Below are 60,777 nucleotides of genomic sequence, written 5' to 3' on the forward strand. Positions count from 1 at the left end.
ACAAGGAGTGGGCCTGGAACCCACTAAAAGAGATGGTGGTCGAGGCGTTACAAGTGGTATCAGAACCGAACCTAAATGAGTGTGGAGTCGAGTAGGCACACACCGTTCGTGTGACGATCTTGGTGCGAAATTGCGATATGTTAGTGGGGGTAAATTGTGACACCTCGGTTTTAGGGATATGCCGAGAGGTTTAAAAGAATTGATTTGGCCACCTATGTCACCAAAGTGCACTTAAGCGTTCTTATGCTGGTAGTTTCATGATAGATTATCTTACGGAAAGTGATTGTCGAAACTGTGCGAGTGAGAACAAAGCACATGCAAAATCTCACGTGGTGATTTGTAGGGTCAGTAAACAAGTTTTAAAGCCTCCTAGATATAGAGAACCATTCATCATATATGGGTGCACCCATGGGCCGAGAGTGGATGTGGGTGGGGCCTGCTAACAAGGTCGGTCTATGGGACGAATCGGACATGGAGTCCACGAAAAAGTGCCAATAGGAGCGTTACACACAAAGTTTTATATTTGACTATCTAATAATATCTATTAAAAGCGCAAAGCATATATTGACAAAAAAACAATTATGGCTTAATTAATACCTTGACCAGAAATTTGACAGTCATAATCCCATCCTATAGACGGTTACTCATCAATACAGTTTTGACCTTTAGATTATTTTTCTTTGATGAAAAAGTTGCTTTCTACATTTTTAGTTAATCATATCTAAAGGCTTTACTCTTTTTGACCACTCATGTGTAATCTTCTTCTCTAAGATTTGATAAATTCTTATAAGAAGATTGCATACTTTTCGAGTGGTTTTCAGAATCTGGTTTCAACTTTCTGATCATAATACCTCTTTACTTCATACTCGTTTCAATCATTTTCAGTTTTTGTTTCTCAAAATTGGTGTAACCGTCGTTTGAATTCGGTGGTGCTAACATGAAATTTTCACACAATATCACCAATGAAAATTTCATCTTCAATGAAGCCAACCAAAATCTTGTTACTAGTGATGCATCTTATACACCGTTTTACAATAAAAATTTAGATCAGTCTTCTCTTAAGGAATGGTTTCTTCCACCAGATCTAACTGATATTTCTAGTCATCACCAACTAAATCCTATACCATCGATCCCAAAACAAAGTCAAGATTTCCTCAATCAAAATTTGGATAATACCCAAAATCATCTGGTTTACAACTCTCCCTCATATGAAGTTCCATCAAATTATCCATTCGTGAGTATCGAAACCTACTCAAGTATCGATACTTTCAAGGAACCTATGAATAGCATAACCAACAAGAACAATATCCATTTGGTTTATGGTTTGCAGGGACATACACTATGGGATGAAACTGTACACAATGCTGAGCTTACTAAGAGGGTTTGTGTGCCAGCTCTTGATCAAATGATGGGTGGACCTCGGTCATTTGATGTTCCAGTGCCAGAGAGTATCAAAAACACAACCAGAGAAATCATGAATCAACATGAAGGTCAGAAGATGGTAAAAACTTATCAAAAAGAGAAAAAAAAAATGGTGCGGACAAGCAAACATTCGAAGAAAGGTAACATCATCAAAGCGAAAGCGAAATGGACAGAATCTGAGGACACGTAAGTCTCCATATTTTTCTTTATCATATAACTGAAAGTCATATACAATTCCATCACTGAAATTCTCATAACTATTTTAACTGTATATATATTTTATATTATTTTCTGAGGATGTTATATTATTTTGTATAATATAGAGAATTGAAAAAATTAGTGAAGGAAGTTGAGCCAAACAAATGGACAAAAATCGCAAAAAAGCTCAAAGGACGAACAGGAAAACAATGCAGAGAGAGGTGGCAGAACCATCTTCATCCTGATATTAAGGTGATCTTTTTTTCAATCTTCCAATTTTCTTAATTTCAAATATAAATATAAATATATATAATAATAATAATTACAACTTATATGTGTGTATATATATAAGGTTACGAATAAATCATGTTGCATCATCTTGATTATTTTTTTGTTTACAAAAGTTCGTCATTAAGTGATACACAATATAATACTTGCAATTAATATGAAATTTAATGCAAATTGAATTTGCAATTTTTTATTTCTCACAGTTATGCGGCCTTGTACCGTTTACTTTTACTTCCATCAATAAAAAAAAAGAAGTCATTTAGCTACGTACAAAAAAGAAGTCATCAAAAAAGAAGTCATATATACAAAAAATATGGGTGCGATTAATGTATATATAAATTTGTAATATGTGATTTCAGGATGTTGCTTGGAGTAAAGAAGAAGATCATATACTGATTGAACTACACAAGGTAGTTGGTACGAAATGGGTAAATATCGCACAAAAACTCCCGGGAAGAAGTCCTAACTGTATTAAGAACCACTGGAACACTACAAAGCGTCGAGTGCAAAAACAAAGTGGTGAAAATCTCAACCTTGCTGGTAATTACATCCTCGAAAACTACGTAAGGTATGTCATAATCAACGATAATCTTTCCAAGAGCACTGAAACCGATGGTGAAACGACAAATACCGAGGATGATGATGAGTATAAAGATATGTTCTTTGAGGAGCCGGATTCGAACATGGACGGTGGCACACATATAGTTGACGTTCGCACACAAACAATTGACGCTGGCACGCAGACCATTGATGCTGGCATGCAAACAATTGACGCTGGCACGCTAAACAACGAACCATTAGTCAATGCGCCTACAACGTCATATTATGTTCCAACGCCAGAAGTGTTTACATGGGAAAATTATGCTACAGAGCTTTGTGAACCAGTGAATGAGAGTCTAAAGGATCTGATGCAATGGTGGGAGTAATATCCGATGAAAGTAATTTCTTTCCTCAAGATATTTTCTAAGTATCAGATGAGGTAATAGATCTATGTATCTCTCTATCTATCTATCATTTTTCTTTTTTTAAGCAACTTCTAATTTACACCATTTCAGTATGTTATCTATTTGTCTTTGCAAGACATATATGTTATGATATGTGGTGTTCTCTTTTGACTAAGCGACCAAGTATTTTCTTCATCAAGCATTTCTCATCTTAGACTTGTTATATACTTCAAACTTATATTGAATGAGAATTGCATAACTTATTTCTGTAAGAGAAATTGTGGTTTTTGGATTACTAATTTAATTTCTCTAACTATAACTACAGCTAATAGCACCAAATTAAATTTGTGAAAGCCAGCCCAAAATTTTCTAAAAATCAGATAATTGCACACAAAAAGTTGTAAATACACTCTTGTAAAATTATGAATTGAAAGAAACAAATAATCAAAATAGTTGTTTAAATTCAAAACTAGCTCAGTAATAGTGCTATAGCATGGGTTAAACTTTTATACAGATATTTTGTATATTACTTTTCTAATTTTAAAAAATATTTTTGATATTTTGTATTAGTTTTAAAACCATCTCATTATATAATTTTAACATTTAACTCGTTGTCTACTAATTGACCATAGCTCATTACATTTAACATGTCGTCTACTATAAATACATTAAATATATTGGTTTATAGTGATTTATTAAAAAATTAAAAATTATTAGAAAATTATTTAACAGAAATCATGTATTGTTTCATAAATTTTAGGAAACAATAACAAATTATTTAATTAATTAAAAATTATTTTTTATATACAATATTCTTTATATAAATAATACTAAGTTTATAACGTTAACTACTCATATTAAAATCTACATCTACAAAGAAAATTTATATTAAAAAAAATAGAGAATTTACTTCATTCTTTTTTTTTTATTCTACAAATATTGTCGAGACGTTTGTAAATCCGGAAGGGTTTTGGTTTCATACAAAATAAAGAAGCATATAACTTTGGCAATATACATATACATATATATAATCTAATTATAAATTTAGTATCTAAAATTAATATATACTAACATGTTATATCGATAACTGCAATGGTGTTAATATTAACATCAATCACCATTGTAAATTTGGTATATTAAGATCTATAAACACGATCACATCAATTTGTAATAGTGGATCACGAGTTAGTACATGTTTTGTTGGGATTCCTTTTAGACTTTACTGTATTTATAATTAACGAATTTTGATATTGTGTCCAAACCAAAATAGTGGTACCGACTACAGGTTGAAATCAGATTATAAAATAAAGTAAATTAAATATATAATATTATAAAATGTATAGAATAAATAAATTTTTTACTGTTATTTTGTAACTAACAAATCTAAATTAACATATTAATTTGTTTTTTTTTTTTTATATTTGTAATGGCGTTGTGAAATAACTATGTACACATTTAAAAGTTAATTTTACTTCCCAATTAAAAAGATGGGAAGAACACAGATAATTTAGCGTCAAAGATATTAAATTGTCACATGGATCAAAATTAGGGGTTCGGAAAAAAAATCAAAATCCAAAAAACTAACCAAACCGTGATAAATGGTTTGGTTTGGTTATGGTTAAATTAAAAAATGCGTTTGGTTTTTATTTTAGTTAACCATTTGGTTTAGGTTTGGTCTGGTTAAAAATTGTAAAACCGAATGGTTTTTTTGGTTTTTTATAAAAGTTTAGGATAATTAGATATAAATATTAATTAGTTTCGCAAGCTTATAAATTTATATTGTATAACAATATTAATAATTTTTTTGCTGTATTGGACTTTAGTTATTGATCTCCTATTAATCTATCGAATTACGAAACCTTAACCTAAATCTCTATTCCCTAACCTTTATATATTCATAATTACTTTTATGCTTATTTTTAGTTATGTATCAAGTATTTATTTTCTAAAAGCATGGAATAACTGTTAAAAACCTGAACCAAACTGAAACCAAACCAAACTGTAATACATATGTTTTCATTTTTTATGAAACCAAAAAAACCATTAACCAAAAAAAACGAACCATAACCAAACCGAATTATATATGGTTTTTTTATGGTTATAATTTTATAAAACCAAAAAAATCGTAAACCAAAAAAACCGAATCGAAACTAAACCAAAAAACCGAACGCCCATTAAAATTTTGAATCAAAATTTTAAGTTGCCGTCAAATTATCATAGATTTATCCTCGTTATGAAATTTAAAATTTAATATCATATTATTTAATTAAAAGCTATAGATAGACCTAATATATTTTTCAGTTTTGTTTTGCGATTCGTTAGTGTCATCATCGTCTTTTGCGAATGAAGTAATATTATTACATAGTTGGACCGTTAGTAACATAGTTTTGGATTCGTTAGTAATAAAATCTAAAGATGAAACTTCTAATCTCTTTTACAAGTTGAGATCTTTTGTAGACTTCGGACTGAAGTATACATGCATGCATAGGTTAGTTTTTGTCTTGCTTTAATTTCTTGTCAGCGGAGAAAGCGAAAACATCTTTTAAATCTCGTGAAATGAAATTATTATTATTATTTTTTTTTTTTTTAAAAAGAACATAGGTTGAAACTTGGAAATCATGCAAAGCCACACCTCTACTACTCTAACATCTCACCGTCTTAGGTGTCCTCTTCTCATCACTTCAACTTCTTCTATAAATAAAGCTTTCTCAAAACTTTTCTAAATTAATTACAAATTAAGAATAAGAGAAAGAGTAAAACATTTTCTCATTACCATCTTAAAATGGCGGATACACATCGCGTCGACCGTACGGATAGGCACTTCCAATTTCAGTCGCCGTATGAAGGTGGCAGAGGTCATCAGCAGTATGAAGGTGGTGGCGGTTACGGTAGTGGTTATAAGAGCATGATGCCTGAAAGTGGCCCATCTAGCACCCAAGTAACGCCCTTTTCTAGTTCTATTATTTTTGTTGAGAAATGCATTTTTTTAATCATCATGCTTACGAAGTTATGAAATGAGTCTTGAGGAAACAACGGACAAAGTAGTAGATTTATATAAAATGGTTTGTTCTAACGGTTAGATTCCTATGGTTATGTCGATATACCTTTTCTTGATCTCATGCTTATGGTAGTCCGATCAATACGGTTACATGCATTTATACTTTTTCTAATTCTTGTTCAGATGCTTGCTAATTGAATAATAATTTTACAATGTCGGTCTAGATGGCCCAATCGATACACTTATATGCATACATATAGCATCTCTTAATTAGATCTATGTTTATATTAATGTTTTCTTTTCTTGAATTGTGTCCTTTGTTTTGAAGGTATTGTCCCTTTTGGTTGGAGTCCCTGTGGTGGGTTCGCTGCTTGCCTTGGCTGGTTTACTTCTAGCCGGTTCGGTGATTGGCTTAATGGTAGCTCTACCGTTATTCCTCCTCTTCAGCCCTGTTATAGTTCCAGCGGCTCTAACCATCGGGCTAGCCATGACAGGCTTTTTAGCCTCGGGAATGTTCGGTCTAACTGGGCTAAGCTCCATATCATGGGTCATGAACTATCTTCGTGGGACAAGGAGGACTGTGCCTGAGCAATTGGAGTATGCAAAGAGGAGAATGGCTGACGCTGTTGGTTACGCTGGACAAAAGGGAAAAGAAATGGGTCAGCACGTTCAGAACAAGGCCCATGATGTTAAACAGTATGATATCTCGAAGTCCCACGATACTACTACTAAGGGTCATGAAACTCAGGGGAGGACGACGGTTGTATGATGAGTTCATTTCTGTATGAACGTATGGTAGTTGTGTATTTTCACTATGACGTCCTCTTTCGTGCATTTTCAATATGATGTTCAGTGTTTTTTTGGTTTGGTTTTTTGTTGTACCATGTATGTGTTGTATCTTTGTAAGCATGAAAAGATCCCAAGTGTTGTGGTAATATTTAAATTTCTAATACTTTCTCCATCCTTGTATACAATATATGATATAATATAATATAGAAGGTTAATAAATCATGGATATTTGATATACATGTTTATTTTTTGTTGTTGTAAATTGGAGAGAACAATTGAATTTTAGATAGAGAGATGAAACACTCAAATAAAAAGGTAGAAAGAATTCTAAAGTGCGCTATAAACCAAGATTTATTTTTTTTTTGGGGTCAAAGCTAAGTTTTGTGAATGGTACATAGTTGCGTTCTCATTCTTTTTTTAATTACTACATAATAAATTATATGTAATTAATAAGTTCAACATTTTCAAAGTTTAATGTTTCGAAGTGTATGCCTTTCAGTTCTCATATTTATTATACTACTACGTAAATGTAATTCTTGAAGTTTTATTGATTTCAGAGTAGAGTCAGTTTTTGCTGCAAACACAGAAAAAAAAAAATAGAGGTATAAGTAGATGTTTTAATCAAAACTAGACTGGACCGAATTGAAATCCAATTAAACCGAAAACTGGCCAACTTGAACCAAAGGGAATCCCTTAAGGGATAAATCAACCTTCTTAATTCGTAATTTTATGGGGCTACTAGTATCTGTTAATTTTGCCTTTGAATTTAACCAACTCAGTTTTTAAAACGTCAATCACTGGGAAACGGAATGACAGTGAAGTTTTCTCATAATGTATATCAAAACTCATGATGACAGTTTCTATTCCTTCTTGGGTGTTTTTGAGGAATGCTAAATAGTAAATCCTTCCGTCTAAGAAAATCCTACTACTGGAAATGGTCATTCAATCAACAAAAGGGACATGAGGTTGCTCACATTTAAGGACTGTTTATATCATTAGTATCACTCTGTAAAAAAGTATATGGAATTACTATCACTGGCAAACCAATATATACATATATATATATATATATGACTGTTTTAATATTTTAGATTCTTATATTTCGTAGTGATATATATCGTCTATTGGTTTGATGACATTCATATAAATTTCACTGATTACATTTGTTTGATTGGTTTCTAGTGTCTATATTTTTAAGCATCACTCAATAATTTCATATGTGAGGCGCATGTTTTGTACAGCAAGTTTATTTTATTTTAATTGTTAAAGATACATTGTATCCTTTTTTGTCTAATATAAATCGAGTAGTCTTTTTGTTTTTTGTTTTTCTACTATACACAATATGTATTAAGAAGAAAAAAATCATAATAAGAAGAAAATATATACAACACTTAGATAAGACATCTACGTACTCCTACAGATCATTTATGCTTTTCCATTTTTCATCTCATTGCAATAATAAACAGAAAAGATCAGATCCAATGGCAAGAAGAATAAATAGAGAAGAAGAACAATCGTGGTAACAAGAACAAAAAGGAAAAGAGATGGGAATTTACGTTGATTCTCATAACTATACGTGTTGTTCGACGGCAACATGTAATTGGATGTGACAAAATCATCGTTGTTCGACATTTAAAGATGATTGGTTTAGAATTTAAAAGCTTTTATTTAAAAAAAAAATTTAAAAAATCTAAAAGCCAAAATCTATCCAATATACAATATCATAATAATTAGTAAATGGAATAACAAAACAGAGAAAAGCAATGAAAAATCCGAATATTTCTCTAGTTGGAAAAGTTTGAGCTGGGTGCGTGGTAGTTCTTCTCTTCAAGTAAGGAGACCAGGTCTGCCAAACCAACTTTAAATGCAATAACAAATACATTAAAAATCTACCAGCCACAATATTTTCTAGAGCTTCTTTCTTTGAAGCGTAGACTTCTTGTTGTTGTAGAAGAGACCTCATATCACACCAAACACAAAAAAAAGTCATCGCTACAATGAATTCTTGCTTTGTTAGTGTTTTTTGGTTTGTCTGTGCTTTAGGCTTTGATGTAATAATTTGGAGGTGAATGGTTTAGAATTTAAAGGTTTTTATTTAAAAATATATATATAAAAAATTCTAAACAGCCAAATCTACCCAGTAATCAGATTGAGTTTTTAACAGTTACCTATTTTTTTCTAAACCTTCTTAACCATAAATTTGAAAAACTAAAAACTTTAATTTTTTTTCTATACCCCAGTAATAATTAAAATCTTTATACAAATCTATATTTATTTTATTATATAATTTTTTAATTAATTAATTATAAACAGTTTATACAAATCTATATGTATTCACTGATTATATTTGTTTGATTGGTTTCTACTTTCTAGTGTCTACCCAATATAATCATATGTTAAAGCACCACTCAATAATTTCATATGTGATGCGCATATTAAAGATACTTTGTATCCTTGTGTCTATACAAGTCGTGTAATCTTATTGTTTTTTTTCTACTACTCTACTAAACACGATAGCGTATGTATTAGGAAGAAAAAATCATATTAAGAAGAAAATATATACAACACTTAGATAAGACATCTACGGACTCCTACAGATCATTTGTGCTTTTCCACTTCTCATCTCATTGCAATCATATACATAATTTGCTTTATGTTTAGAGTTTGAAGTTTTATCTTTACTTCATAATATCTTCCAAATAAAAAATGGTTAGTTTTTTAAATTCTTGTTAATTTTTTATCGACAATATTCGTCAATGGTTATGTGTTTTTTTTTCTTTGGTTATGTGTTTTTTTTGTGATGACACTAAACCAAACTATCTCTTCCGATTTGTGTCACCATCTATTTTAATCATCATTATTACACTATGTTTTGAAAATTATTCTGGTGTAGCGATATCTATATGAATTTGTTTTAATCGTTGAGGTGTGTAGTAAGATTTTAGAAACTATAGATGATAAGTACTTGTGTTACAACAGAGATTGAACTTTGTTTTATACAAAAATTGTTATATATTTTGTATATGTTAAAATATTTTTGTGATATTTCTTTTTAGTTTTTAAACAATTTCATCATACCATCTTAACATTTTACATTTAACTTGTCGTCCATTATAAATACTATAACTCATTTTATCATATAAGTCATTATATTTAACTCGTTTGCTATATATATTTTAACTATATTTTATTTTTTTAATTAGAGAATTATTAGTTATTATTTTAATTATATGTTAAATATTGATCATATTCTTTAAAAATATCAAGTTATGTACGCTTGAACTTTAAATTTACCAGTAAACTGTTAATTCCTAATCGAACTTGAAAGTCAAATTGATTCATAAAATCTTCACTTCTTCATAAGGACATGGTGTGTGATAGGTGTGATTTGATTAATAATGGTTATAAACTTGAATTTTGTTGAGAATTTGTTTGAACCCCTTTTTGAGATATCCTTTTCAAAAAATATCTTTTTTTTGAACATTTTCATTTTTACTCTATTTTACATAATTATAATATGTTAAAATAAGTTCTATAATTTTTTTTAGGTTTGGTTCTCTATTTTACATTTAGGATATAGTTTTGAGGAGTGTACGGTTTAGTATTTGGAGTTTAGGGCTTACAATTTAGTCATTTCATATAGAAAATAAATAATTTTAAAAATAGACAACATAAAAGATTATTTTTGAAAAGTGACATAGAAAAATAGATATTTTTTGAAAATGCCCCAATTTTGTTAGAAAAGGATAATTATTGTTTGATTATGAGAAATGATATTTAATAATGGTATGTTAAAGAGAATTTTAGGTTCGACCCATAACCTCATATATCATGAATGGGTTAAAAATAATTAATGACTTAAATACTCTTATTAGTGATTTGATTTGATTTTGTTTATATTAAATAGATTATAATGACATTTAATTACTAGTCTTACTAACGTTATTTGTTAATTGTACTATCGAATTAATAATAGGGGACTAGATTATGACCCGCGGTATACCATGGGATAAGTTTTTACATAATTTTTTTGTTAATGTACTATTTTAATACTAATTTTGCAAATGTACTATTTTGTTAATTTTAGTGATTTCGTATATAATCTGCGGTATACCGCACAAAAATTTTGTTTTAATACAATCTTAATTAAATTAGTTTCATTCGACATATTTTATATTGGTGTTGTTAAAATAATAAAATGAGGATTTAACCCGTATTGAACTATCAATTAATGATTTTTTTTTTAGTATTATTAATTTAATCATGTCATGTCATATAACCCGTCATATAATATAACTCGTTTGTGTTATTTTGAAAATTTAAGATATTTAAATATTCACAATTTTAAACTTTTATTAAGTTTAGATATATCAAATATAAATTATAAAATTCTTAAAATTTTATGATTTACTATATGCGATAAATTTACTATATATGTATGTTGAACACATATTAATTGAGTAAGATATGTTCGTTTTTAATAATTCAAATCACAATATATCAAGAAAAATATTCATTTTTATTAACTTTATATATTATATGATGATTCACTACATTTAAATTTTAAAATCAAAAAGAGATGATAGGATAATAATTTTTTTTAATCTGGAATAAATCTTCTAAATATCTATATTAATTGTACAATATTATATATATGGATATTTAAAATATTTTAATTGTGTTTAGTTATAAAGATAGTAGAGAAAGTTAACTAAACTTGTTTGGATATGAATATACGCATTTAATGGCGTTCAATGGCAAATGTTTCCAAAAACATATTTTTGAGCAAAAAATGCTGCAAAAATACTAGTATAGATTTTCCCATTGGGTACTGTATCTATAGTAAATTCTAAAATTATTTTCATATCTTTAGATTCTTAATTATGTATGATATATAGAAAATTAAAAGTCAAGAATCATGACAATAAAATAATTAAGTTGAGTAAGTTTAAGTTTAATAACACAAGAATTTTAAATGTAATATTACTAATTAGTTTATATATTTCGATGCTGAGATATATAAAATGCTTAAAACCGTCTGAGTTCTAAGGGTAAAAGAGCTCTTCAAGGGCTTGCTTTTCCTAGTGAATCCGGTGAAATAATTGAATTTTAACAGATTTTGTATATGCTTCTTACAAGTTTCATTCTCCTCATAATTTTTGCAGTTACTAAAATTTAAAAGAATAATCTCATACATATTTTATGGTTTCAAACTGTACAATTCCACTCTTCAATAAAGGTATATTCTAATTTATCGGGAATAAACTAAATATAGAACTTTTGTCATAACATACTTTTATAATTTAGATTATAGGTACATTTAGGTGTTCCTTTTTGTTAAAATTACATTTGAATTAAGTAAACAGGTTTAGCTATGTTTACTTAATCTGAATCTTATAGAAAATTATACCCACAATTCTTCTGAATCTTATGTTTTTTAATTTTTCTATACATAGATAAAAGGGAATGAAAAAGTCCAATAGTTCTACTAGAGGTGTATATATTTATATTATATGTAATGCAATTTTTCATATTCGCGCGCACACATTCACTTGAAGTTGAAGGAGTAAAATATAACAATGGGAGAATGAAAAACTAAGACACTACCAATAATCTTTGCAAGAACATGATCCTTCTGAGAAATGGTGAAACCTCTTAGAATCTCTTATAATGATTCTCCTTTTTTCAATCAAAGATATTGCTTTGGCTGTTTCATGACAATCCCCACAAATTCTAAGATTCTTCCTTATGACAATTGACTCATTTGGACTAATCACCAAAAGCCCAAACGCCATTGCAATCTTCTCACTATGTTGATTAATCATTTCCACTTTCACATCTTCATCAACATCATGTAATACAAACTCTGTTCTTGATTTAAATCCCAATTCACTTGTCATCTTCTTCCTAATCTTCTCTAGCTTCTTCTGTATCTTCTCTGATTCAGGATGAGACCAATCTCCCACAACAAACTTATGAATCTTATTACCATGTTCAATGTAGCTACACCCTGAAGCTCTTACGAGACCTTTCTGTTTCATTAGATTCCTTATTCTTGAAGCATCTTTCCATAGACCAGAAGCTGAATAGATGTTTGAGAGCATTACATAGTTTCTACCATCACAAGGTTCCAATTCAAACAATCTCTCTGCAGCTTTTGTTCCGAGTTGGGTATCTTTGTAAACCCTACAGGCACCAAGCAAAGCTCCCCAAACACCAGAACTTGCATCCATTGGCATCCCTTTGATCAGTCTATAAGCATCCTGAAGAATCCCCGATCGACCCATGAGATCAACCATACATGAGTAGTGATCTAACCTCGGCTCAATTCTGTATCTTTTCGACATTGTTTCGAAATAATGCTTCCCTTCTTCTACAAGACCCGCGTGACTACAAGCATTTAACAAGTGAGTGAAGGTTACATGATCAGGACTAATACCATAGTGAACCATGAGCTCAAAATGCTTAATCGCGTCTCTACCAAACCCATGAGTGGCATAAGCAGCAAGCATTGCTGTCCACGCCATACTATCTGGAGAAATAATCTCATGAAAAACCGTACACGAATCCTCCAGCCTCCCAAGTTTTGCATACAAATCTAACAACGCTGTAGTTATACACTTGTTTGCATTGAACCCACAAAACATGATCATCCCGTGAATTCCTTGCGCCAGTCTCACTACCCCGATGGCTTCACAGACACGGAGAACAGTCAGAAAAGTGGCTTGATCAGGCTTATGCCCAACCCTTCTGCTCATGTTGAAGTAAACAAAACCTTCTAAGGCTAAACCGTCTTGCAAGTGAATCACAATCATAGTATTCCACGAAACCAAATTCTTTACACTCAAATCCTCAAACAATCTGCAGGACGAACTCAAATCTCCAGTCTTTCCATACCAATTGATAAGAGCATTCACAACTTTCACTTCCTCAAGTACACCAGACTTCATCACCAACCCATGAATGCAACGTCCTTCTTCTTTACTTCCCCCATGAACACAAGCCGAGATCATCGACAAAAACGTAACTTCATTGGGTCTAAAACCCACCTCCGGTAACATCATCATCCTAGACAACACCTCAAAACATTTACCTAAATATCCTTTCACTGAATACCTAGATATCAACGAGTTCCAAGAGACTAAATCTCTCTCAGGCATTTCATCGAACAGCTTCTCTGCACAAACATCACCACCCAATCTCAAGTAACATCCAACAAGCTGGTCCCCAATAAACCCATGGCGAAAACTCACATTCTTCTTAACTACTTTACAATGAAGCAAACGACACTGTTCAATGGAGACACAAGAGTTTATAGAAGCTATAAGTGATGAAACATACGCATCTAAACTCCAAAAACCTCGTTCTTGAACAAAACTAGGTCGGCTCAAAAAGCTCCGATGATATAAAAATCTGATCTTTGAACATAATAACACATTTGCTTTGATCATCATCTCTCATCAAATCAAACATCGACACTTCAAATTTAAAGCCTTCTCCGTACAGCAGTTACTGTATTTAGTATTCTTTTGATTGTTTACTTAATATATATATAGTATGATATTGTACTTATCTCTTAAATCATTGAGTTACGTAGAAAGTAAAAAATAGTTAACTAATGCAGTATTAGAACATGCTCATTATATCAAGAAACCAAGCTAGGGTAGGTTCACCAAAAGCCATTACAAGAACAGTGACCATCTTTGAAATGGTGGAACCTGTTTCTGTCTCTCACAATGATCTCTCTGTCAAAAATCTTGGAGATCATCATAGAAACCTGATGACAATCTCCACAAACCCGAAGGTTCTTCACTATCCTAATCGGAGCATCTTCTTTCAAACTCATCATCCCAAACGCAATGGCAGCCTTTTCGCTATGCAAACACAAGGCATCCTCTTTCTCTTCTTCATCTATGTCGAACATGACTGGGGTCGTGTCCGCCTTATACCCAGCAAGTCTCAGTCTCCTTGAGATTTCTTTCCAAACCGCCTCAATCTCGGAATATCTCGGGTGAGATTTGTCTCCGACAAAGAATTCATGGACCTCTCCATTGACCTCCATTACACTGCACCCTGGTTGCTTTCTGACTCCCTTAGATTTCATCGACTGTCTAACGTGACTAACATTGTCCCAGTCGTCTGAATCTGCATATATGTTTGATAAGAGGACATAAGCCCCGTGATTTGAAGTCTCTAGCTCAAGCATTTTTTTAGATGCAAGAACGCCAAGTTCAAGGTTCTTGTACATTCTAGACGCGTGGAGCACAGAACTCCAAACAGCAGCATGAGGCTTCATGGGCATTTGCTCGATGATACCCACTGCATCTTCTAGGCGTCCTGCACGAGCGTACAAATCAACTAAGCAACCATAGTGATCAAGCTGAAGCTCTATCCCGAACTCATTCCTCATCGAATCAAAATGTCTTTGCCCTTCATCTACAAAACCAACCACACTGCAACCTCTAAGAACAGAGACGAATGTCACGGCGTTTGGAGTAACACCATCTTCTTTCATAAGAGAGAAAAGCTCGAGACATTTCTCCGCGTGCCCATTCATGGCTAACCCATTCAAGGCGCTACTCCATGTAAACACATTCTTCTCTTCCAGACCCCAGAAAACTTCCATAGCCTTGTCCATATCACCGCATTTTGCATACAAGTCGACCAACGTAGTACCAAGCCTCACAGTGATTTTGATTTTGTTTTTCTCTATGTAAGCATGAGCCCATCTCCCTTGGTCTAAAGCTCCCAATTGAGTGCAAGCCGATAAAACCGAAATCATAGAAACTCCATTGACTTTCACACCTTCCATCTGCATCAAATGGAACAGGTTAAGAGCTTCCCTTGATTCTCCAATCTGAGCATAGCCAGAGATCATCGCATTCCAGGCAATAGGGTCTCTATCTGGCATCCCCTCAAACAACTTCCGCGCAAAAACGACATCCCCACATCTCGCACAGGCTGTGACCATAGCTGTCCGACACACAAAATCCGGGCAAGAAACCGAATTAAAAACCTTATGACAAGAATCCAGACAGCCAAGCTCACCATACAAAGAAATCAACCCGGTCTGGACATGCGGGTCATTGTCAAAACCACGTCTGATAGTCAAACCATGAACTTGAAGCCCTGTCTCACGCATACCTAACCCCGTGCACGCCTGAACCAAGAAGTTGACAGTGTAATTATCCGGTTTACTATTGTTACCCGAATGAAGTATCTTCCTATAGTAATCAAAGCTTTTCTCTGGAACAGGGCTTTTGCAATGTGCTCTAATCATAGAATTGAGAGCAAACAATGTAGGGTTATCAGACCTGTCAAGAATCTGATTCGCATAATCTAAGTATTTTTGGTCACTCAAAGCCACTGCCTTTACAAAATGACCCACGAGATGGTCATCGTTGAGTGTCCCATCAACCACGAGCTTGGCATGGATTTGCCGGACTTCCTTAAACGTAGTGCCGGAATCCAAAAGAGCAATAACCGGATGTTTCAGAATTCTACTCATGACTATAACATCATCATCCTATACACCTGCAGCCATTTTTTAAAAGAAACAAAGATCAGAATCTATACAACAGGCTGAGCTGATTGATCTTATCAAGCAATGGCATTTATTTGATCAATGAAATCATAAAAGAGCTCAGTTGGGCATTTTAGCAAGCACCTGGTGTGCAACCTTAAATGCTCACTAAATTACAAACCCAGCCATCAGAAATTGATAAAGAGAGAATTTTTAACCTGATTTAACCTGATTTGACGGCCTATTAACTCCACGCCAGTGAGAGATCTTTAGGGCAGCAGAAATATTCCCGGGTTGGGACACGAGCATATCAATTAGTTTATAGACTCTTTCTGGAACTTATACTTATTTGCCAATGTAACAGTTTATGGAACTATGTATATAGTTTTGGTTAAATACCGATCCTACCCTCTTTTGGTAAGAGCCAGAGCACAGTCATTTGCATAGAGTTACAAAGAAATTGCTGCAACTACACAAAGTTTTGTACTTTACTTTCAAATACGAGGAAAGAACAAAACCAGAAGACACAGTACAAGGATCAAAAGACAATCCTGCTAAAGCTCTTGGAATAACTACAAACTATACACAAATTGGAGGCAATCTGCAACCGTTTCAGGAGCATCCTTTAGTTCCAACTACTCAACATTACTGTTAGCTGGATGATCCTGGTTCCATGTGAACACACCGATCAGAATTGTGTGGCTCTTATTTGATCAACAGAGAAGCCTTGTGCTTTGGAATCGAGGTAGTCTTCTGACATCAGAAGCTGAGGCAAAAGCTCTGCTTCATGCCGGAAAGCAACTCTAGCCTCTGAATCACAAGGACATCATTTTCCTCATGGATGCGAAGGAAGTACTAGACTCTTTCCGCGAGATACAACAGGCTTCACCACCACTTTAAACGATCCACAGTACTCACCATCTAACTTTGTATTTTCTTTTTATGCATCTGGCCAAGAATAAGGAATACGAGTTTCATCGCATCCACCGTTGCTTCAATCTTCAGGCGGATGATTTGGCAAAGAAGGCTGTTCCAAGACTTGGATCAAGTACTTACAAGATAAGCTGTTTGGAACAAACCCAAGTCTCTGCATTCTTTCCTGAAGCTCTAACACTTTATTATAACCACTTCCTGTATCACAAATCGCTTTAACAAGCGAATTGTAGCTCTCTGTGTCAAAGATTTTAAACTTCAAAGCAAATAAACCCAACAGACTCTCGGCTTTAACGAAATCCAATTCCTTGCAGTATCCATTAACCAGAGCCCCGCATATAAAAGAATCTGGTTTCACTTCAGAATCAAGCATTTCCGACATCAAACACTCGGCTTCACGGTTCCTACCTTTCCTACACAAGCAGACGATAAGAGCTCGGTAAGTCTTGACATCAAGTACTTGATTCTGGTTTCTAAGTTTCCCTTTTAGAAGCAAGGCCTCTTCAATAGCATCACAACGAGATAAAGACTCAATTAAGGTATTGTAAGTCTCTGGTTTAGCCTCATGACCTTCCTCTTCGCTGATTCTTTCTAACAGATGCTTTGCTGCAAACGGTTTACCTTCCCGGCATAAACTTCCTATCACAAAGTCGCAAACTTCAAATGGGACAGTAACCCTTAACTTTCTAAGCTCGACAACAAAATTAACAGCAGCATGTAACCGTCCTTCTCTCACAAACCCTTCAACTATAATCTTACAAGTAAACCTATCCGGAACAATGCTATTCCCAAGCATTTCGTGTAACAGCTTCTTCGATTGCTGCATCATCCCTTCTTTGCAATAAGCATAGATAAGAGTATTGTAACAAATACAATCAGGCTTAATACCTCTGTCTACCATTCTGTGAAACGTCTGATGAGCTTCTCTAACTCTCCCGTCTTTACAAAGACCTTTGATAAGCGATGTATAAGTAATTAAATCAGGCACAACACGACGCCGATACATAATCTTGTACAAATAAAACGCTTCTTTCAACTTTCCTCTCCTACAGTAACTACACACTAACGTGTTATAAGTAACCAAATCAGGCTCAAAACCTTCTTCTTCCATCTTCTCTAAAAAGTCATCAACTTCACGAAAATTCGAGTCGTTGCAGAACACATTGGTAAGGATGTTGAACGTATACGTGTTTGGATGGATTCCAACTCTACACATCACATTATAAACTTGCCAACAACTATCCATGGATTCCAGTTTCAGCAACCCATTCAAGAGATGATTACAAGTGACAACACTAACACTAAAACCGGAACTAATCACTTTCCTAAAAACCTTAAACCCTTGTTCAACCAAACCTAATTTCAGATAACCCTTGACAAGCATATCGTAAACAACAGGATCCCAATTGCATTCATCACTAGCAGAAACCAAAACACTGAACAGATCTTCATCTTCCTTAGATGTCAAATCAATCAATTCACAGAGAAACTGCATAGCTAAAGGAAACTTCTTAGAGGAAGCAAGAATGTGAAGCAACAAACAGTAGTTACCAATATTAGGTCTCTTCCCCAAATCGAGTTTAACCCATTTAAAGAATGCAAGAGCCCGAGAAGCATCTGACTGAAACCTAAGCAAAACCCTGGAGATTTCAGGATAACCCAAATGAGGAATCAGCGATTGAACCTCGTCACGAAGGCTGGGTAGTAAGATGGAATGGTCACGGTGGTTGAGAGCTGAACAGATAACATCTACGATTTTATTAGGGTTTTGAGTCTGGGGAAGTAGATTATATAAGGGGTTGTATATGGGTTTGGGTATGTTACTACATCCCGGAATTATCAAAGAAGAAGAAGAAGAAGAAGAGGAGAAAAATCGAAGCTTTGGAACTAGCTTCTTCATAGAGCGAGAGAGAACAGAGAGACTCTGATAGAGAGTACAGAGGAGAGGAGATAGACAGTTTTAGTTTTGAAGAAAAACAAAATAAAGTTTCATTTATCCCACATCGGATGGGAAATCCGTTTTGGTTAAGTATATATATTGAGAGAAGTGGTTATGAGAATGTGTTCGTAGAAAGGAGAGATGGTTGGCATCTCCTCTGACAGAGACGGGATTTGACCTTCGGGTCTTTGAACACATCCGGTTAAGGCTCTCCACCCTTGCGGTGGATCTAACCCAATTTTTTTTGGCCTTTTTTTTACAACAAAATGATACTATTATAAATTTTGGTGGTAATTGAATTTAAATTTGAATTTTTGTTGTAAATTATTTTGAAGAAATTGAAATTCAATTTTCGTTTTTTTTTTTTTTTCTCAACAAAAAATCAGCTCAAATGAGCCAATATTTTATTTATTTTGTTTAGAAAATTAAATAAATATTTTCAAAGCTGATCGAGATAGTTAACCGGACTACCTTCCAAGTTATTGGGTCAATCAATAAAAATCATATACATAAAAAGTTTCACTCTCTCCTTATTGATCCATTTGTCATTTAATTTTTAAAAATTTAATATTTATTTTTAATTAAACAACACATTTAATCATATATATTAATGCATACTTTAAATTCATTTTTTACTACTAAGTTGTAACTGTACACAAATTGTGAATTGACTTTTTCTCTTCCATTAAACACATATTAATTATAATTATAACTCTTCTAATTTAATTATTTTAGAAATGTAACTTCAACTACTTTTTATCCTATAAATAACCATTCTCACATCCTCCTCCACCATATCCCAAATCCTAAATATTTTATTTGTTTTTTATAATGTTCTTGCATAGGTTGAAAACCCAGTTAAGAGTTTGATTATATATTTTGTTTACTATATTCTCAAATTCTAAATATTTTATTTGTTTTGTTTAAGTTCTTCTGTAATTACAATACTCATGCTAAGAGTGTGATTATATATTTTGTTAGATTTATTTTATATTTTGTTCAATTTTATTTCTTTGTTTTTATGCATTTCTTCCTTCTTTCTTTTGTCTTCTTATTATTTTTAATTTTCAATTACATATGTATAATAAAATTTGGTGACTATAAAAAATAATTATCGATGCAGATTCAACAATACTAATTTCTACCAAAGCCCAATGAAGGAATCAAGCTAAAGAAATCATCTTCATTCATGTATATTTATATATATTTTACATTGTTTTTAATTTTATTGTTTCTTTGTTTTATGTAATATAATTATCAAATCAAATTTTCTTACCTCTCTCTTACCTCCAACAAAATTGTAATAAATATATTTTAGAATATCATCATTATATTTAGTTTGTGATTAACATATAATTATATAAAAATTATTATTTTAAAATTTAATTCAAATATGTACTTTAAGGATTTTGCTATATAAAAAATAATTTGATATTCATTTTCTATCTAGCTTTTACTACCAGGATGAAAAATTAAAACTAAGCCTAGCAATATAACTTAGATTAAGGGGAATATAAAAAAAATGCAATATAATTATCAAATCAAATTTTCTTAACTCTCACTTACATCCAACACAATTGTAATACCTTTATTTTAGAATAATAATCATTATATTCAGTTTGTGATTCAACATATAATTATATAAAAATCACTATTTTTAATTTAATTCAAATATGTACTTTAAAGATTTTTCTATATAAAAAACATTGTTTTTTTAATTCAAATATTGTTTTTTTATTTTCTATCTAGCTTTTATTACAAGGATTAAAAATTATTACTAAACCTAGCAATATATCTTAAACTAAGGGGAATTAAAAAAAGATTTTAAAAAAAATTCTTTGGAAATCGTATTTTAAACATTTAATTGCACTTCATATGATTTTATAGGAAATATGTATTTTTTACTTTCAAAATAGTTTAGTTTTTAGGTTATGTGTTAGTTTATATAAAAATTTAAAATTAAATATTTAAATCACATAGTAAAATTTCGTTTTTATTATTAATAATATTTTATTACCTCAAATGCTCAAAAATACTAATGAAAATTATTATCAAAGTTGAACAATAAAAAAACAAATAACTTTAAGAGATATGTATAATGTATGTATGATTATATTTAAATAAATTATATATTTTGATATTGTATGATTTGAAGAAATAAAAGTGTAAAAAATGTTAATGACATTTAAATTAATTTGTTAAGTTTTCTTTTATGATTATCAAATAAATTTAAATTAGTTAATTCAATTATACAACAATCCGCGTATTTGCGCGGGATATTACCTAGTGATTCACAAAACAAAAGAGAAAAATAAAACTCAGATAAGAAATCAATAAAACGCAGATTTCTAATACATCTGGTAATTAAACGGACATGATTATACATCTAATACATCTGGTAATTGTGTATAGGGACACATCACATTTTTCTAATCCGGTTCATCGGATATCACGGATTAATAGTGAGTTTTTGTGGGGTTTTCCGGTTTTAAAATTACCAGATGTATTAGCACTAAACCAAAACCAGAGAAACGTTCGGATCGCGGATTAACCAATCGGACCGACAATTCGGATAGGGCGTGAAACACAAAAATAAAAAATGCTAACAATTTTGTGATCTAAATTCATAGCCAAACAAGAAAATGAAGCAAAACTTAAACAGAAAAAAAAAAAAACTAGAACCAAATATTATATTTCATAAATAAATATGAGAATATTAGTGGCAATACAAAATCAACCACTGAAAAAATAATCCTCACTTAATTAAAAAGCCAACATGAATTGTTCATACTCTCAGAAACCATGAAAAAAAAGGCTCGGAGTTGTTTTGGAAACTCAACGAACGGTACTACAGAGTTTAGAAGGAAAACAAATAAGGACCTTCAAATTCTCTAAAACAAATACTCAATAGAAGACAAACCCTCTGGACCAGCCCACGGCACTTGCACCATCACCATTGAGTCTTCATACGCAAACTCAACAACTCCACCATCAATTAAGCAGCTCACAGGTTTTCTCGATGCATAAACCCTAAACTCACCCGCACCAAAAACATCGACCTCAACAGATTCATCGTGGTACACCAGAGAACTGATCGCACCGCTTGTGTTAAGCATGTTAACCAGTCCAATCGGAGCAAACCGGACTGATTTACCCTCAATGGTCACAACAGGAGAAACAGTGATCAGCTCAAACTTGAAAGGCTCTAAAGTGAGCTCCAGCTCGTCGTTTGGTCCAGACAACACCAGCTTCTTGGATTGAGACAGGAACAAAGCAAACTCTTCAACGTTTGCAATGGAGATTGGGTTCTTTCCACTGTTCCATTCAACGTCACTAGGTCTTGTAGTGGCGGTTACCGTGTTAACACATTCAGAGAAACACTGGTTACGTCTGGTTTCTCTGCACCATCCTCCTCCTTGACAGTTGAATGCTCCAATTATTCCAGTGAACTGTTTGGACGAAAAAGACAGATCATCAAGAAACAAGATTGTAATGAACAAACAGAGAAGCTTCTGAATCAAGAAACGAGTCAAATCAGATGGAATCAAAAGCACCATTTAATCTCTACAATATTCAGGCTCAGTCAAGATTATACAATCTGCTAAGACCAAACTATACATTCATTGCAAATCAATATGGAGGTTCTAATGGATCCTACTTGCTTAAACCTTAATCATTGCTTACCTTGTTCAAGTTCCAAATCTTGAGCATTGTTTTGCCATCATGAAGAGGGTCTTCAAAGAGACGGTCACGAGTTGGGAGAGCATAGTACTCACACCTCAAAATCGAACCGTTGGGCAAAACGAGGCGTTTCAAGAGATCGAAATCGTGCTTGCCCACACAGTCACTGACGTAAATAGGCCCGCCCGAAATAGCACGAGAAGCAGCATGGAACTCAGCACAAGGGTGTGTGGTCTGAAACATGTCCCAATCAGGCTGGATGAAGTTTCCCATCCAGAGACTGTTGTATGCACAATGGACCATGTGACATCCTTGTAGCCAAAACGTACCGTTTGGATCGCCAGATGGATCAGTGCACCAAAAGTCATCACCTAATTCCCATAATAATATCCAATAAAAATCATTAATTTATACTTCTCTAAAAACAATTTAATCTGAAAATAGTCAAACTTTTATAAATTAAAAAATAAAAGTAGATAAAATACATACCGACACGACCAAGAGCGATGGCTTCAGTCCCAAGGAACATGAAGTCATTACAGTGCTCCATGCTTGCAATAACGCCGTTACCGTTAAAATGCTTATTCACTGACGACGTTAACCCCTTGAAGTAAGCTTTCGCCATGTCAACTCTCCCGCCATATTTCTCACACAACATCTCCAAAATCTGTAATTAAAAAGCAAAGCCACGTGTTAAAATATCAACAAAGAAACGGAAAACAACAAAACAATCCGTTAACTCAGACGGAAAAACTTACGTGGATGACATCAACTTTAACGCCGTCAATACCGGAGTTTTGAAGATGAGAGTGAAGACCTTCGTAGAACTCTTTCGCCAAGTCCGGCGAAGCAAGTCCGATTCCAGTCTCGATGATCTTATCGACGGCGAGATCTTCCATGGTGAGTTTAAGTCCCGGCGAAAGCTCTGGCCGGATGATAGTAGACGGAGGCAGAGTCGGAGCATCGGGACGGAGACCTCCCCAGTACCCACAAAGCGCGTGCCAGACGTAGATGTAATCGACGGTGGAGAATTCATCTTTCAGATCTCTGACGAAAGCTTTCATCCCCACGTCGTTTTGATCTTTCGGAGACACGTAGTCTTTGAATTTGTGGTTCTCTTCAAACTTCAGAAGCCTGTCAAACCAAATTAAACCGGTGTGAGGATTATAACAAACAAACCGAAATCTCGGTTATGGAAGCCGGTTTGATTAAGTCAGAACAAAATCTCGGTTATAACTAATTATTATTAATTTGCTAATAAGATAAACCGGTATATGAGTATTTCAACACCAATATAATCAAACATTAGGACACGGTTTAATTGAACCAAACTTATACCGTTTAAAATAACAAACAATTGAAAAGCTTGAGAGGGTAAACCGGATTAAACCAACCTGCAGGGCATTTGTTCACCGGCGACGGTAATATTCATCCCTTCGACATCAATACCATCGGCATCATGTCCAATTGATTGCCAACCGTCGTCGATAAGCACCAAACCCGGCGGACAACCACCGTCGACTAGACACTTAACACCTTTATGAACACCTTCAGGGTTCACGGTCAAGTAAAAAGCGTCCCAAGTGCACCACCCGAACTTGTCGACGATCCCCGGCGGCGATTTCTCATCAAGAAGCTTGAAGGTGTTCATATGAATCCTAATCACTTTCATTGCGTCTTTCACGAGCTTGAACGGGTCGTCTCCGGCGTGGACGTACACGATCTGACGAAACTCCGACCCGGTTACTTGGGTCGACCCGGATTCCACACAGACCGCCACGTCATCGTTTTCACCGGATGTGAAAGACGAACGGAAGGGGCCTTCAAGAAGTGGTAACAAGAGTACGTAAGGACGACCCGACCCGGATCCGGATCCAGAATCCGAACCGGAGTTATCAAGAATAATGATTTGGGTCTCGTTCTCGATGTCGCGGCCGTTTGACCCGACCCAATGAGTGGTCCACCAAACCTTGAAACGGAATATGCTCATGAAACGAATGTTCTTGAGTTTTCCGATGGATGCCACGTGGTGGCTCTTGGGCTCACCGTCGAGGTTAAACCCGACGAATGAACCGGCGGAGACGTCAAGAGGTACGCCGTCTTTGTCGGTTAAGTAGGGTGAAGGGGTGAGGGTGACGTTGGTGGGAACATCGGTTAAGACGACGTGACCATTGGCTAAGAGATTGGAATCTTCTAACCGGAAAAGAGGCTTTCCGGTAAAGTCAACGCCGTTGATATCGGAATCGGACTTGGTCAAACTCGGTGGAGCCATGTTTCCGGTGAAGTTGTAAGGCTTTTTAGACAAAAGGTTGAAGTTGTGTATTTAGGTTAGGATGGGATGATGAGGTGAAGGAAGTAGAGAATTTATAGAGATTATGAATCTTAATACTTTCCCAAATTTGATTATACGATAAGATTACGGGTTGAGAGAAAGATTAGAAATCTTCATACATATATAGTTAGTCATAGATTTATTGTATGTCGACAACATGTATGGAATGTAGTGAGAAAATGAAACCTTTACATAATTTGATATCATTATTTTGTTTCTTTCTAAATCTTTTACGTGGGGCTGGATTGATTTGCGACCATTAGATTTGGTCGTTGGTAATTAATTAATAAGAATAGAAATAAAATATTATATAGATGGTTCTAGTCACATGGGCTCTTAACAAATTTTTAAACTTTATATATTGCATCATAATTGCGACTTTTATCGACCTACCGACAAATGTAAACTTTCATGGATCAACCAATGAAAATAACTCAATATTAAGTTTTTAAATATTCAATCAATTAGTTTCTTTTTAAAATATTCAATCAATTTGTTTCGTTCGTTACATTTTGGATATTGAAAGAAACTGGAGGAAGAAAATGTTACAATTCCGAAATTGTCTAAATATTTAATTGATTCGGATGATTAATGTTTTAAAACGCTTATAGGAATAAGTTAGATTGAGTGATATCGTCACATTCCTATTGTGTACCAAAAAAACCCAAATTATTTATGAGCTTTCCGGATTTAATTCGGGTCTTTCTTTTTTTCTTCATCTTTTAAACCACAAAGGACCGGTCTATTAACTAAAATAATTTTATCGTAGAAGACAGGATCCGATTATGAAAGTAGTGATATAGTGTATACCGATTTTTGGTGGACTTTGGCCATTACAACATGGTTCTCGTATCATCTTTGGTTTACGGAAATAGTTTAGATTTTTCAATTTTAATTATATTTAATTTAGGGTTTTTGTCAATTGCATTATGAACAAATCTCCTACGCAAGTAAATTAATGTGTGATTCTTAAAAATATATACGAATTGATGCTTGAATCAGTAACAAAACCACAAAACTTGATTAGGATTGATTGTGAGTCTGATGAAAAGTAGATTCTTAGGGGGTGTATTGAAACCATGATTTTAGAAGATCTGATGGGATTTAAAAAATTTGGAATTTTGAAAGATTTTAGAGAAGTTGATATGATTTATCGTAAAAATTTTTCAAATCCCACATAAAACCATGAGATTTGGATTTCTCTATTTTTAACTAAACAAATCCCACCTAAATCCTTCAGAATCTCAAAAATCATTAAAATCCAAATCCACAAACTATTTTGAATAACAGTGGATTTTAAAGTAGATTTTTAAATTATCAGTTCAATAACAATGGATTTTAATAGACTTTTTAAAATACATGATTGAATAACATAGGATTTGTAAGTTTCACACAAATCACTTAAAATGTCAAGTTGAATACACCCCCTTAGACTAGATGAGGACGAATAATTCAAGGATTAAAACTTAGTTTTTGGTTTTTGACATTTTATTTTCGAAAAATACACTACTTTCTATGTGATTATATATTAGTTAATTTATATATTTTATTTTTTTCATAGATTAATATCCACGGTATACACTATATTCATTCTACTTATACATCAACGACTAATGCTGATCATATTTTAGAATATGCATGTGGAAAATAATTCAATCCTTTTATTTTTTCTTTCTTCTAGTCCTACTATATTAATTGAGAAGTACAAATATGAAACTAACCTTATAATCTGTAAAAAATTACATTCAATTGCCATTAAACTAAATTAATTAAGCTTAATTAACTATTTTAAATAAATATAACTAAATAAAAAATAAAAAATACTCACATATCAAATATTAAAAAATCTAAAAAAAATTAAAAAAATATTTTCTCTCTCTAATAAATTATGAAAGAAATTACTAATTATTTTTTAAAAAAAAATATATAAACCAATCAGAATTTTAAAAACTAAGATTTTATATCCAAGTATACAATACAATTATTTTTAATAACTAAATTCGAAGATTTTGTTAAGATTTCAAATTCTCCTATCATCTTTATTTTATTTTATTTACAAATTGTTTAGAAGTTTCATATAATACTTATAATTAATAAAATGCATATTTTTCTGCATATGTTGTGATTTGAATTTTTTAAAGCAAAGATATATTACTCAATGTATGAAAATGTGTGTTTTAATTTCCACATTGGCGGGTTGGTAAAACTAAATTTATATAGATGATAAATTAATAATTTTTATTTACTCACAATTATAATATTAAAATTACTATTTTATATTTCACAAAATATGATGCAAGTACAACAAATAAACAATATAAAACTGTAATAATACGTCAAAAATTAAATACTATAATATTCTAAAATAATTAGTATTCAAATAGACTAATAGATTTACATAACAATTAAAAATAAATATTATCTCAAACAAAATAATTTTTTTAAAAATAATAATTTTTATTATTATATTATAATTTTTTTTAAAATGTTAACCTGTGCTTTAAGCACGGGATATATCCTAGTATAATTTATTTGTGATGAATAATTAACATATCATCAACAATATCTATACTTCTCCTGCTCTCCAACGTCTAAATTTAATTTCATATGTCTCTTCGAATCTTCCATCTACTCTTTCTCTGGATTAAGGCCTTAATCATCTTCTTCATGTAGATACATGTTAGTATGTAGTGTATATATACTTACTTATCTTTTTTTTTTTTGTTAAAAGGTTTTCTTATAGATAATAAAGTATTACATAAGGAGCCACTAATACAAAAGAAAGAGGTAGAAAGCTAGCTGAAAGCTAGATTGCAGAAGATAAAATGAGATATATAATAAAGAGAACAAAGGAAGATCAAGTCTGAAAAAGGAAGAGAACGAGACAAGATAATGCTACAAGAGATTATAAAAACTCAGATTTCTCACGGAGGAGCAGAGGAGTAGGTCTGGGGCCCTGTCCAGCAATGAAGTAATGGAGCTCGCCTCAAATTTTGAAAGACTAAACTTTGGGCTCTATTCCTGACCGCACTTAAGACTTTATGAAAAACTGATTGGGAAGACAAAGTGGTGCCACAATGGTACCTGTGATTTCTCTCTCTCCATATTTCATAGATACACGCTTGCCATGCCTGAAGCAAGGCTAGAGAAATGTCTTTGTTTGAAGAAGCAGATGGTAGCCATTCCATAATCTGATTCCACGAAATAGGAGGGACTATAACCAACAACTTAGATACCATCTTTTTCCACACATCTTCTGAGAAGTGACAATTGAAGAACAGGTGGTCCCTAGTTTCATCTTCAACTCCACAAAGAAGACAAGTCGTGCCCACATCGCAATCCCATTGAGAAATTCTATCCATAGTTGGATTGCGGTTCAGAACAAACAACCAAACAGAAAAAGCATGTTTTGGAATTCTGGCTTTGTGCCACACCAAAGAGGACCAAGTAACCAAAGATTTTTTATCCCTAATATGATTCCAAACATGACGAGAACAAAAGGATGTCTGAACCCGCTCATCAAGCAACCAAACTGCAGAATCACTAGAAGCCGAAGGACAAATAGTTGTGATGTGGGTATAGAATAGGATTTGTTTTTCTGACCTTGCAGGAGAGAGATTCCAACCTGTGGGAGTAAGCTGATCCTTGACTGTAGCAAACAGAGGAACGCCGAGAAGCATTGGCCCGTTATTACCAAAAAAGTGAATAAGTGGTCCGAACGGAGTCCATGGATCCCACCAGAAAAAGGTTTGTTCTCCATTTCCAATTTGAATCCTGAGAAGAGACCATACCTTTGGTCTTAACTTCAGAAGATTACGGAACATCCAAGAGTACCTATAGTTCCGTACATTTAGAGCCCAGAAAGAAGCGTGAGAAAAATATTTACTCCTCACCCAAGCCACCCATAAAGAACCAGCTTTAAAGTACAACATCCAAATGAGTTTTAGACCGCATGTTTCATTCCAAGCTGATAAATTTCTCAGACCTAGACCACCTTCTTGTTTAGTGGTAGAGATGTTTAACGAGGCCACTTTTGCCCCTTTTGCTGTTTGAGCTGATCCATGCCAGAAATACGCACTACAAAGAGTATTTATGCGTCGAATGACCTGCTTTGGGAGAAAAAAGGCCGAACTCCAAAAACCAATGATCCCAGGAATGACAGAAGATAGAAGCGTATACCTTCCCGCTAAGCTTAAGTGACGATGAGTCCAACTATTAAGCTTCTTTCTTATTTGTGATAGTAAGGGATCAAAATCAGCTACGAAAAGCTTCCTAGAACAAAGGGGTAGACCCAGATAACGAACGGGAAGAGAAGCAGGCTTAAGCACAAACTTACTGAAAATTTGTTGCAACATTGCATCATCGACCCCAGAGCAAAACATGCTTGTTTTAGATAAATTTATTCCCAATCCAGAAAGCAGTTCAAACTTAGCTAAAACCGAGAAAACTCCTTCCAAAGACTCCATAGAACCCTCTAAGAAAATAAGGAGATCATCCGCAAACATGAGGTGAGTCAACTTCATCTCTTCACAACCAGGATGATACTTGAAAACCCCTTCTACCGCAGCCTGATTCAACATAAGAGACAGAGCATTCATAGAAAGCACAAAAAGAGCAGGGGAAAGCGGATCTCCCTGTCTTAGTCCCGATTTGCCTTTGAAAAACCCTAAAGATGTGCCATTTATGCTAACTGAGAATGAAGGAGAGCATACGCAAGCCTTAACACATTTTATGAAGTTCACATGAAAATGATAAGTCTGAAGCACTTGAAGTAGAAAGTCCCATCGAACAGAATCGAAAGCCTTTGAGATATCTACTTTGAGCGTTATTCGGCTAGAAGAAGAGGTTTGTTGATAGCCATTCACCACCTCAGAAGCAAGAAGAACATTCTCCAAGAGGAGTCTGTCCTTAACAAAAGCTGTTTGATTAGGGACCACAATGTCTGGAAGGATACTTTTAAGCCGGTCAGCCATGATTCGAGTGATAATTTTATAGACTGTGTTGAGGCAAGCTATTGGTCTATAATCCTTAAGAGTATCCGCTCTTGGTCTTTTGGAAATCATCACCAGGGAGGTAGCGTTAAGAGCCGTAGGCATGAATGGGCAATGGAAGAAAGTTTGGACTGCAGTAACCAATTCATTCCCCAAGATACTCCACGTCGCTTTAAAAAATTCGGCGGTAAACCCATCTGGTCCTGGTGTTTTACTAGATGGCATTCCTGCCAAAGATGTTTTGATGATATCCCGAGTGACTGGAGCACTTAATATGGTCTGGTGCGAAACTTAACAACAAGACATATTAAGGGAGACCAAAAAATGAGGCAGTTCTGCACAGGATTGACCTCTAACTGATCCAAATATTTCCTGAAAGTAAGCCACAGCATGCTCATGGATCTCTTTGGAAGTCTCAGCCCTTGAACCATCCTGTCTAATCAAGTATTTGACCGCATTAAAACCATTTCTCATTTTAGTAACAAAATGAAAGAAAGAAGTGTTGAAATCTCCCTCAGCCAACCACTTAATCCTAGATTTTTGCTTGAAGAAACTCTCTTCTGCAAGTCTCAATGACATCCAACTCTCCCTAGCAGATTTTTCAAGTAGCATGTTGGACACAGATGGATCTTGTAAAACAGTAGCCTGAGCATCTTTTAGCAAAACACTGGCTACAAACACGCGCTTTTCAATCTCACTATAATTTTCCTTATTGAGTGATTTAAGAGGCCTTTTCAAAGACTTCAGCTTGAATCCAAACTCAAAGAGAAAGCTAGCAGGAGCGTTCCACGCATTCCACTCGGTCTGAATAGTTTCCAAGAAAGACGAGTGCTTGATTAGAAGATTGAAAAACTTAAACGGACGCGTACCAAAATCTGGGGCCTTGGTAAATAAATTGATGTGGCAAGGCGAATGATCTGAGTGTTCCGGGGCGACAAAAGTGCAGTGACTTGTTGTGACAACCCGTCCCGCGGACCCCACTAGCCCACTGCTAGCCGCCCCAACGGACCCCAAGCTGGCCCTGCAGGGCATCGATCCTAACCCCTCACTGGGCAAATGGAACTATTCATCCAAATCCACAGTAGGTTATTGGTGTACCGGGCGTTCCTCGAACCCTGGTCCCCACCCTTTAACAACCTTCCCACAGGATCAACTGGTGACAGCTTGTCCTGTGGGAAGGTTGTTAAAGGGTGGGGACCAGGGTTCGAGGAACGCCCGGTACACTAATAACCTACTGTGGATTTGGATGAATAGTTCCATTTGCCCAGTGAGGGGTTAGGATCGATGCCCTGCAGGGCCAGCTTGGGGTCCGTTGGGCATCGATCCTAACCCCTCACTGGGCAAATGGAACTATTCATCCAAATCCACAGTAGGTTATTGGTGTACCAGGCGTTCCTCGAACCCTGGTCCCCACCCTTTAACAACCTTCCCACAGGACAAGTTGCCACCAATTGATGGTCAATTGGTGACAGCTTGTCCTGTGGGAAGGTTGTTAAAGGGTGAGAACCAGGGTTCGAGGAACGCCTGGCGCACCAATAACCTACTGTGGATTTGGATGAATAGTTCCATTTGCCCAGTGAGGGGTTAGGATCGATGCCCTGCAGGGCCAGCTTGGGGTCCGTCTAGCAGTGAGGCTAGCGGGGTCCACGGGACGGGTTGTCATATAAAAATCGATTTTTATGTGACAACCCGTCCCGTGGACCCCGCTAGCCTCACTGCTAGCCGCCCAAACGGACCCCAAGCTGGCCCTGCAGGGTATCGATCCTAACCCCTCACTGGGCAAATGGAACTATTCATCCAAATCCACAGTAGGTTATTGGTGACAGCTTGTCCTGTGGGAAGGTTGTTAAAGGGTGAGGACCAGGGTTCGAGGAACGCCTGGCGCACCAATAACCTACTGTGGATTTGGATGAATAGTTCCATTTGCCCAGTGAGGGGTTAGGATCGATGCCCAGCAGGGCCAGCTTGGGGTCCGTTTGGGCGGCTAGCAGTGAGGCTAGCGGGGTCCACGGGACGGGTTGTCACACTTGTAGGGAATAACCCAGTCCAGAATCCATTCACTAGACACCTATCTAATTTCTTTACAATTGGAGCATCTTGTTGATTATTATACCAAGTGTAGCATGGACCATGGAAAGGGAGATCAAAAAGACCAATATCCGCTAAACACTCACCAAAATCTCTCATAGCTCTTGTAGATCTAGAAATCAAAACATTTGAAGTTTCTGAAGGATATATAATCTCATTGAAGTCTCCATTAACCATCCAAGGCAACGACGATAAACAGAAAGAAGAAAAAGTATCCCGAAGAGATTGCCAGAGAGTCTTCCTTTCTTCTAAATCATTAGAGGCATAAACAGCTGTATAGACAAAAGAGTGACCTGATTCCATGGTGACTTCCACCGTGATTGACTGAAGGTCAGAAAACAAAAGCTTCACTATAGTCGGTGGTTTGAAGATAATCCATATCCTACCAAGATCAGAATGATGGTAATTATTTATAACCGACCAACCTGATCCTATACAAGAAATAATATATTGTAGATTTGGCTCCTTAACGTGCGTTTCTAGGAGCGCTCCAAAAGATACTGGCCTTGAACTAATCCAGTTAGCTAGCAGTCGATGTTTAGTGGAATCATTTATTCCTCGCACGTTCCAAAAAAAAGTATCCGACATCTAAATATGATTTAAGTGGTGACGCTTCTCTGCCTTCAGAGAACAACCGCCACCATTGGATGGTGATTTCTTGCTGCCTATTTTCCTTTTCTTCGAATCTTGCTGAATTTTATATAAGGAAGATGTGGGAAGTGAGTTAACCGGAGCATTCAGCAACACATCCTTCTGTGGATCACAATCAACAGTTGCTTGATCAACAGACAAGATATCAAAAGGATTGGAAGAAATCACTTGCTTTGTTTTTGATAACTCCAAGGCTTTTAAGGAGGTTGTACGAGCAGCTTTAACAAATGGATTCACATCCAAAGGAAGCCCTGCATCATAAACCACTATTGTTGACTTTGATTTTCCAAACCCTTCTGATACTGCAGTTACCATAGAATTTCCTGACACTGACCCTGCCGCATCATTTGAACCTGCCACAACATCAGAACCTGCCACAACAGAACCTGAAGCGGAACCTGTCACAGTTGAGTCTGAACTTATATCTGCAGCAACAACTCCACCAACGACTGGGACAGATGTAACTAAAACCTTTGAACCTGTATCATCCGAGCAAACATCAGTACCACCATTTCCTGAACTCAACGTTACCTTTCCACTCGTACCAATCATATCCACTTCAGTAGGACGCTCAAGATCAGACACAATAGAAGTCTTAGACATCGATGCAGCACCATTTGACACTTGAACTATTGGAACCTTTGCAACGAATATCTTATTCGATGAAGTACCAGAAGGGACTGTACGAGGAGACAAAGGGGATTTATCCTGGAGCTTGGATTCAGATGAAGGATGAGACTTTGAGACTTTTTCAGGGACAGCTTTAGGACAAAAAGCTGATTTGTGACCAATCTCATTACATATAGGACACAATGGAGGAAGCCATGGGTAAGAGATAGAAAGGATACAAACCGAACCATCTTCCCTTTCAATCTCCATATCCTTTGGAAGTGACTTTGTTAAATTCACAATCACTTTGATCTCTGCAGAGCTTATACTTGTGAAGGGTTTACAGTCCACCACTGGACCCAATGGACTTGATATAAAGCTCATCCCTTCATCCGTAACCATATCAAATGGTATGTTCTCAATTTTAGCCCATATAGGAGCTTTCTCCAAGGAAGGAGGATTTAGACTGAAAGAGGCTTTCCATTCTGTTACAAAGAATGGAGAATCACCAACCCGCCAAAGCTCGTGTTGAAGAACGCGACGACGGAGAGACGGAGAGGGTATGTAGAAAAGGAAAGCATTTTTTGTGAGATTATGAACAGTCACCCGACGATCTTTGCCCCATAGGAAGTTTAACACAACCCAAATCTTCCCATAAGACGGAGGATTACCATAGAATAGCCCAACAATATAATCAGAGTGAATCTTTGCTCCTCTTTCAAAAACAACATTTGGGACTTTTACCCTATACCTTTCTTCTGGAGAAATTGAGACCGAGGCAGAAGAAGGAGGAACTCGACAAGAGGGCTTTAATTTCGATGCCCAATTGAATTCAGAAGAGTTTACGGCCGCCGCTGCAGGAGCGGAAGTCGAAGGAGTATTTGCCATATGCTTTCCGAGAGTCGGCGGAGCTTTCACAGGAGAAGAGGGGTCTGTTCCCAAAATTCCAGCCGAAGAAGAAGAGGCCAGGGAAATTGGGGTAGATGGAGCCATCGCTAGATTGGAGGACAGAGGAGGGATAGCCCGCAGATGGGTAGGAGAAAGAGAAGAACATGATTCAATCATTACAGTATCCGGAGATTGAACAGGAGCAACACACGACGGAGGTAGGGATTTCTCCAGGCATCGCAGATCTGGAGGAATTGGAGGGGGAGAAACCAGAGGGTCAGTCATCCGAAGAGAAGATGACAGATCGGAGAAAAAAGAAGAACAATTCCGACAACAACAGTACAATTAGGTTGAAGAACACTTTGAGCTGCTTATTTCTCTCTCTCGAGATTTTTTTCCTTTCTAACTGATCCATACTTACTTATCTCTCTTTAATATTTTTTGTTTCTCACTTTTTAACTCTTCAAAATAAATTTGATAGTTACACTTGTTGGTACTGATGTAGAGGAAAGCATAGCTCAGATCACAATAAATTTATAAACCTCGTACTAATTGTCTTTATGTTTTTAGTTCAAGAATCATATATATATAGCGTCAGAAGTGGTAAAATTATTACAAAGATTAACACTCAAATATATTGAATGAACCACCCTTGACATAAGCATTGAGCCATTGACATTGTCAAACAACATAAATTTGATAATAGAGACCCAACAACTGTAAATAAAATTTAGGTGGAAAATGTAAGAATTTGTTGAGATAACGTACATGTGACAAAGAGGTTGGTGAGGTGACTTGTAAAGGAATCGATTTTGTCACTCGAGAGCTTAAGCAAGAACATTCAAAAGTCCTTGTCCTAATTAATGGGGATTATGCCACGTAGTATCTAATTCCCTCGATCTTGTCCCTTTTACAAACCGACCAAGAAGATTAGGTCGTAATTTGCGTTTGGATAACCGTTTTGTTTATTAGAGAATTGCACGTGGAGTTGTTAAATATAAGCCAACGCTTCATTTGCAACTTGTGACGAAAGTAATCCAACGGTCGTGTGAACCAGTTACATTTCTGTTTCTTGCACCGACTAAACAGATAGTAGTATACTGTATTAGTCTACACTTTTATATTAGTATAGTTACTATAGTATATCGTATAAAAACGAGTCAGAATAATAAAAAGAATAACTGGAAAAAGTTTAAATTTTCAATGTAAAAAGAAGACTATATTCTTTAAAATTGTGGTTAAAATTTTATGTTTAGGGATTAAAAATTCCATATTCTATTCGTGTTTATTTGCTAGGATTTAGGATTCAATTTTTCAATTTCATAGTATAAAATATAATTCTTTACCAATCGAAAGTAAAGTGACAGTATTTTCTAGAAAATACATGTGTTTCATAGCAATGTGATTGTACTCCTTGAAAATAGCATTTAAATATATGTTTGAAATTATTTTATACTACTAATTATTATAGTATAGTGTCATGGTCTCATACATTGCCAAGTCCTAAACACCCCTGCTACGTGCTAACTATGCAAAAACTTCTATACCAAAACCCAACAAAAATAAATGCGTGGCTTCATATAACTTGAAAATTCATTTGGCTAAGTTTAATAGCATTAGACACATGTTAATAAATTAGATATTTGGACATGTAAGATTCATTCAGTTGCATTTCAGGTCGGCAACGTTTATATAACTGTTTTGACCGGTCTGATTTTGTTTAAATTCTTTTAGCTTCAAGACCCACATTATCACTCAAATTTGCATCTTATTATATTTTTTTAAAACGAGAAAAAAATGCAAACGGAGTTTTGGATACATTTTATATCAAGTGATTGATATATATAATTAAAATTAAATTTCTGAACTATATGAATTATGTATAAGGAGATGGTATAGTAAGGCTATATATGTAATTAATTAGTCCTAAACCCTAAGGTTACAAGCTGTATATATATTGTAATTCTCTCAATCAATACAATCAACTTACCTTGAATAACATGGTATCAGAGCAGTAAGATCTCAAGACCTAAAATTTTTTTAAGGCCGCCGCTTCTTTCTTTTCTCTTTCTCTTCTTGCTCTCCTCTGTTTCCACCGGCCATGTCTTCTTCCTCTGAAGTTGTTGGCACTGCAGATGCTACATCCCTTCTCAACATTAACATGTCCAATGTGACAAAACTCACGTCCACAAACTACTTGATGTGGAAACGTCAAGTCTATGCTTTGTGCAAGGGCTATGATCTCGCCGGTTATCTCGACGGATCTGTGGTTGTCCCTCCTGCTACAGTCACCACCGATGGTGCTCCCTTTGCAAATCCAGCCTACAAAAACTGGCAGAGGCAGGATCAGCTCATCTTTTCCAGTCTTCTTGGAACAATATCCGTCTCGGTGCAACCTCTCCTCTCTACCGCCTTGACGTCGCTCGAGATTTGGAACACTCTTGCTGATACATACGCAAAACCGAGTCGCACTCATATCAAACAGGTTCGTGAACAACTGAAACATTGGAAGAAAGGATCCAGATCCATTGAAGATTACTTCCAAGGTTTTACGACCAGGTTTGATCAATTGGCTTTGCTTGATAGTCCTCTTCCTCAAGAAGACCAGATTGACTATATCCTTGGTGGTCTCCCTGAAGAGTACAAGTCGGTGATCGACCAACTCGAAGGTCGTGACACAACCCCCACTTTGACGATTGTCCTGGAAAAGTTGATCAATCAAGAATTGAAGCTTCAGACGATGATGACTGTCTCCTCCTCTGTTCCTGCTTCCGCAAATGTGGTATCTCACAAGAACAACAACAACCGTCATCATCATCAGTCTCGTGGTCAACAGCCGTGGCAGCCAAGACAATCTAATTCACGCTCTGACTCTCGCGGTTCATCTGGACGTGGATATCAGGGGCGTTGTCAAATTTGTGGGGTTCATGGGCATAGTGCTCGCTGGTGCTCTCAGTTTCAACATTCTGGTCGAGGATATTCACCTTCCCAGGGTGGTTATCCTTCACCCTCTATGACTCCATGGCAGCCAAGAGCGAACCTGGTCACGGCACCACCATACGATGCGGCGAACTGGGTCTTAGATTCCGGTGCAACTCATCATTTAACTTCTGATCTTGCCAACCTGTCTATGCATCAGCCATATAATGGTGGAGAAGAAGTAGCAATTGCAGATGGGTCGGGGTTGAAGATCACTCATACCGGTTCTGGTTTACTTCCTACACCATCTACTTCTCTTAAACTTAGAGATATTTTATACGTGCCTGATGTCTGCAAAAACCTTATCTCAGTTTACCGTCTTTGCAATGATAATAAGGTTTCTGTGGCATTCTTTCCCGCGCATTTTCAGGTGACGGATCTCCGCACGGGAATCCGATTACTCCAAGGCAGGACTAGGGATGACCTCTATGAGTGGCCGGTCCGTAATAACACCATCACGTCGTTTTCCGCATCAATCACCTCCAGCCGACCTCTCTTCGTGGCATTACCGTCTTGGACATCCCTCAGTGGATGTTTTAAAAACAGTTGTTTCTCAGTTTTCTTTACCGCTTTCTTCTTCCAAGCAAAAACATTTGTCGTGTTCCGACTGTTTAATCAATAAGAGTCAAAAGTTGCCGTTTTTTACAAACACGATCACATCCTCTCAACCGTTAGAGTATCTTTATACAGATGTGTGGACATCACCGATTGTGTCTACAGATAATTTCAAATATTATCTCGTAATTGTTGATCACTTTACGAGATATACGTGGTGTTATCCATTGAAACAGAAATCTCAGGTCAAAGAGGTGTTTGTGGCATTCACGGCTTTGGTGGAAAATCGGTTTCAGAGTAAGATTCACACTCTATACTCTGATAATGGTGGTAAATTCTTGGCATTACGTTCGTTCTTAGTCTCGCACGGTATATCACATATGACGTCTCCGCCACATACTCCGGAGCACAACGGTATATCGGAACGCAAACATCGCCACATTGTTGAAACGGGACTTGCTTTACTCAGTCATGCCTCGATGTCTAAAGCATACTGGCCTTATGCGTTTGCAGCAGCTGTCTATTTGATCAATCGTATGCCCATGGTCGTGTTACAAGGTGATTCTCCTTATGCTAAGCTCTTTCAACAGACTCCTAACTACTTAAAACTGCGTGTGTTTGGTTGTGTCTGTTACCCTTGGCTTCGTCCCTATCGATCAAACAAGCTGGAAGATCGTTCAACACCATGCGTCTTTGTCGGATACTCCCTCACCCAAAGTGCTTACTTATGCTTGGAACCAGTGAGTGGTCGTGTCTATGTCTCTCGGCATGTTCAGTTTGTTGAAACAAGCTTCCCCTTCAGTTCAAATTCGCCTCCTTTGCAGTCCTTGCCGGTCTCTGTTCCGTTCTCGAATCAGGCTCCGTTACCTTGAATAACATTATGAATCCTAGCTACTCTCTACTTATACATAGAGTATACGCAAAACAAACATATTTTCCGATTTTTTAAAAAGAATTTGTTAAAAATACCCTTTTTGGTATATTCTTTTTCAAAAATATCCCCTTTTTGGTCATTTTAATTTTTACCCTCCTTTAATTTTTATTGACCATTTTACCCTTAGATGAAAAATATTTTAATCAATAAAAAGAAAAACAAATTTTTCCCGCCAAAAAAATTTCCGACATATTTTCCCGCCAAAAAAATTTTTGTCAAAAAAAATTTGATAAAAATTTTCAACGAAAAAAATTTTCCCGCCAAAAAATTTACAAGGTTTTTAAAAGGTTTTATAAGGTTTCTACCTTATAAAAGCCTTATAAACACCTTGTAAAAGTTTTTACAAGATTTTTTAAAGAGTTTTAAAAAGTTTTTTAAACACCTTGTAAAAGCGTTAACAAGGTTTTTAAAAGGTTTTCAAATGGTTTTTAAAAAGATTTTTTAAAAGGTTTTTAAACACCTTGTAAATGCTTTTACAATGTTTTTAAAAACTTTATAAAATAAGGTTTTTAAAAGGGTTTTAAAAAGTTTTAAACACCTTGTAAACGCTTTTAAAAGCATTTTAAAAGCATTTACAAGGGTTTTAAAAGGTTTTTAAACACCTTGTAAACGCTTTTAAAAGCTTTTTAAAAGCATTTACAAGGTTTTTAAAAGCGTTTACAAGGTTTTTAAAAGGTTTTTAAACACATTGTAAACGCTTTTAAAATGTTTTTAAAAGTGTTTACAATGTTTTTATAAGGTATAAATTTCAATATTTTTGGTGGAAAGATTTTCGATTTTGGCGGGAAAATTTTTTTTGGCGGGAATTTTTTTTTAAGATTTTGGCGGGAAAAAAAAAATTTTGGTGGAAAATTTTTTTTATTTTTGGCGAGAAAATATTTTCGATTTTGATGACTGTACATTTTTGCTGTCACTCAAAAAGGGTAATTTAGTCATTTTTGTATATAAAAAGGGTAATTTTAAAAATGGTCAACATAAAAAGTTATTTTTAAAAAGAAGTATGGAAAAAGGAGCATTTTTTAGAATACCCTTTTTTAAATTTCCTTTTTATTTTAAATTAATTAATCAAATTGGATTGAATCTATTCGGATAGGTATTTTGACAAACCCTACCACTTTAACTTGTCCGGCTGGAACTATAAACTTACTTGTCTAGCTGTCCAGTAGATGTCCAATTCCAAAAGAACCATCAGCTCCAAAGTATACAAACACTCGACGTGGACATTGCTCTCGTTACTAGCATCACACTCACACTTGTCATGTAACAATTGGATTTAGAGTGTCTTCTTGGCTGGGCCGTGTCACCGCGAGAGATATTTCAAAGGATATTAGACAATTTTTAGTGGGGATACTCTTACAAATTCTCTTAATAAAAAATAATAAAAATAAGAGAGAAGAGAAAAAGTAAGGAAACAGTTTCTTCCCATAGTAACTCGAGAAGCGATTCTCATATCACATATGACAGGTGTTGTTTGCTCAATGGAACAACTATTAAAAGATAAATAAATAATAATAATTTGTTCAAAAAAATCTTTTTTAAATTTTTTTGAGAAATGGTCGGCCGTTACTCCACTAATAATGCCCTTACATCCCTTTCGTCTTTCTTAACTTTTCATTATTTTCTATTCCATTTATTTCCCTTTTTTCTAAGGTTCGTTAGAGCATCATTACAGGTGAGTACTCTTAGTCTAATATTATATACTTAATATTATGCAAAACTATAAAATAAACTTAAAATATAAATTATTTCTAGATTTAAAACAATTAAATATTTTAAATAATCAATATATGTAAATGTTATTATTTTGAATTTACAAAGTTAAATACTATTTTGTAAAATTGAATCCATATTTTTCCCTTTTTTGTATTTTTGTTATTGTATATTTGGTTAATTTTGGTTATATTCGGTTAGTTTTGGTTATATTTGGTTTATTTGGTTAATGTTAATATAATTTATGTTAGTTATGGTTATTTATTTAAATAACCAAACCGAAACCGAACCGAAAGAAACCGAACCGAACCGAACCGAAATTTCAAAAATATCCAAATGGTTACTATATTACTATATCCAAAATAACCGAAACCGAATACAACCGAACCGAAACCGAATGCCCAGGCCTACTCTTAGAGTTACTCTCATTATTGGGCTCCAATTTCCCAATAAAAAACTCATTTCCGAGTTCAAGAAGAGAGTATCGTTTCTTTGGGAAGCAATTGAAGAACCCTTTTAGTAACGCGACGTGGCATGTTTTGGTTCGTTGTTGGGGAAATGTAAATTAAAAAAATTTTTGCCAATTTTTTTTTTTCTCTTCGCGATTCTCTCTCTTTCTTCTTCTCTCTTTTCTCTCTCGAATCCTTTGATTATTCCAGCTTAAACTCGATATTTTGGGAGCTTCCATTAATTCGATTATCCGATTCAGCATTTGTGTTTTCGTTTCTGGGTAATTTGTTCCTTTCTCTTTTCCCCTAAATTTGATTTTTTGGGTCACTTTTTAGTTTGAGCTTGAATTGTGTGTCTATGTGGTCGTATTGATACTTTTTATACTTGATTTGAATCGATGTAGCTGCTGCAGTTTGATTTGAGAAATATGGTGGTCCTTCTGGCTTCGTGATCTGGTCTAATTACAAGCTGGTTTTGTGAATTGTAATAGCCATTGTTTTGTTTTCAAGAGTCTGCGTGGCTACTCTGCAAGCCATGGTTGCAGACTCTCTTAAACAAATTTTACAACCACCGATGTATGAATTTTGCTTGACTTCTATGTGTTTGTTAATTTATTTGGTGGACTGAACAAGGCTTAGCTTTTTGGTATGGATAGTTACAAATACTTATCTTTATGTATCTAGGGGAATTGAAAATAGGTGTTTTAGGTTGTTTTCTGCAGTTTTACAATGGCACCATCGTTGCTGTTAAATTAAGCTACAGCCTTGCTCATCTTTTTGTTTTAGGTAACTCTCCTCTCAGAGATTGATCTTCAAGGAGTGAGTTGGCATCAGGGGAAGCATATTCTTGCCTTTATATCCGGTGCAAATCAAGTCACAATTCGTGATTATGAGGACAAAGGTCACAGTTTCACTTGAGTCTTGATTTGAGAAAATCTTGTGGTTGTAACAGAAAGTTTTAACTGAAAATGCAGAAATTAGTTACATCGGATATTATGGTTGAAGAAACAACTGTGACAGCTGAGGCTAGAGTAGTTGATGGACTCCAGCTTGTGTTTTCAAACCCGTATGATCTGGTTTCAGAAATCCTAAACCATCCTGAAGCATTCGGTTAGTACAAAAGTTCTCTAACAAAAAGATAAGGCTCTCAAATTCAAGAATTCCTCTGATAATATCTTAATTGCATTGCAGGTTTTCAAAATGTAAGGAGTGCATGTTGCGGAACAGGATACTACGAGATGAGCTACTTGTGTGATAAAATGAACCCATTCACATGTTCTGATGCGAGCAAATATGTATTTTGGGACTCATTTCACCCAACAGAGAAGACAGACGCAATAGTGGCAAGCCATATTCTGAAGTACGACTTGTCAAGGTTTCAGTGATAGATAAGAAGGTATTTCAACATTTTTACTAACTGCTCTCTAACCGATTATAATCTGCTACATTCAGTTCTAGGCTAGATATAGTAGACCTGTAGCTCATGAGCCATGGCTGGGTTTGTTTTACATCATCTGGTTTCTTGATCATGAGCCATGGCTGGGTTTTTTTTAAGCTTGATATAGATCTTAACTGTAAAAATGTTGTGACTTGGCTCCTGCTGCAGCGGAACCAACCTTCCCTAATAACAACATTTTGCCAAAAATAGAAGAGGGAAAGGAAAACTCTGTATGCCATTTTTCTATTTTTCAGTTTATTGAAATTTAGCCTCTCTTTTTTTTTTGTCTTTGTTTTTGATAAATTAATTTTTTTTTTTAAAGAAAAAGAGAATGAATCAGAAATTTCTTGTTAAACATAGTTTTGAAAATTATATGAAACAATATCTTGAATCAATTGTATCTTTGTGTACTTCCATAATATCTTGATACACAAATGCATGATCTTTTGGAAAAAGACTTGATCGAGCATATCTGGCAAAAATTTGGTGCAACCGTACAATAAATCTTATTCCAAATTTTGTTTAATATGTTTAATATTTCAAATTTTATAAAATATGTTTACTATTCCGAATTTTGTAAAATATGTTTAATATTCCAAAATTTGTAAAATTTTATTGTTTTCTATTTTATGTAATAGAAAAAATTTAAATAAGTGGTTTGTTATTTTAGATTATTAAAGTTTGATAATTAATAAATACAAATTAAAAAATTATTATTTAAATGCTTAAGTAACCTTTTTGGGGTTCTCTAGTAATAGGTTGATTTTGCTTTAGTTCTTTTAGGGTTGCTTTACATAATTTATGATTATTTATATAACTAATTAATGTAAGAGTAACTATGGTGGGTTACTCCACTAATGATGGTCTTAGAAAGATGAAAGCGACAGATTCACACGTCTTTGGTGGGTTGCTTTAGTCTTATCATATACGTCCAACTCACGTAGGTAGCTAAAAAAAATATAAATTGAACTAGATTTTAATCCGCGTTACACACGTCTATAATATATTATATGACCATTTGTTTATGTGACAACCCGTCCCGCGGACCCCACTAGCCCACCGCTAGCTGCCCCAACGGACCGTCCGTGGACCTCACTAGCCTACCGCTAGCCGGCCCAACAGACCCCAAGCTGGCTCTACAGGGCATCGATCCTAACCCCTCACCGGGCAAATGGAACTATTCATCCAAATCCACAGTAGGTTATTGGTGCGCCAGGCGTTCCTCGAACCATGGTCCCCACCCTTTAACAACCTTCCCACAGGACAAGCTGTCACCAATTGACAAATGAAACAACCGACCTTTTTTATTTTTTTTTATTTTAATAATTAAATAATAAATAATAATAATAATTAAATAACTACAACTAGTGGTCCCATACCCACTAGCCACCTAACCACATTCACAATCCAACAGCGGAACCACATACCAATAAATATCCAATAAAACAATATCCAATAACCAAATAAGTAATATCCAGCATTAATCCCAAACAGCATAAATCAAACAACCAGCAATCCTAACAATGCTCTAAGACTCAGTTCTAGCAACCTAGCAATGCCAGATAACCATACAATCAAGTCCCTAGAACATCCTCCTCTTCATTGCCTTTGATTCCACGATCACACTTTGCCTTTACCTGCACCACAAACACAAATTGAGATGCATGAGTATTTGATAAACACTCAGTGAGGCAATCCTCCCATCTACTGGGCTATACACACAAGCAATAAGATCTCTACATGCCACAAACAACAATCAATAAAACAAACCAGGCAATATACATAGCATGCAACATCCATCGTAACTGAACAAGGGGTGTCGACCGACACCAGATGGTGTCGATCGACACTGACTATCTGGTGTCGACCGACACCAAACTGGTGTCGACCGACACTCTGCCTGACACTCCCGAAAACCCTACTTTGTGTCGACCGACACCTCCACATGGCATCGTTCGACACTCGCTAAAGTCCCGAGCCGTCCTCGCGTTGGTGTCGACCGACACCCCAACTGGTGTCGACCGACACTGATGCCGAGCAGCGATTTCCCTCGATCAGAAACTCCGAATCTCGCCTCCAAGCTTCTCCAATCCGCTCCTTGCACTCCCAGAAGCCAAACCCAGCCCAGACAGCAACGAAATATCATAGAGAACTCAAAGAAACAACCACATAAGCACCAAATCACATAGAATCTAGAGATCTTAGCTTAGATAAGCCATGGTCATGCACTCACCTCTTCCAAGAAGATTCTGACCAACAAGAACGAATCCCTCACTCCTAGCAAGCTTCTAGCACCTTCCCAGCCTCCAATCTCTCAAGAACAGCCAAGAAATCTCCCAATCTCACTCACAATCTCAAGAACACTTGTTTTCTCTCTTTTCCTCTTTTTCAAACAAAAACGGCGACCACAACCTCTGGAACACGACCTAGGTCGTTTCCTTCCTTTTAAGACCCGGTTCAATGGTTTCCTTAAACCAAACCGAACCAAATCGATTAAAAACTCATTCTGATCAAACCGAAAAATAAGTGGTGTCGACCGACACCCCCTTGGTGTCGATCGACACCCATCCCCAAAAACCAATTTTTGGTTTGCGGATGTTACAATTCTCCCCCACCAATCTAGATTCGTCCTCGAATCTCGGACAACCATCAGTCAAGGACTCCCGTGCAACCGTCTCCACGGCCTGCACTCCTCCGACCGATCTACAGAAGGTCACCTCTAGGCGATAGACTCACGCTCCAGGCGTCATTTGCTCTTGACTTTTTGGACTTTCCTTTACTCATAGGCCTAAACCTTGAGTTTTTATTGGCTCCTCATCAGACCTAAGTCTGCATGCCAAATGTTGGCTCCTCATCAGGCTGAAGCCCGCATGCCATAATATATAAAGAAAAGTCCAACTCGTCTCTCGGGTTGCCACCCTACAGCGTGCCCCCGGATCGTCATCCGAAGTCGATATACTAACCATACTCCCGAGCCACAAAGTCTCTGAATATGGCAGTACTAGGAGAACCTAAGTCCCCCAAGAGTCGCGAGCAAACAATTCTGAACACGTCTGAGTCCTATCCCTATCCAGGTTTCCTTCCCGTGGCTCGCGTAAAACATCTCAATGTCTTACCAACCACATATTCCCACACCGGGATACCCCATGACCGCACAAGGATCATATATACGCCACAAGGGCCGCCACAAAGGCCAACAAAAATGTCCTCACGAGGACCGCCACCAAGGCCAAACAAAATGTCCTAAAAAGGACCGCCACCAAGGCCACTCGTCCCCAAAGGACCGTCACAAAGACCGTCTGTCCCGAAGGACCGTCACAAAGACCATCTGTCCCGAAGGACCGTCACAAAGACCATCTGTCCCGAAGGACCGTCACAAAGACCATCTGTCCCGAAGGACCGTCACAAAGACCATCTGTCCCGAAGGACCGTCACAAAGACACTCTGGCTAAACAGCCCGCCACAAAGGCCAACAAATGGCTAAAAGCCCGCCACAAAGGCCACACAATTGGCTAAAAGCCCGCCACAAAGGCCATACAATGTCTAACAATACCGCCACACACAGGCACTCTGACTCAAAAGTCCGCCACAAAGGCACAAAAGCCCCTCCCAAGGCTTCCCACCGCTAAAATGGACAAAATTCTGACTCCCGCAAAACTTTCCATATTTAACACTTTCCATTTTTGGAAACTCCTCTTCACAACCCTGCCTCACGGAAACTTTGTACCCCAAACACCACCTCATCTTGTTACTGAGTCGCACAACCAACCACCCCAAGCGACCGAGTAACAAGAGAGATGGGCTGGAATACTCCATTCCCGCTCCAGCCACGGATTACAGATGGGACCAGGCTAGACAAGCTCAAGTCGCGGCTTGCTTCTCATACCACTTCTTGAACCTTGCCTTCATCTTTGCCTCAGGCTCCCAAGTCTGTTCCTCAACACCATCACAGTCCCACAGGACTCTCATCAAAGGAATCTTCTTCTTCCGACGTTCCTTGATCCTCCTCTCGAGAACCCTCACTGGTCTCGCCTCCAAAGTCATCTTAGGCTGAAGATCCTCAGGAATCTTAGCCAACACCTCCTCTCCCTCACGGAGGCACTTCCGCAACATAGACACATGGAAAACCTTATGGAATGCACGCATCATCTCAGGTAACTCCAATCTATATGCCACTGGTCCAACCCGCTCAATCACCCTGAATGGACCCATATACCTCAGACTCAACTTAGTCTCTGACAATGACTTGTTCGGACCCCGCAACATGGCCATCTTGAGGTACACTCTGTCTCCCACCTGAAACTCAAGATCTCTCCTCCTCCTATCTACATAACTCCTCTGCCTATCCTGAGCCTCTTTCATGTTCAGCTTGAGAACCCGAATCTTCTCTGAGGTCTCCTGAACAAAACTAGCGCCAAACATGCTCCTCTCCCCCACCTGAGTCCAGCATAATGGTGTACGACATGGCCTCCCATACAAAGCCTCATAAGGAGCCATCTTAATACTCGCCTGATAGCTGTTGTTGTAAGCAAACTCTACCAGGTTCAGGTGATCTGCCCAATGGCCACCCCAATCCAACACACACATCCTCAACAAATCCTCCAGCGTCTGGATCGTCCTCTCTGACTGTCCATCAGTCTGGGGATGATAAGCTGTACTCATATGCACCTTAGTGCCCATCTCTGCCTGAAACGCTTTCCAGAACACCGAAGTGAACTTGGAATCCCTATCAGACACAATGCTCGCTGGCACCCCATGCAACCTGACTATCTCCCTCACATACTTCTTAGCCAAGACCGCTGCTCCATCAGTCTTCTTAATGGCCAGAAAATGTGCAGACTTAGTCAACCGGTCCACAATGACCCAAATAGCATCAAAGGTCCGTGACACTGGCAGTCCTACCACGAAATCCATGGTGATCATATCCCACTTCCACTCAGGAATGGGTAAACTCTTCAGTAACCCGCCAGGAACCTGATGCTCAACCTTCACTAGCTGACACACATCACACCTCGAAACCCAACTAGCTACATCCTTCTTCATCCCGACCCAATGATAGTAACTCTTGAGATCACGGTACATCTTAGTCGCTCCTGGATGAATGGACAACTTGCTCGCATGAGCCTCTCTCAGAATCTCCTGTCTCAACTCCTCATCCTTGGGCACACAAACCCGACCGTGCACCAAGATAGTACCATTATTGGAGACCTGATACTCTGAATCCACATCCTTAGAGGCATTCACCAGCCCCAAATCCTTCTCCTGAGCCAACCGCACTCTACTCAGAAGATCTGCTCTATCTACTGCTTCCAAACCCAACTGTTCCTGTGAAACAGCACATAAACTCAACGCACTGATCTCCCCTACCAGAGACTCCATCTCCTGCTCCTGAGCCGAAGCTACCCTCTTCCGACTCAGAGCAGCTGCAACCGTGTTAGCCTTTCCAGGATGATAGGCTATCTCCAAATCATAATCTGCCACAAGCTCCATCCACCGCCTCTGTCTCAAATTCAGCTCAGGCTGAGTGAATATATACTTCAGGCTCTTATGATCTGTAAACACCTGTACCTTTGCACCATAAAGATAAGACCTCCAAATCTTCAGGGCAAAAACTACCGCACCCATCTCCAAATCATGAGTAGGATAGTTGCCTTCATGCACCCGCAACTGCCGCGAAGCATAAGCAATCACCTTCCCATGCTGCATCAGAACACAACCCAACCCAACTCTAGATGCATCTGTATAAACCACATAGGGTTCTCCCTGCTCAGGCAAAGCCAACACTGGCGCAGTAGTCAACATCTCCTTCAGGCTTGCAAAGCCTTCCTCACACTCTTCTGACCAGACAAAAGGAACATCCTTCCCTGTCAACTTAGTCATAGGACGTGCTCTGCTTGCAAACCCCTGCACAAATCTCCTGTAGTACCCTGCCAATCCAAGGAAACTCCTGATCTCTGTGGCATTCTGCGGTCTAGGCCAATCTCTGATAGCCTGAATCTTCTCTGGATCTACAGAAACCCCCTCTGCAGAAACAATGTGACCCAGAAAGCCCATCTCACGCTGCCAAAAACTACACTTGCTCAACTTGGCAAACAACTTCTGCTTCCGCAGCTTCTCCATAACTGCCCTCAAATGCACTGCATGCTCCTCAGGACTCTTAGAATAGACCAGAATATCGTCGATGAAGATGATGACAGATACATCCAGAAACTCCTGAAACACACTGTTCATCAATCTCATAAACGCTGCTGGCGCGTTAGTCAATCCGAAGGGCATCACCACAAACTCATAGTGCCCATATCTCGTCCTGAAAGCAGTCTTCCTCACATCTGCCTCATCTATCGGTATCTGATGATAACCCGACGCCAGATCTACCTTGGAGAACCAAGTACCACCCCTCAACTGATCCAACAACTCATCGATCCTAGGAAGAGGATACTTGTTCTTCACAGTGACCCGGTTCAAACCCCGATAATCAATACACAACCGGAAACTCCCATCCTTTTTCTTCACAAACAACACCGGCGCTCCCCACGGTGATACACTAGGACGGATGAATCCCTTACTCAACAAATCTTCTAGCTGCTTCTTCAGCTCTGCCATCTCTGCTGGAGCCATTCTGTAAGGAGCCTTGGATAACGGTGTCGTCCCCGGTTCCAGTTCAATGGTAAAGGGATCCGACCGAGATGGTGGTAATCCCTGCAAAGGCTGAAACACATCCTCAAACTCTTCCACTACTGGAATACCGCTAACCGTAGACTTCCCCACTGACTCTGGCATAGATATAGTAACCAGATAAGCCTCACGGCCCTTCTCGATCATCCTCCCAGCCTGAATGGCTGAGATCACGAGACTCCCCGAAGTCGGTCTAATACCCTGAAAAACCAACTTCCCTCCTGAACGCTCAAACTCCACTCTACCCCGATGGCAATCCAAATGCACCCTATGCCGATGCAACCAATCCATCCCGAGAATAACATCATACAGCTCCACTGGACTGATAAGCAAATCTGCTGGCCACGACTCTCCTGCGATCTGAATATCAATTCCTCTAGCTCGTCCAATCACTCTCAGGAACTTGCCTCCCGCAACCCTGACAACTCCTGCACGCTCTCCAGGATCCCCGCTGATCCCCGCACACTCTGCACACTCTGGAGTAATGAAGCTATGCGAAGCTCCAGAATCAAACATAACATGGGACTTAAACCCGCCCACCAACAAGGTCCCTACACAAACCTCATGTGTTGAGAACCTAACACTTTATCACAGGAAACATATACAATCTGAACCTACTAAAATTCACAAAGTTTAAGTACCAGAAAATATACCTGTGATCGCCCCGGCACTGGTTCCACCAGTCTCAGCTGTCGTGTAAACCCGAGGCCCCTGCTCAATCCGTGCCACCTGCTGACCACCAGGCTGCACCTGCTGCAACGCTGCCACGGCTGCCGGCTGCAACTTGGGACAAAAAGGCCTGATGTGCCCTGTCTCCCTACAGTGATAACATACCCGAGGTCCTGTCGACGGAACACTCCTCTTGGGACAACTAGCAACCCTGTGATCTCTGCTCCCACAACCGAAGCAACCTGCACCACTCGGCTTCTGCGTAGCCTCCCACTTCCTCTTGGTTCCCTGAGCATGCCTACCGCCCCTGCTAGAACCACCCTGCTGCTGAGCCTTACTAGGCTGAACTGCTGGAGTAACCGACACTGACTGTGCCCGGATATCCTCCTCAATCTCTGCTGCAGTCTCAACCAGCTCTGCACGCGTAGCATAGTACCTCCCTCTACAATGAACTCTCAAATCATCCCGTAGAGCTCTTATGAACCTCCTGACCTGAGCCTCCTCAGACTCCATGGCCCGACCCCCATAACATAGAAGTCGACTGAACTCCAAGTCCAGCTCCCGCACTGACCGCGTCCCCTGAGATATCTGAAGGAACTGCACCTCCAACCGGTCCAATGCCTCCCTAGGAAAATACTTGCGGTTGAACTCCAAGACGAAGTCAGCCCAAGTCATCTCCCTCTGCACCCTCCTAGCAACCACGGATCTCCACCACAACTCAGCATCACCACCCAAAAAGTAGACCCCTATGTCCACCCAAAACTCCACAGGACACCTCAGAGTATGGAAGTTACGTTCCACACTCGTCCTCCAAGCATCCGCAGCTGTAGGATCTGTACCACCCAAAAACCTCTCAGTGATCAGACCCTTCATCTCCTTGAGCATAGCCAAATGACGTCCATGCTCTCCCACATCCGCAACCACTGGCTGCCGCTCCTCCGCCACCACTGGTGGCACTACCTGAGCCCGAGCCGGTACCACTGGTGGTAACCGCTCTAACACCTGTGCTAGCAAAGCCGCAACATCAACACCAGGGACTCCACCAGCTGAGACCCCCACACCCGGGACCCTAGCATCACCGGCCACTGGAGCATCAATACCGCCCCCTCCTGCCACACTCACGGAATCCCCCGGAACATCCTGCGACTCGCCAACACCCTCAGCTGTCACACTCTGGTCCTCGGTCTCACTAACCACTGGGGCTCTACCCCTGCCACGACCACGTCCGCGACCACGTCCGCGTCCACGACCTCGACCAGTCACAACATCCTCTCTAACCATCTGCACTACCATGAACAGAAGGCTAAGCAAAACAATTTCTATTATAACACAGAAACATAAACTCACCGTGGAATCACACACTCGGCTCGAAGAGGATGTTCTAGGACTTCATGCCACACACAATTGACTAACTCACATAATCAATCAAGACATGCAATCCCAAACATCTACAACAGAAACCTAGTGAACCTAAACCTAGAACCGTAAGGGCTCTGATACCAAAATGAAACAACCGACCTTTTTTTTTTTTTTTTTTTTAATAATTAAATAATAAATAATAATAATAATTAAATAACTACAACTAGTGGTCCCATATCCACTAGCCACCTAACCACATTCACAATCCAACAGCGGAACCACATACCAATAAATATCCAATAAAACAATATCCAATAACCAAATAAGTAATATCCAGCATTAATCCCAAACAGCATAAATCAAACAACCAGCAATCGTAACAATGCTCTAAGACTCAATTCTAGCAACCTAGCAATGCCAGATAACCATACAATCAAGTCCCTAGAACATCCTCCTCTTCATTGCCTTTGATTCCACGATCACACTTTGCCTTTACCTGCACCACAAACACAAATTGAGATGCATGAGTATTTGATAAACACTCAGTGAGGCAATCCTCCCATCTACTGGGCTATACACACAAGCAATAAGATCTCTACATGCCACAAACAACAATCAATAAAACAAACCAGGCAATATACATAGCATGCAACATCCACCGTAACTGAACAAGGGGTGTCGACCGACACGAGATGGTGTCGATCGACACTGACTATCTGGTGTCGACCGACACCAAACTGGTGTCGACCGACACTCTGCCCGACACTCCCGAAAACCCTAGTTTGTGTCGACCGACACCTCCACATGGCATCGTTCGACACTCGCTAAAGTCCCGAGCCGTCCTCGCATTGGTGTCGACCGACACCCCAACTGGTGTCGACCGACACTGATGCCGAGCAGCGATTTCCCTCGATCAGAAACTCCGAATCTCGCCTCCAAGCTTCTCCAATCCGCTCCTTGCACTCCCAGAAGCCAAACCCAGCCCAGACAGCAACGAAATATCATAGAGAACTCAAAGAAACAACCACATAAGCACCAAATCACATAGAATCTAGAGATCTTAGCTTAGATAAGCCATGGTCATGCACTCACCTCTTCCAAGAAGATTCTGACCAACAAGAACGAATCCCTCACTCCTAGCAAGCTTCTAGCACCTTCCCAGCCTCCAATCTCTCAAGAACAGCCAAGAAATCTCCCAATCTGACTCACAATCTCAAGAACACTTGTTTTCTCTCTTTTCCTCTTTTTCAAACAAAAACGGCGACCACAACCTCTGGAACACGACCTAGGTCGTTTCCTTCCTTTTAAGACCCGGTTCAATGGTTTCCTTAAACCAAACCGAACCAAATCGATTAAAAACTCATTCTGATCGAACCGAAAAATAAGTGGTGTCGACCGACACTCCCTTGGTGTCGATCGACACCCATCCCCAAAAACCAATTTTTGGTTTGCGGATGTTACAGTTTATTATATTTAGTTTGTTTTGTTTAGTGTTTGAGATTCTATTTCGATTTTTAATTATTATAACAGAAAAATAAAGAATCTAAATACATAATAAGTCATTTATATGATGTGATTAAGTCATATTTTTCCTAATGAATTAATTATTTTACACAATCTTAGGTAAAACAAATTGATTTTATATGTCAGATATTATAATATTTATAGTGTTGGCAAATAATAAAATAAAAATTTAATCTGTGTTAGTACATATTTAATAATATTTTATTAATTCCAACATGCCCTTTTTATAACCATATTATATAGTATTTTAATGTTTTTTAAAATTTTACTTATTCATAATATTTTAAATTTTATTAAATTTATATATATATATATATATATTAATTATAATATTTAAATAATTAAGAATCGAAGTTCTTCTTACTTTAAGAATCAAAACTCACAGGTTTGGAAAATAAAATAGAAAATATATCATAGTTTATGTCGCTATATAATATTGATTGCTGTTTTTTTATTTTTGGTTGAAATGAAATGTAAAATATTTAGAAAACAAAATCTGAAATAATGTTATTTTGGAAAATTTTTAGGGATTAAATTTGTAAATAAGTTTTTAAATACATATAATTTCAAGGGTAAAATACTAAATGTATTTTAAAAATGTTAATACAGATTTAGGAAATAAAATATGTCGTGATACTATTTTTGGAAATTTTTGAGGGGTTAATGTTGTAAATAAAAATTTATATAAGTAAAACTACAGATTCAGACGTCTTTGGTGGGTTGCTTACTTGCTTTAGTCTTATCATATACGTCCAACTCACGTAGGTAGCTAAAATAATGTAAATTGAATTGACCGACTCTGAGAAAAAAGGGGAAAAAAAAAAACAGATATTTGATCGTATAATTAAAATCGTCGTGCACTTGTTCTCTCATCACTCGGCCCATATGTACAAATTACTATACTTGACTAAGTCTGATCCGGCCCATATAAAAATGAAGCCTCGGCACCTGATGTACTAAAAAAGGAATGGTACATTGATTAGACTAGGGTTTTAACACATAGTGTATCCGCCATGAGACTGCGGCAGAAGCACGTCTCCCAGGAGGAGAATGGCCATACTCTACCATTTGATCTCTTTGATGAAATATTCTCGAGACTATCGGCGAAAACTATAGCGAGGTGTCGTTGCGTGTCGAAGCTCTGGTCTTCCATTCTCCACCGTCCAGATTTCACTGACCGGTTTCTAAAAATATCTTCGGCTCGTCCGCAACTCTTGTTCACCTTCAAACTCAACGGTAAGTGGCTCTTCTTCTCGTCACCTCAACCTCAAAATCTAGACGAGAACTCGTCTCTTTTAGCCACCAATCATCATATGTGTTTCCGCACTAGACCGGGTTCATGTGGGATCAATGTCCCTATTCGTGGCTTGCTCTGTACTACATCTCTGTGGCTTAAAGATAGATATAATGATTTCAAGGCAATGGTTTATAACCCTAGCACAGGACAGACCATAACATTACCCAACTTGATAACAAGGAGGGATGAAGCGAGAACCTATTTGGGTATGATCCCATCAACAAACAAGTCAAAGTATTGTGCATGTCACTTTGTAGTCGGCTTTGGAATGCGAAAGATCATCAAGTTCTGACACTAGGAGTTCGAAATATGTCGTGGAGAAAGATTCAATGTTCCCTACCCCATTACCCGATAAGTGCTGGAATTTGTATCAATGGAGTCTTGTATTATATAGCCGATCAGAACAAGACGACTCCGAAACCTAGGTTTCCAAAACCTTATACCGTCGTTTGCTTTGATGTTCTGTCCGAGAAGTTCACATTTATTAACCAAGGTCTAGACAATAAAGTTAAGTGGAGCTCAACTCTGATAAATTACACTGGTAAATTAGGTGTACTTCGTCATGATCATTTCGGCAGAACTACTACAAATCTTGAATTGTGGGTTCTAGATGATATTGAGAAACATAAATGGTTGATAAAAATCCACGTGTTTCCGCCTCTGTGGAGAAAGCTTGGACCATCTACAAGGTTGAACATTGTCGGGATGACGAGTAATGGTGAATTTGTGTTTTCTGCGGCCTTTCTACGTGATCCTTTCTACATTTTCTACTACAATGTGGAGAAGAATACTATCGTAAGAGTTGAAATCCAAGGAATTGGACCTGTTAGTCGTCAAGACATTTACACTTTTATTGACCACGCAGAAGATATCAAACGTATGTGAGTGCTTCGAATGTCATATTACTCTTACAAGAGCGCTAAATAGTTTGGCTTCTTGATTCTCTTGCTCACTTGCTTTACGAATTGTGTCATTGCATATTGGTTTACTTTATTTTCTGCAAATTTGTTCTTAAATTAAGTTGGATTATTGATGGATATTCCTTGGTTTTGTACGGTTATCTACTTTTTCTTCATTTCTTTGAACTCTTTCTTTACATGTTAATCTCATTTTCTTCCCTCTTCATATGTTTATATATTCACGTTAATTTATCTTCCTTTACAAGTTACAGTCCACGCCCATCTCAGCTTTCGCCGATGACAGTACCAAAACAGAGAAACTCCCACTAAGCCCAACTCAACAAACACCAAATTAGCTAAATCCATTGCTACTATCCCAAACAATGTGCGTAAGTATCCCAAATGGAGGTAAATACTTGTATGGATTGGTGATTTTAGACAAATCTAATGTTTCTATGATCTCTATAACTTGAGATTACCATCTCCGTTTGGTCAAGCACAGTTCCAGTGTGTGACAACTATACATCTAGTAGAGACGTAGAGATATGGCAAGAAATATGCAGAGAAGCTACATATAATTAAAGATTCTGGATTACATAATCATGAAATTTTCATTGTAGCAAAATATATAAGATCAGCCATCATGATGTGTCATAGTAAAAAACACACTAAAATGACGCTTAAGTCAGTAACAAAACCACAAATCTTAGATTCAAATTGATTGTGAGTCTGATATTAACAAAGAGATTCTTAAACTAGATGAGAAAGAATAATTCAAGGATTAAAGTTTCTTCTTTGGTTTTTGACATTTCATTTTGGTAACAATATGTTCTTCCATTTTCTGATTTGAGACAAAACAATACGAGATTGATTTGTTATTATTTTTACTATTAAGATCTCTCCTTAATTCTTTTATAAATAAATTTGATAGATAAACTTGTTGGTACTGTTGTTACTGTAATCTAATGAATCTCCGTGATCGGAGGTTATGTATTCACTCAATATATATAGTGTATGTTACACGATAAGGACAAATATAAACTGAACCATATGCGATATACATAAATCATAGATACTCCTATATCTACGCTAACACCCCCCGCATTCCAAGCCGGTGACTTGTGAACGCCCAGACTGGACCCAAAATCAAGAAATAGTGGCGCGGGAAGGCCTTTGGTAAATATATCGGCATATTGGTGGGACCACGGTACATGAAACACCTTTACTTGTCCAAGAGCAACCTTCTCACGAACGAAATGAATGTCAATCTCAATGTGCTTGGTACGTTGGTGCTGAACCGGGTCACAAAACACGACTGACGCCTTTGGAAGAGGGATGTGCATTTCAAGCAGAAGATTGCGTATCCAACTTAACTCAGCCACATCATTAGCGACACCTCTGTATTCGGCCTCTGCACTAGAGCGAGAGACTGTGTGCTGTCGCTTCGATGACCATGAGATGATATTGTCACCGAGGAAGACACAGAATCCGGATGTTGATCGACGTGTAGATGGACAGCCGGCCCAGTCAGCATCAGTGTAAGCAGTAAGAGATAGTGAAGGCGAACGATAAAGCTGCAAGCCGTGAGAAATGGTGCCCTTGGAGCAGTATATGCTTCAAGGCATTAAAGTGTGTTTCACGAGGAGCATGCATGAAGAGGCAGACCTGTTGAACCGCATAGGATATGTCTGGACGGGTGAAAGTAAGGTACTGAAGAGCTCTAGCCAAGCTCCGATACAGCGTGGGATTAGAGATAAGCGGACCGTCATTGACATCAAGTCTTGGCTTGGTGTCAACCGGTGTAAGGCAGGAGTTGCAGTCAGTCATCCCTTCCCTATGGAGTATGTTGGCGGCATAGTTCTGCTGATGAAGAAACACCCCTGTCTTTGTCCGAATGATGGAGATGCCCAAGAAGTGATGAAGAGGACCAAGGTCAGTCATCGCAAACTCCGAATGTAACGAAGCAATGATCGAAGTCATGAGGGACTGAGACGATGCAGTTAAAGTGATATCATCAACATATAAGAGTAAGTATGCAACATCTTTACCACGAGTCAAGACAAATAGCGAAGTGTCGGACACGCTTTGACGAAAACCGACCCGACGCGCATAAGTGGAGAAACGCTCATACCAAGCCCGCGGAGCTTGTTTTAAACCATAGAGAGAACGTTTCACTAGACAAACATGATCGGGTTTACTCTTATCTCGGAATCCAGGTGGTTGGTGCATGTATACAGTCTCCTTGAGGTCCCCATGAAGGAAGGCATTTTTGACGTCAAGTTGATGAAGAGGCCAATCTTTTGCTGTGGCGACACCGAGAACAGCACGGATCGTAGCAGGCTTCACCACCGGTCTGAACGTTTCATCACAGTCGACACCAGGCTGTTGAGACTTCCCATTAGTGACCAAACGAGCTTTATAGCGGACCAGCTTTCCTGCAGAATCAAACTTGTGCCTGTACAACCACATACACCAAATCACGTTAGCAAACTTGGGCCATGGTACAAGTACCAACGTTCCCGTTTTAATAAGAGCATCATATTCCTCCCCCATGGCTGGTGTCCAATTGGGATCTTTAGCGGCATCGATATGGGATTTGGGTAAAGGTGAGACGGTGGTTGTGTGAAGGCAAAGGCGAGTTTGGGGTTTAGTGATGCCATGTTTACTACGTGTGACCATGGGATGAGCGTTTGTGACTAATGGTGCAGACTGAGATGACGATGATGTGATTGGCAAGGAAGGTGATAGGTCGCTGGGCAATGGAGGGGCAACTGTCATTGGCACAGATGGTGGTACGGGTGGAGGCAGAACGATCCGGGGAACCAATGGTGGTACTACAGACGGTTCCTGTTGGACAGACGTTGCCGGCGGATGCGCAAAGGGAAATGTGGCTTCATCAAAAACAACATGTCGAGAGAGAATGACCTTTTTCGTGACCATGTCAAGGCATCGGTATCCCTTATGGTCCGAAGGGTAACCAAGGAACGCACATGCTGTCGACCGTGGTGCGAGCTTGTGAGGTGTAGTTGGTAGCAGGTTTGGGTAGCATAACGAGCCAAACACACGTAACTGGTCATACCTTGGGACAGAACTAAAGAGTTTGACAAACGGAACATCATTACATATCGCAGTCGATGGTACAACGTTGAGAAGGTAGGAAGCAGTGTGGAGAGCTTCAACTCAATATACAAGGGGCATGCTAGCTTGAACCAAGAGAGTGCGTATAAGGTTGTTCAGAGTGCGGATCATCCTCTCAGCCTTGCCATTTTGCTGTGATGTATACGGGCATGAGAATCTGAAAGTCGTTCCAACCGCAGCAAAGTAGTCTCTGAACTGTTGATTATCGTATTCTCGGCCGTTATCTCATTGAAAAGCAACGATCTCTTGACCAAACTTTGTGCGCACCATGGCAGAGAAGTGGAGGTAGCGGCTAAAGACATCACTCTTTTTACGAAGAGGATAAACCCAAACGTAGTGGCTGCAATCATCCAAAAATAGTAAATAATATTTGACACCACTAACGCTTGACACTGGAGATGTCCATAAATACAAATGTATTAAATCAAAAGGTCTGGAAACAAGTGTTGTTGAAGAAGGAAAAGACATGCGAGTGTGTTTGCCAAGTTGACATGCATGACACAAATTTGTCATGTCAGTCTGTTTAAAAGAAATAAAACCATAAGCATTTAAAGAATGCAAAGTGTTGATGGCCGGGTGACCAAGACGCCGGTGCCAGAGGGTCGCGGAGAAAGCGGTCAATGAAAACACGGAGGGCGATGCGGTGGACGGCGTGATGGTGTAAAGTGGACCTGGGCTGTTACACCGGAGCAGCCTTGTCCGAGTCTGCAGATCCTTGATACAGAAACCAAGTGGGTCAAATTCAATAGTACAGTTGTTATCACTAACGAACTGTCGGACAGAGATCAGGTTGCCGACAATGTCAGGACATACTAGGACATGGTTGAGATGAAGTGGTTTGGTATTGGTGGTTAAGGTTGTATGGCCAGAGTTTGTAATAAGGGCTGAGGAACCATTGCCAACAGTAATAGAAGGAATAGTGCTCTTATTAAAAAGAGAACGAAGTGTACCTGGCTCAGCTGTAACATGATTCGTTGCACCCGTATCCATCACCCATGGATTGTTGCTTGGATCCTGAAGATTCATGGTGCTAAACGCTTGAGGGAGGGCCGTGTAAGCAAGCGGTTGAGCAGTGTTCATGAGATAAAAGATGGAACACCATGAGTGTAGAGAGCCTCGCCATGCGGTCGATGCGGAAAGGAACCATGCGGAGCAGAGGGGGGATGCATCGGTGGTGTGTAGTAGGGCGGTGGGACCCCGGGTGGCACGTTGTAAGCGTTGGGGAACATCCATGGAGCCTGAGGACACGACCAAGGTGGTGCGGCATAGGAGTTGTTCTGCCAATTGTTGTTGTTGTAGCGACCACGACCTCTGTTTCCGCGACCACCACGACCACGAGGTTTGTTGTTGTTGTTGTTCTGGCCGGAGTTGTTGTTGTTGTAGTGTTGCTGGCGTTGTTGAGGTTGGTCCGACTGTGTGTACAGGACACTCTGAGACGAGGAGTCAGTATTGTGTTCTGCGATCTGCGGAGTCTGCTTGGAGAGTCTCTTCTCTTCCATGAGAAGCATAGAGCGGGCCTTGATGAAAGAGGGAAACGGCGAGTGATGTTGAATGACATTAATGATACTGTCAAATTTTGCAGACAGTCCATTAAGCATGTGCATCACCAAGGCACGGTCTGTAACTGGGGCGTCAACATTTGCGAGAAGATCAGCAAGTGTCTTCAACTTGTGCGTGTAGTCAGTGACGGACATGTCTCCGATCACAAGGGTACGAAGCTCATTATCATACTGGATAGACTGAGCTTCTTTGTTGTCACGAAACAGGGCTTCAAGAGTGAGCCATAAATCACGAGCCGTGGACTTGGCCTTAAGAATTGTGTCGAGTTGTTCAGACACAGTGCCGTAAATCCACATTTTCACAAGATTGTCCCATTCCTTCCACTGCGTCTCATCGGCAGGAGGCGGGGCAGAGGAGCCATCAAGATGTCCAAGGACACCGAAGCTGCTACAGTGAGTCTCAAAGAGCTCACGCCAGATGTCATAGTTCAACTTTTTGAGATCAAGTTGGACCGGTATATAAGCCCGGATCTGTGTGATCCCGTAGGGCTTATCATGAGCGGGAGCGGCCGCGGTGACAGTCGCGGTTGCCAGTGAGCCCGACATAGTGATAAAAACAGAGAAAAGACGATGAAAGAACGAAAGTGTAAAAGAGAGAAAACAAAAGAGACGAAGACGAAGGACAAGCAGATCAAGAGTTTTTAAAAAGAAAGCTCTGATACCATGATCTAATGAATCTCCGTGATCGGAGGTTATGTATTCACTCAATATATATAGTGTATGTTACACGATAAGAACAAATATACACTGAACCATATGCGATATACATAAATCATAGATACTCCTATATCTACGCTAACAGTTACATAACACTACAACAGCATAAGCATAGCTCTAGATCACATTAATTTTAGAATCTCGTATTGTAATTGTCTTTGATATTTTTAGTACAGTTCAAACAAATATATAGCGTAAGAATTGACAAAATTGATAACAAAGGTCAACACTCAAATATGATTGAATGAACCTACTTGACATAATAAACATTGAGCCATTGACATTGTCAAACAGAAATTTGATAACAGTGAGTTAGAGACCCAACAATTGTAAATAAAGTTTGGTGGAAAGTGTAAGAACTTGTTGAAATAACATGTGACAAAGAGGTTGGTGAGGTGACTTGTAAAGGGTTTCATTTTGTCCTAATCAATTAATTGGGATTATGCCACGTACTATCTATTATCTAAATAATTCCCTCGATCTTGTCTCTTTTACTAACCGACCAAAAAGATTAGGTCATGTAATTTTCGTTCGGATAACCGTTTTGTTTACAGGAGAACTGCACGTGGAGTTCTTTAAAACAAGCCAACGCTTAATTTGA

General features: G+C 37.8%; 6 protein-coding genes, 1 non-coding gene and 3 pseudogenes across 13 annotated transcripts; 5 read left to right on the forward strand and 5 right to left on the reverse strand.

Moving 5' to 3' along the window:
- The first annotated feature begins 717 nt into the window (after nt 1–717).
- On the forward strand, nt 718–3,045 carry LOC104732786 (transcription factor MYB115-like). Of its 2 annotated transcripts, XM_010452367.3 has the most exons (4): nt 718–1,234; nt 1,331–1,608; nt 1,746–1,872; nt 2,268–3,045. In XM_010452367.3, the coding sequence occupies exons 1-4, from the start codon at nt 938–940 to the stop codon at nt 2,832–2,834; spliced, it is 1,269 nt and encodes a 422-aa protein (XP_010450669.1). In that variant the 5' UTR covers nt 718–937; the 3' UTR covers nt 2,835–3,045. The 2 variants fall into 2 exon arrangements, with proteins under 2 accessions (XP_010450669.1, XP_087335917.1); XM_087479791.1 differs by having other exon boundaries at nt 790–1,608.
- A 2,425-nt stretch (nt 3,046–5,470) lies between these two features.
- On the forward strand, nt 5,471–6,876 carry LOC147933330 (oleosin 21.2 kDa). The gene is made up of 2 exons (XM_087479406.1): nt 5,471–5,790; nt 6,179–6,876. The coding sequence occupies exons 1-2, from the start codon at nt 5,635–5,637 to the stop codon at nt 6,617–6,619; spliced, it is 597 nt and encodes a 198-aa protein (XP_087335532.1). The 5' UTR covers nt 5,471–5,634; the 3' UTR covers nt 6,620–6,876.
- Nucleotides 6,877–12,102: 5,226 nt separating this feature from the next.
- Nucleotides 12,103–14,250, reverse strand: LOC104733948 (pentatricopeptide repeat-containing protein At5g40410, mitochondrial pseudogene; annotated as a pseudogene). Its single transcript, XR_015575202.1, has one exon. The product of XR_015575202.1 is annotated as a pentatricopeptide repeat-containing protein At5g40410, mitochondrial pseudogene (transcript).
- On the reverse strand, nt 14,251–17,101 carry LOC104732787 (putative pentatricopeptide repeat-containing protein At5g40405). Of its 2 annotated transcripts, none has more exons than XM_010452369.3 (2): nt 16,391–17,101; nt 14,251–16,173 (listed from the first exon to the last, which is right to left on the reverse strand). In XM_010452369.3, the coding sequence occupies exon 2, from the start codon at nt 16,145–16,147 to the stop codon at nt 14,309–14,311; it is 1,839 nt and encodes a 612-aa protein (XP_010450671.2). In that variant the 5' UTR covers nt 16,148–16,173; nt 16,391–17,101; the 3' UTR covers nt 14,251–14,308. The 2 variants fall into 2 exon arrangements, with proteins under 2 accessions (XP_010450671.2, XP_010450670.2); XM_010452368.3 differs by having other exon boundaries at nt 16,381–16,518.
- Nucleotides 16,575–18,995, reverse strand: LOC104732788 (pentatricopeptide repeat-containing protein At5g40400 pseudogene; annotated as a pseudogene). The gene has a single exon (XR_015575203.1). The product of XR_015575203.1 is annotated as a pentatricopeptide repeat-containing protein At5g40400 pseudogene (transcript).
- Nucleotides 18,996–19,156: 161 nt separating this feature from the next.
- Nucleotides 19,157–19,279, forward strand: LOC147933331 (U6atac minor spliceosomal RNA). The gene has a single exon (XR_015576970.1). It is a non-coding gene; the product is annotated as a U6atac minor spliceosomal RNA (small nuclear RNA).
- A 2,428-nt stretch (nt 19,280–21,707) lies between these two features.
- On the reverse strand, nt 21,708–25,244 carry LOC109124774 (putative galactinol--sucrose galactosyltransferase 5). Its single transcript, XM_010452371.3, has 5 exons — nt 24,110–25,244; nt 23,474–23,849; nt 23,205–23,382; nt 22,719–23,086; nt 21,708–22,483 (listed from the first exon to the last, which is right to left on the reverse strand). The coding sequence occupies exons 1-5, from the start codon at nt 24,985–24,987 to the stop codon at nt 21,926–21,928; spliced, it is 2,358 nt and encodes a 785-aa protein (XP_010450673.1). The 5' UTR covers nt 24,988–25,244; the 3' UTR covers nt 21,708–21,925.
- A 2,727-nt stretch (nt 25,245–27,971) lies between these two features.
- LOC147933332 (uncharacterized) lies at nt 27,972–34,559 on the reverse strand. The gene is made up of 3 exons (XM_087477406.1): nt 32,856–34,559; nt 30,389–30,842; nt 27,972–30,328 (listed from the first exon to the last, which is right to left on the reverse strand). The coding sequence occupies exons 1-3, from the start codon at nt 34,557–34,559 to the stop codon at nt 27,972–27,974; spliced, it is 4,515 nt and encodes a 1,504-aa protein (XP_087333532.1).
- Nucleotides 34,560–41,071: 6,512 nt separating this feature from the next.
- On the forward strand, nt 41,072–42,301 carry LOC104706446 (GDSL esterase/lipase At4g26790-like). Of its 3 annotated transcripts, XM_087477593.1 has the most exons (5): nt 41,091–41,182; nt 41,306–41,477; nt 41,688–41,802; nt 41,876–42,011; nt 42,093–42,301. In XM_087477593.1, the coding sequence occupies exons 3-5, from the start codon at nt 41,791–41,793 to the stop codon at nt 42,284–42,286; spliced, it is 342 nt and encodes a 113-aa protein (XP_087333719.1). In that variant the 5' UTR covers nt 41,091–41,182; nt 41,306–41,477; nt 41,688–41,790; the 3' UTR covers nt 42,287–42,301. The 3 variants fall into 3 exon arrangements, with proteins under 3 accessions (XP_087333718.1, XP_087333720.1, XP_087333719.1); XM_087477592.1 differs by lacking the exon at nt 41,306–41,477 and having other exon boundaries at nt 41,072–41,182; XM_087477594.1 differs by lacking the exon at nt 41,306–41,477 and having other exon boundaries at nt 41,078–41,182; nt 41,704–41,802.
- Nucleotides 42,302–53,579: 11,278 nt separating this feature from the next.
- Nucleotides 53,580–54,988, forward strand: LOC104733949 (F-box protein At3g49450 pseudogene; annotated as a pseudogene).
- Nucleotides 54,989–60,777: the final 5,789 nt, after the last annotated feature.

This window comes from Camelina sativa, chromosome 12, assembly GCF_030686135.1.
Source record: "Camelina sativa cultivar CO46 ecotype springtype chromosome 12, ASM3068613v1".
NCBI classification, from domain to species: domain Eukaryota; kingdom Viridiplantae; phylum Streptophyta; class Magnoliopsida; order Brassicales; family Brassicaceae; genus Camelina; species Camelina sativa.

What these genes read in the sequence shown, in the direction of transcription:
- LOC104732786 (XM_087479791.1), top strand. Translation starts at nt 938, where the DNA reads ATGAAATTTTCACACAATATCACCAATGAAAATTTCATCTTCAATGAA. An exon ending in TGGACAGAATCTGAGGACAC is followed by an intron (nt 1,609 to 1,745) that starts GTAAGTCTCCAT and finishes TGTATAATATAG; the next exon opens with AGAATTGAAAAAATTAGTGA. An exon ending in ATCTTCATCCTGATATTAAG is followed by an intron (nt 1,873 to 2,267) that starts GTGATCTTTTTT and finishes ATGTGATTTCAG; the next exon opens with GATGTTGCTTGGAGTAAAGA.
- LOC147933330 (XM_087479406.1), top strand. Translation starts at nt 5,635, where the DNA reads ATGGCGGATACACATCGCGTCGACCGTACGGATAGGCACTTCCAATTT. An exon ending in GTGGCCCATCTAGCACCCAA is followed by an intron (nt 5,791 to 6,178) that starts GTAACGCCCTTT and finishes TTTGTTTTGAAG; the next exon opens with GTATTGTCCCTTTTGGTTGG.
- LOC104732787 (XM_010452369.3), bottom strand. Translation starts at nt 16,147, where the DNA reads ATGAGTAGAATTCTGAAACATCCGGTTATTGCTCTTTTGGATTCCGGC.
- LOC109124774 (XM_010452371.3), bottom strand. Translation starts at nt 24,987, where the DNA reads ATGGCTCCACCGAGTTTGACCAAGTCCGATTCCGATATCAACGGCGTT. An exon ending in GGTGAACAAATGCCCTGCAG is followed by an intron (nt 23,850 to 24,109) that starts GTTGGTTTAATC and finishes TTGGTTTGACAG; the next exon opens with GCTTCTGAAGTTTGAAGAGA. An exon ending in CATCGCTCTTGGTCGTGTCG is followed by an intron (nt 23,087 to 23,204) that starts GTATGTATTTTA and finishes TATGGGAATTAG; the next exon opens with GTGATGACTTTTGGTGCACT.
- LOC147933332 (XM_087477406.1), bottom strand. Translation starts at nt 34,559, where the DNA reads ATGACTGACCCTCTGGTTTCTCCCCCTCCAATTCCTCCAGATCTGCGA. An exon ending in ATGTGTTGCTGAATGCTCCG is followed by an intron (nt 30,843 to 32,855) that starts GTTAACTCACTT and finishes GAAACTATTCAG; the next exon opens with ACCGAGTGGAATGCGTGGAA. An exon ending in AATATTTGGATCAGTTAGAG is followed by an intron (nt 30,329 to 30,388) that starts GTCAATCCTGTG and finishes CTTGTTGTTAAG; the next exon opens with TTTCGCACCAGACCATATTA.
- LOC104706446 (XM_087477592.1), top strand. An exon ending in AAACCATCCTGAAGCATTCG is followed by an intron (nt 42,012 to 42,092) that starts GTTAGTACAAAA and finishes ATTGCATTGCAG; the next exon opens with GTTTTCAAAATGTAAGGAGT.